Source organism: Callospermophilus lateralis, unplaced genomic scaffold (assembly GCF_048772815.1).
Source record: "Callospermophilus lateralis isolate mCalLat2 unplaced genomic scaffold, mCalLat2.hap1 Scaffold_45, whole genome shotgun sequence".
NCBI classification, from domain to species: Eukaryota; Metazoa; Chordata; class Mammalia; order Rodentia; family Sciuridae; genus Callospermophilus; species Callospermophilus lateralis.
The window spans coordinates 8033637-8105725 of record NW_027514398.1 but is presented as its reverse complement, the minus strand read 5'-3'; the positions used below and the strand labels follow the sequence as shown (position 1 = coordinate 8105725).

Below are 72089 nucleotides of genomic sequence, written 5' to 3'. Positions count from 1 at the left end.
TTTCTTCATTTAAAAATGACTTTGGGATGTTTATTATTTTATTTTTTCCCAACCTTTCCCATCTCTCCCCCTTCTTTCTGCAGCTTTTGGTAACTTCTAGTCTACTCTGAACTTCTGTTATTCTTCCTTCTTATATATTTTTAGAATTTTATTAATCTAAAACCTTTATAGTTTTTGCACAAAGTGCTCATTTTTTAAACAAATCATGTTGGGATTTTAAAAGAACATGTATGAAGCTGTATTAATTAATATGTAAAAATACATTGTAACAAAAATATATATTCCTTATTACTCAGCCATAAAGAAGAATGAAATTATGGCATTTGCTGGAATGGAAGTGTTATGGAGAGGCACTCCAGGAGACACTGTAAGTTTGAATTAGAAATCAAAAGAGAGTTTTATTTACCTTGCCAGGGACTGTCACCCCCCATAAAGACTAAACCTCTGTAGGAGGACAGCAGCTTCCTGGTCCATCCAAGAAGAATATAAGCATAAAACCTACAACTTAGTGACTTGCTGATAATCATGTAAGCTAGACAATCAGAGAAATTAAAACATTAACATGTGGGACCTGTGGGCTTTAGGCAGGACTAGAAATTTCCAGTCAGGAAGCAAGTGATAAACAGAAGCACTAATAAGTAGCTGAATAAGAAATAAACATATAGAAATAAATGTTTTTTATGTATGTATTAATCATAACCAGTTAGGAAAAAACATATAGGTAAAAACATTGCCTTCATAATAGCTACAGCAAATTTATAATACATTAAAAATTTTTATTGGTCTAGAAGAAAATTATAAATCTTTTTACTGAGATGCTTAATAGACCACAAGTCCTCATAGGAGGAAGGACACAGGTCTGGAAAGGAATACTGTAAATATTTGGTTTTTGCTTAGTTGATACAGGGTCTATGTTGCCCAGGCTGGCCTTGAACTCATGGGCTCAACTGATCCTTTTACCTCAGCCTCCCAAGCAGCTGGAACAACAGGCATGCAGCACCATGCCTGGTTAATAAACCTTTCATTGCCATGATTGTGTTGTATATTTTCTTCATAGATAACTTCTTACTTTTTATAAGTTAAAAAATACTAGAAAGGGCAAGCAGCATAGGCCCTCTCTTCATTCCCTGACCCCAACTTAAGCCTCTGGAGATGGGGCTGCCCAGGGGACTCCGCTGCACAGCCAGATTTGGCAGTGACTCAGAAGCCACTTTTTGCAGAACAGAGACCTCTGAATTTCTTAGCATTCCTGACAAGGAACAGATTTCAAATAAACACTTAATATAAGACTTTTTAATGATTCAAACTATTGAAGAAGCTGTACTTACACAATTTCAGCATTGTCTTCACAGAATAGTTTTGTGCAATACTGTCTGAATTATTTTGCTCTGTAGGGAAGCTGCATAAAATATTCTACATCAACCCGGATTCTTAAAAGTGAAACAGAGATAGTTCCATTACAAACAAAAATTTTGAATAATATACTCATTTAAAATATACCTATATAATTATTATGCTTAATGTAAAACAAAACACATACAAAATTTTTTTTCTAATGGCACTACTACAGGCAAGGCAAAAGCTCTTTCTTGAAGAATGACAAAAAAATATTTATTTTTATGTAAAAAGCACAAATATACATATAGTACATAAATTGATGGTGAGCATATGTTGATATGAAAATTTCAACAAAGAAGCCCAAAAATTTATTTTAAAAAAGTGTTTCAATGAGTATTTGGTGGTTGAGACATAATGAACAAATCTGTGAAGAAATTCTATTTATGATCTTTAAATATCAACATTGGTATGAGACCAGAATTACATGAAAGTTTCTGTAAATTGATGGATTTTGCAATAATTAGTATTTGCCAATTTTGCAAGAGATAAAATACTGAGATTGGATAAAAAGTTCAATATTAGGCTGGGGGTGGGTATGCAGCTCAGTGATAGAGTGCATGCATGGGCTGAGGATAGCATGTATGGGTTCAATACTACAAACAAAACCAGTACCAAAAAAGTACAATGTTTTTTTCTTCAGATTAAGGCAAATGACAGCCCAATTTTCCAGATTATTTCAATGTGAACTAGTCCCTTCCCTGGATCCTCATCATGCCTATATGTACATCATCTTTTGTCTCATAAAGTTTAGGAAAAGGTGATTGCCTAATTTCATCATCTTATTCTCCTGTCTCAATACACCTAGATCAAAATACCAAATACAAAAAAAAGTCCCCAAGAGCAAAAAACAAGTTATTTTAATAACAATTGTGGTTATAAACATGCAAAATTACAAGCTGGAGAAGGATCTACTTTTTTCTTAAATACCTATAAATCCCCAATATCTGGAAATTCCTGCTGTCACATTGTTCTTTCTATTCAGGAGACCCTTCCTATTGCAACTGAAGTTTACTTGGTATTGTTCCTCCTTCAATAGAAGAGTACTCATAGTTATTTATTAAACTGACAATCTTTTACTCTGAGAAGGAAATCAGAAACATTATCACAAAAGGCTGAGACTAACTTGTTGCTCATGTTTTCTAGTAAATGTGACATGTGGCCCCAGAGTCAGTGAAGACTACCCAGTCATCACCCAGTTACCAGCTCATTACGATCTCTCTCTCCACCTTAAGCCACTTTGATAAGCAGGAGAATAAGGAACACACACTTGAGCACACAATCTGATCTCTGCAACCTGAGGCCGGACCAGCAACCTACCCTTCTGGGAAGATAAGTATTCCTCTCTACTCCTGTTACTATCTTTCTTGCAGCCACCCTTCCCAAATGGACTTGCCCCATCACAGGAGCAAACTGAGGAAATGCAACAGAGAACAGCTGGCGAAGGCTTCAGGAGATGCAAAGCAAAGTGCCCAAACCCATATGCCCTTTCCAGGAAGGAAGGTGGAGAAGAGAGAGCCTGCCCTTCACCACCACTTTGGCTCCTGGGAATATACCACACAAACTTACAAAAGAAAAGGAAGATTTGGTTTTTATGTTTGATGTCAAGAATCTCTAGTCACATAATTGGACCAAAAGTTCCCTATGGAAACCATCTCAGCCTACATTTTACCTTACTGAAGAGGAGAGATGTCACCATCTGGACCTGCTAAGCTAAACACAGTCTCCAAGTTAAAGAATTTCAGGAGGAATACAGGTCTCCCGGATTCTGTTCCACTGTTTTTCTTACTACAGTAGTCCCCTCATCCACAGTTTCAGTGCTCACTGGTTAAATAATACTTGAACATATTAATAGGAAATTCCAGAAATAAACAATTCACAAGTTTTACGTTATGCTCCATTCTGAGTATTTTGATAAAATCTCACCGTCTCCTTCCATCTCGTTCCATCAAGACCAGAACATAAAGTATTCCTTTGTATAGTATACCCATGCTGCATGTGCCACCTACCCTTTAGTCACTCAGTAACCATATTCATTACAGAATTGATATTGCAGGTGCTTATGTTCAAGTAACCATTAATGGCCCCAAAGTGCAAACTATTAAAGTGTATTATTATTATTATTTTACATATTATTATTATTAATCTTTTACTGTGACTAATCTATAAATTAAAGTATCATAAATATTAATGTACATGGAAAAACCCAACCTATATTCAGAGGTTTTCACTTGGGGTTTTAGAACATATCACCACAGGTTAGGGAGAGTACTATAAAATCATTGTGACTCCTTAACTAAGGAAAATTTTTAGAAAGTAAAAATTTAAAAATACATTGCTTTAACTTCTGAAATCAGAAAGCTTAAAAATGATTGTCAGTCATGTCATGTGTGAGACTGATATAAAACTGCAACCACACGGTTATCCTCTCCATTCACTTGCACGGCTTTTTCCACCCTCTAAATTTGTTTACATCCTGTCACAAATGAATTTTGGCTCTATGAAGATGTGTATTTTTATTTGTTTTGCTTACTGCTATATTTCCAGGACCCACCACAGTGTCTGGCACATAGTAAGTCTTCAAAAACTACTTATTGAGGGGCTGAATGAATAAATACTTGCAGCTTCTTGCCGGGGTCCAGCCCCAGCAGGGTCCAGGGAGTCCTGAAGGATGAGTGGCATCGGCGAAAAGATGAGACAGGAGTCGTTCTGTTTGAGCAATCTCCAGAGAGAGAGCTAAAGCAGCTTTCTCTGGGTTCCCTTTTATTACAATTTTTCTCATTATTATAGATTCACAATACGTCATTAATTATATAATTTAAAACTTTGCCAAGACCTGACATTTCCTTAACCATGATTGAGGGTACATTAATTTACATTTTTCCAGGATGTGACCTTCAGTTATACAATTATTAAAAGTACAGAATCAATTAATAAAATATGTCACTAATTTACATTCTTCAGATTTTCCCAAGATTTACTATTTTTCCCAAGATATGTTATTATTAACTAATGCCAAACTACGTAACAGACTCTAAGTCTCTTAATCAATCATTAACCTAAAGTACACTTGTACTTTATTTCTAATTTAAAATTCCCATCTAAAAAAGTCCCTTTAAATCTTATATTTAAAATATTCTAAAGTTTATATGAATCATCCTTAAAACATATCAGAAACCTATACAACTAAAGACTTAAGAATTTCTAAACTTAAGAATCTAAATAAAATAATATTTCTTACATTATTCTAAAACTGTGTCTTATAAAGCTATTTTAATTAATTTCTAAATTTATTCTCATAAAACTGGTTGAGCTGCTTTCTCAAAGAGTTTCTTTGTTTCTCAGTCAAGGTACACTAGTTCTCAAAGAGTTTGTTTCTCAATTAAGGTACACTAGTTTTCAAAGAGTTTGTTTCTCAGTCAAGGTGCACTAGTTCTCATGACCTATCAGAGGATGATTGTTGTCCATAATTAGGTTTGTCCACAATGTACTAAGATAGAAGAATAGCCTTTTACTTTGTCCTAAATATGCTGAGGGGTGGTAGAACAGCCTCCAAGGCATGAACTACCTGTTATGTTCTAGCCATCTGAAATTTAATTTGTTTGGCATTTGACATACCTATGCCTCCTGTGAGAAACATAAGCATGAAAATGTAAAGTCCCAATTACATAAAAAAGGGTCTCATGGTTTCGGTTACCCACCAACCAGCATGGCTTTGCCAGCATTCATCCTCACTGTGACCCTGTCAAGACAGTGGGAGAGCGGCTTTGCCAACACTTTTTCTCACTGTGATCCTGTCAAGACAGTGAGTGGGGGATCGCCTCCACCAGCTTCTCTTAAGGGGAACCACTTCCAATTAAGTGACATTCCTCAACATCCTGACTGAAACACAGGGTCATCATACTCAACAGATAATCCAAAGCCTAAAAATTATGTGTGTGTTTGTGTGTGTGTGTGTGTGTGTGTGTGTGTGTGTGTGTGTTTATTTTTCTCATCCCTCTTTGTCCCTCACTGGAACCTACTAGTTTGGCTATGCTGGTTGTGGCATCACACAGTGGACAATGGGCACTGATATTGCAAGAAGTCAAAAAGAGGCAGGCCATAACATGGTGTAAGCAAAATACAGAAGCATGCATTGGGCCTAAGTCTAAAGCAACCAAAAGGGAGGTGTCAGCACTAGACGGAGAACTCCAAGCCCTCTGCTGAAGTGCCTATACCGGCTGAGGATTTAATATAATTTTCTCATTCCAATACCATAGACTATGACTCTAATGCCTGGATTTGGATGTTTTGCCATTTCCAATTTCCCAACATTGATCTTACACAACCAGTCTTTGTATGGCTATCTTCTACCTTGTGCTGAAAATCCTAACACCTTAGGTGACAAAGTATTCTACATTGTGAGTAGTGTTCCAGGACATAGTGAATAAAGCACATATAGAACATAACTGCCCCTCTTCCAGTATGCATGGCTTTATTTCTGTATCTAGACACATGCTGTTATAAAAGTCTTTCACTGCAGTATTTCATTATGGATAGTCCAATTCACTTTGTTTAATAATAATCCAGAAGCAACCTGGATTTACAATCTGTAAAATTTTTAAAAGACAGATAAACAATGCATAATTTAAAAGTAGAACCATAAAATTATAAACCTTACAATCATGATAACTACTTTTAATATAAGTGAGCAAACAAATTCTTAACAAGTAATTTTGTCTTAAATTGTTAGACCAAAGGTAAATACTAAATTGTATAAGCAGCAATAGGTAAGTCATTTTCAATGATGTGCAGGCATGCCTTTTATCTCCATATTTTGAAAATATCCATAATTATATTTACAAACAGGGGTCACAGCTATATTTTAACATTTTTTTTAAAAAAGGAAAAGTAAGTAGGAATACATGTATATTGTACTTATATTAAAAAAGAAGTAATGATAAAAAAAAAAAAAATAAATATAAACTATTACCTATAATGGAACAGAGAATAAATTTAAAGAAACAGAATCAAAGTCAAACCTGTTGGAATATATCATGTTCCATGTTATTGTTATTTGAAACCCAGATTTCATTGTTAGAGACAAAATAAAAATATAAAAAAAAATAAATTTGAATTGACATTCTAAGAATTCATGACTTTTCAAATGTATTTCCTTGTTCTGCCTAATGAAAGGGCTTAGAAGCAATGTTGTCCTAAATTTTAAGATCCTAAATGCCAAGAAGCAGGAACACAGGTATTTGTAGTCATATTATTCCTACTTTTCCAATTATTTAAACATTTTATATTAAAAAATGTAAAAAAAGAATATTGGTGGGCTGGGGATGTGGCTCAAGTGGTAGAGCACTCCCCTGGCATGCACACGGTGCTGGGTTTGATCCTCAGCACCACATAAAAATAAAATAAAGATGTTATGTCCACCAAAATCTCAAAATAAATATTAAAAATTCTCTCAATTCTCTCTCTCTCTCTCTCTCTCAAAAAAAAAAGGAACGTGTTCATTATAATTCTAGTAATGATATTATCTGCAGGTAACAATTGTAAACCCTGGGGCAGGGGTAATGATCTGAAGTCACTGAAGTGGTGCTCAAAGCAGACAGGTCCTAATAGACATTTGGTTCCTCAAAGAAGAAAACCTCATGAAAATCCAGGTTTTCGTAGCTTTTCCCAGAGCACCTTCCACTGCTCTGACTCCTTTTCTTAATATTGGAGTGGTGGAAAGGCTCTTTTTTTTTCTCTTTATCCCCATCTCCTGCTGGCTCACAATTGCCTCAGATTCTATGTATAAGCTTTTCCTTTACTAGGATATTAGTTTCTGTCAACCCACCTCCAAAGTGTAATGAACATATAGCCCTATGTGATTCCCAATCTTAAATAGGATCTTCTGAGTGAGACATTTCCTGACTTCCCAAACTTTATCTGATTCTGTTAAGATAAAGAAAGCTTATTACAGAAATAAGAAAAACTATTGTAACACATACTTCCTCCTATTTTCTGGTAATAAAGGATGCACCAATTAATTTTAGGAGGGGAATATCTTCCAAAATGTTCAATAAAAATGTTTAATCAAATTTAGTTACATTAAGATAAGGTGGTTTCATTATCCAATGATTTGAATTTTCCCACCTACTTTTGAGAAAATTGAATATACTTTCTGCTATACAAGAGTATAGAATATATTGATTGCATTTGCCTTGAAATGTGGTTACTGCTTGCTACATTGAAGTGTGATGCTTGACATTATGTGTCAACTTGGCTTGAATAAGTCTCAAAATTTTGATGAAATTCCCTTACAGAGGTTGCTATGAAGATTTCTTTAGATGTGGCTGATATTTAAATAGATTTTCAGTAAGACAAAATACCTGTCATAATTTGATCCAATCATCTAAAGGCTTTATGAGAAAAGACTGAGTTCTTCTAAAGAAGCATGATTCTGCTGCCAGACTTCCTTTAGACTGAAACTACATCATCATCTTTTTTCTAGCCCACAGGAGTGCTCTGCAGATTTTAGAATTATCAATCTCAGCAAATTCCTAAAACTAAAGCTGTATCCCCTCTCCTCCCGCTACCCCTTTCCTCCTCCTCCTCCTCCTCCTCCTCCTCATGCCTTCATGCCTTCTTCATGCCTTCTGTCATTCTTAGATTATCTGCCTGTGAGAGACACTGGCTAGGGAAACTTGTATTAGCCAGAGACAGCACTATGCTCCAAAAATAAGAGAGACTCTTTGGATTAGAGAAGGGTAAAAATAAACCTCAGAGTTATTGTTGGTAAGCTGTGATTGTTGCTGTGGTTTTATTAAGCAATAATTTTTTTCTGACATTGTGCTGGTTTTCAGAGATTATGAGATAGTCACCATTTTAAAAATAAAACACAAAAATATATTTCTTCATTCCATTAGTGAGCTGAGAATGGTTTTTATTTTCTTTCAAGTTTTTTGCCCAATTTTCTTGATGCAGCCCGCATATTTGTAAGTTTCACTGAGACTAGACTAGGACATACCTTTGTCCTTCAAATGGAGCATGTGTTTCTATTTCAAAGTCTGTGGCCCACGTGTACCTTGGGTAAGAACAATGAATGGAAGAGTTGCCAAAATTATAGTATCCTAGGGGAAAAGCAATATAGACTAATTGTACTCTCTAAAGAGTAAAATAAAGAATAGGCTTCTTTGCTCAAAGCCAAAATTATTTCTATATATCTCTAGTATTTAAAAGTTCTCAAGAAAGCATCCCAAATTTATTCTTAGGACTATAGAATATGATGGCCTTAAGGCACCACACTAGAGGTAGAAATGAGTTTGAGTGGATGACATCTTTTTAAATAGAGAGAAAGAGTTTTCTGATGTTAATATAAATGTATACTTTGATTGAATTTTGGAGACCTCTCAAAATATTTTAGATGAAAACATGAGTCAGTTAAAATATTATAATAAAATCAAAACTTTTGTACATATTTATGTCACTATATTTTTATTATGGAACTGGTTTTAAGACTGAACTTAAATTTTATAGCAATGAGTTATCAATTTATTACTTCTGCTGTTTTTTCTCTTTTGTATTGATCACTAGAAAAACACAAGCTTGCAAGAGGAAATGTCAATATTTCAGACTAAGCAGAATGGAGGTTACCCCCTAACTTTTCTGACCTTAAATTCAGAAGAAATATATTGATAGGAGATATAGAAATCAAAAGCAAAAAAAGAAAAAGAAAATTAGCTCAACTATGCTTAAAATCTGAGAGTAGTATTTAGAGCTAAGAAATAAATTTGAGTGAAATGCATCTTAGAATAAAAGCAAAACCAAAATTCCAGTGAAGAAACCAAACCATATATGTAAGATGGAAAGAGTAAGACAATTCATTGGAAAAGCTAAAATTCTAGTAGAAATGAGATTAGAAAGAAAAAGAAGATGCAAAATGGATGAAAATGAAAAGAGAAGATCTGTGAGATCTGAATGCTGTGAGAGTTTCATTTAGCAGGGCAGAGGCTCCTCCATTGCCTTCAGGTTGGATGAGTCCCCAGGCCTTTCTAACGAAAGAGTCGCATATTGTGCTTTCCTCATTTTGCTCTAATGATGACGCTATCAAAAAGTTCCTCCTTAACTCTGATATTTGGAACTTTTAACCACTCACCAAAACTCAAAATAATTATTAATTAGAGAAACTGTTTTTTTTTATCAAAACAAATGCTGCTCTTTGATGATTTTCTCTATTCATGTTAGTTTTAATGTTTTTATAACTTACTGGTGTCTTTCCCCTTACTAAACATGACCTTTTTGTTTTAATTAATTTTAGCATTTACATGAAAGAATACTTTGTATAGATTCATTTATTCAGTGTTTTGACCTTAATAACACTCTCTGGGAATAAAGTTATTTTCCATTATTTTGTTATTGTTGTTGTTTTTCCAAATGAAATTATGCTCTTTTTATGCATGGTATTATATTTGAAGAATGCTAATGCAATAATGAAGCCATACTCAAGCTAATTCATAGCCAAAAATGTTGTTTAAGCACCCACCAATATTGTGACTCTCTTTTAAGCTACAATTTTATGCACTTCCTTTTGTTTGCTGTTATTTCTAGGGTCTTGAATTTCCAACTAGACTATAAAATTTTCCATAATAGCAACAGTATTTTAATGCTTTTATGACCTCCATTGATATTGGTATAGTGCTCAGTAAAATGTGCATTTGAATGAGTGTGTGTTGAATTGATACAGTTCTTAATCATGCATATAATTGAGTCATGTGACATCTCTGAGTTGCCAAGTTTTTGTGTTAAAAGGTACTTAAATTAAAGTAGCAAGCTTCCTTAAAATTGATAAGATTTTTCTAAAATCTCATTATTCCTAATTCAATTTGTTAAAAAAAGATGCATATTTCAAGATCCAACAATTTTAGAATATCACTTATTCAATTGCATTTTTGCTATTTAACTTTAGAAATCTTAAATAAATCTTATTTAGTATACATCTTTTCTTTTTGGCAAAGAATATACTTAAAGAGTTAGAACTACATAGGTTCATTTTTGCCAAGAATTCTTACTATATTGGTAAGGTTCAGTTGTTTCTTTTAAGATATTTGTATTTCTTAAAAGCTTCACAACAAACAATAACAATATGTGAATTATGTGAAACTGAAGTTCATTCTGTATGTTGTGCATAGATTTATCTTCTCATATACTAAAATATTTGCTGTCCTAAACACATTTTTACTGGCTCTGGTGCAATATAAAACTTTGGTAGCTCTCAGTTTTCCAAAACATTTTTTTAAAGTTTTTTTTGTTGTTGTTGTTCTAGCTCAGAATTCTTTTTGTGTGTGTGAAAGTTCTTGACTTAGAATTTTTTTAAAAAAGTGTAAGAATTATAAAAACTTTCAGATCCATGTTGTCTTAGAGATTTATTGGTTAAAAATTAACTTTTTAGTACTTAAAACTACTCTTTTTTTAATATATACTTTTTAGGTGTACATTGACAGAACACAATGCCTTTATTTTTATGTGGTGCTGAGGATTGAACCCAGGTCCCACCCATACTAGGCGAGCTAATCTCAGCCTTCAAAGCTACTTTTTATGTGAAGTTGCCTGTGTGCTTCTCTCTTTCTCTCCTTCCCTCACTGAATCTTGATTTCTATGTTATCTATTTGTCAAAGCCATCAGACTTCCATCTGTTTAATAAAAATAGTGTAAATGAAACATTAGTTTTGTTATAATTAGTTGGTATCTTAATAATTTTAAAGAATTTTTATCAATTTCTTTTGGTATTTATGCTTGTAAGAGAAAAATAACATTGACTTTCATACAAATACTATTAACATTCTGAAAATGGTGAATCCACATAATGAAAAATTTGTGTTCACTTTTATGTGCAAAATACAATAATTAAACAATTTAGGGTAGTTTTTCAGGGCTATTCTGTAAATTTTCATCCAGGAGATGAGGACTGAACATATTTTGAAGCAACTATGTTCAGGGAAGTGAAAATATAATATACTGGAATTATGTGAAGAGGGTAAAGAGATCAAGAAAGTTCAGATCTGTCATTATTTAGAATTAGACTTCATCCTTTAGTTGGTATAGAATTTTTTAAAAAAATAAAAAATAAAAAAATTGAAAATTGAACAAGACAGTATGTTAAATTGAAAATTGAACAGGACTGTATGTGATATGTATTCAAAGGTAATAAGAAAGATAATTCTTTTTGTTCTTTTTAGACAATTTCTAGGGTGGCTCATGGGCCCCAGGAGGAGAGATCAGAGTAAGGTGGAATTATATCACTTATTAAAAAGAAATAAGAACTTAAGAGAGAAGGAAGGAGTTTAAATTTACCTAATAAAATACATTCCTTAGCCTTATTTTGACAACAGATAAGTAATGTGCAGATGTAGTGACAAGATGTAGAGCAAGGCACATCTCCCACACCAGCCACATGAACACCCAATAATCATCACACTTATGAACCAAAAGTATATTTATTCTATTTTTATAAGTTATAATAAAGATTGTTGTCATGATGAAATAAATGATTAAAGTTTAATTCTTTTTATATAGGTCATAAAATCCATGCAATTATATCTTGGTTAGTATAACAAATTGAGTCATATCATAATTTTATCATAATCATATCATAACTTCATGATATTCAAAGAAATTTGATGTCAGGAAAATAACTAAAAGAATGGTCTGAATACTTTTTTTCTGCTATTTTTTTTCATTTTTTTCTGAACCTTTCATTCTGTTATAATTCAGTTATCAATTTCATTTATCAATGGACATGTATGAAGTTCTAACATATATTTCAAACTAAATGTACTTGAGAAGTTCACTTGAAGTATGCACTTTAGTGTAAAACAGGAAGTTATATAAACTTATCCATGTCCTTCTCGATTATGACCATCCTTATTGCTATTCTCCTTTCAGTACTCAGAATCAAACTAAATATCTCTGCTCAGTCTTTGTCAGTGCCAGATTTAGTATTTGTGCCAGTTAGTATTTATGCCCTATCAAGTTTCTTAACCTTTTTGAGGCCATAGATTCCTTCTATGAATTTTGCTTAAAAATATTTACATCATAAAGTAGTTCTGAGACTTGGATAAAATAAAAAATTAATTAGAATATATAGTGCCTCAAAGAGATGCTAACACTATATGTCAATAATATCTTGGTGTATCTTTAATATTACTTGTTTGCATTTCGAATCCTATCAGAAATATGTTTTAAAATTTATTTTTATAAAATAGAAAAAATCTATCACTGACAAAGATTGAGCATAGACAAATTTTAATAAATTTGAAATTTTTAATAAAAATTTCTGTGTTATCATCATAGTTTTTTTCTCTATATGTTTTACCTTATCAAATTAAACAGCTAAAATTGATATTTCTAAATATGAAATTAAAACCAACTGTGGCTCTACAGTGATCTTTAAAGAATATTATAATTAATGATGTTCTTATTAAGATAGTATGTCCAGATATCTATGCTAATTTTTGATTTTGAAAGCCAAGGTAAAGAGCACATGCATTAAATTTGACATTAGGATAGGATAATTTTTCCTCAGTTTGCCCTTATTTTAAATAAACTATTCCCCTCCCACTGTTGCAAAAGATGTGTAGAATTTATTCATACTTTACTCTTTAAAAAGTTCTTACGAGTAAAGGAAATGTCATTTAATATTTTATGACATATCAGTTGAGGAAAAACTATGTGAATTCTCCTTTAACATCTAGATGAATTTTCCCTCTCCTTGCATCCCCTTAATATGCTAATTAAGGTGTGGAGCATTACAGAGTATTGTATGGATTGCTGCAATTAAGTGCACATCTCCAAGCAACATAGAGCCATTATGCAAAACCATTGTGAACAGATGATACATTAAGCAGCACAGCTCTGCTGTGTATCTAGTCCTTGATACTGAAAAATTCTGCAGTTGAGATGAAATATGCAAATAGAAAATCCACACAAGGTCAGAGTGAGAAGGCCAAAATGCCACCCTTTGTTGGTTTCAAAATGAGAAATCCATTTCTGCTGCATAATCAAGTTAAAATAGAAAAATAAATCCGTCAAAGAAAATTCAGATATTTCTAATCCTTTTTTTCTTCTTTGTAAAATAATTCCTTGACATTTGCCACTAGAGATAAATAGAAGAATTATTTTCACTGTGTATTATTCCTCTGGGGTGATTTTATACTTTTATTAATTTCCTAACATTTTTCCTATTGTATTTAATGAGAGAAAATGGTGATGAACCATTACTCAAGAAGTCATCCATGATCATTGCTTTATTTATTCTTTTCCACTCTCTGAGTTGCCTTGAGAAAGAGTCTTTTCATTCTTTTCTTTCTCCATCTTAAGTACAACAATAATAATAAACAAATAAATGTATATACTTTATTTTCCTAATAGGATAAAATGATTAATAAATGGTGAAATGATTTTTATTTAGGTAAATAAATTTGTAGTTGTTTCTCTTTTGTGTTCATCTCAGGTGCACAGGAGTCATCTCATGATTTTCTGCATTTTGTCTCATGCTATTCTCCTAACTCACCTTTTTCTTATCGTTCATCCCTAATGCCCACTTCTCTGTTTATGCAGATTTCTAATGAGTTTTATGTATGTACATGGATAAATATAAATATGTCTCACTAAATAAGTCTTCTGTGCTTAATTACTATAGCTATAATTCAATTTTATACATTTAAAATTGTACAAATCCAGTATAATTATCTTAACACTGTCTCCAACTTCTCCTGATTATCTCTAATTCTGGCATTTCTGTGAACAATGCCAAAATAAAGCAATCATGTCTATGTTTTTTTCCAAACTTTTTCAAGAATTGCTCTAAACTTAAATCTATGAGTAAAATAACTGGAACAAAGGATATATTACATTTAATTTCATTTATAGTCAGAATAATTCAATGATCTAAATTTTTATTTAAGTATTAATTTTGTATACATAAATTTAGAGTATTCATATATTTAAAGATTTTCTGAGCAAGATGTAGATACTATTTATTTTATGTCTTGAGATATATGGATCTCTCTTTTTTAATTTTAAGAGAAAAAATTAGATTCATAGAAAAATTGAGGGAAGTTACAGAGACTTTTTATATACTCCTTGCCCCACATGAGCAGGGCTGCCTCAAGTTAACATTCTGTGCCACTAATAATATGTTAGTATTTGTTATGAGTGTGTGTGTGTTATACTCCTTGAAATTATACTGATATAATCAATATCCAAAATAGATAGTTTTTCTATCTAAATAGATAGTTTTTCAATATCCAAAATAGATTGATTTTCTTTTTAACCTGGCAGATTTTTATTTTTAATATTTAAATGTTTGAATTATTAAATAGTTAGCCATACGCTTTTATTTCCTTTTAGCTCTCTAATGTGATGGATTAGACTGTAAGACTTCTTGATATTGAACCATGTTTGCATTGTTGGGAAAATGCCCAATTGATTATGTATTTTTTTCTTTAAAAAATAACCTTTTCCTATTCTGGTGAAGGAGACATAACACAAAATTTCCTCTTGTGATTACTATGAAGCATACAGTTCTGTGGCACCCAACTAACACCACCATGCCATGTATTGTTTTGTAGTACATCATTAAATTTTCTTGTCAGGATTTTGTATCTAAAAGCTGAAGTGAGGAAAAATGAGACCATAATTTCATTGAATTTTTGCTCACTGATTTGGGAACCCAGGTTTCCCAGCCTTCTAAATAAGCTGCCAGCTTTTACTCTGTTTGCTAGAAATCCTTGCATGGGAGCGAAAGCAACAGTTTCCTCCAGGCGCATGAAGAATCACCTATAAAACCTCCCTGCTGGTGTCTCTGTGACATTTTTGGGTGCATTTGAGTGTAAATATTTTATGGTTACTTTTTGTCTGTGCTAGGCAAGCACTCTACTGCTGAGCACACCATTCTTTTAAATATAACCCAATGGCACTCTTGCCTGGCCCCTCTGCCGGCCCTACCTCTGATTCACCTCTTCTGCAGCTCCTGACTGTGTTCTTCTAACTGATACTATAGCCGCTTTCTCTGCTGCTCCAGGGGCAAGTGGCTAAAATCCTCTGAAGCCACAGTCTGCAAAGTAAAGAGAGGGTTGAGTCTGGGATTTTGAAGCTGAAGCTTCCAGGCGCTGCACACTCCTGAAGATTCAAGTCCACCTTCCTCCCCTTCCAAATATCTTGGGAGCAAGGTCATAGACAGAGTGAAGAAGGAGTGGGACCCAGCTGGCTGCAGAAAGCAAGCCTACGGTCCACCACCTTGCTGATGGGGGGGCCAGTGCCATCCCTCCTCCCACAGTCCTCACTTACCCCCATGGCCTCCTGGAAGGATCTGGAAGGATGATAGCCACAGATTGACTGACTTACTGATCTCACTCAATAAGACCAAGGGATCATAGACATAGCTGGTAAGGGAACCCATTAGGCAAGGCCAAGGACATGACACCCTCTAGGGGGAAGAGGGTTGGGGGGGCGTGACTACCAGCTGGGTCCAAGAGGGGACAGGCAAGGAGGAGGCAAGGGCAGAAAATGAAGATGGACAGAAGGATGAACATAAGTATGGATGAAGAGAAGCAAAAGCAAAAAAGAAATAAAAAATAGTAATAATATCCCAAATCAAGATGCATAATCACACAGAAAATACATGTAAGGGCAACACAAAATCTGATAGGTAACAAGGAGGACATTAGACTCAGAGAAAGAGGTCACACCTCTCTCTACCCCATCTCCTACATCCCTTGACTATTAGGTCTAGGGGCTGGAACAAGGATGCTATTGTCCACTGGGCTTTCTGGACTCAGTTTAGAAGGAGGTACAGGAAGCATTTGCATGAAGAAAGTCTTCAGACACAGGCCAAAGTGGCATGCCACTCATAGAGGGCTGTAGAAGGCAGGAAATTTCAGGGGTTACAGCTTAGGAGGAGAGGACTGAAGACCAGAATGGCTGGTGCCAGTGGGAGGTGTCTAAGGCATACTAGGGAGTCAGGAGCTGTCCAAGATATAAACCGGTGGTGTAAGGGTGTACGTCTGACGCTGAAAACACACAAACAAACAAAAAATACCAAAACTATAGAGCATAAGGATCCATCAGATGGATAGAGATCTGGGGTTAGGGGCACTCCTAAAAGACAGGAACACAAACTGTCAGTCCAGCACGAATTCCACCAGCAGATCTTCTCCCAGCATCCCGAGCATCAGCAGACAGATGCCACAGGACAACATCCTGCCCTCCTCAGTCTCAGGGGACTCCCAGGCCAATGTGCTACTGACTTGCCTTCCTTCCCTCCAGCCCAGGAACGTAGCAAAGAGGAAAAGTATGGTCCAGGACTCAGCGTTCCTGTGGCTGGGCTCAACTCATTAGGGCCTCAGCTGTCCCCACTCACTGTCTTCTCACCCAACATTCTGGGCCCCCACCTTGCTCTTCCTGCCAAAAGGCCAGCACTTGGCACAACTATGGCCAGGGCCCTGGAACTTAGGCTCTCCATCTGAGCAGGTGTCCAGGCCATTTTCTGAGTGTGCACAGATCACAGGCTGGCTGAAGTCCTCAAATTCTACATCACCAGGGCGGGCATAACCTGACTTGTGCACCTCTATGAGAATCTGGGTGTCCTGGGGGAAGGAACAGTGGGTGGGCAGTCAGGGGCAAGGCCCTACCTAGTTTGGGTGATTCCCACAGTGCCCACTCATTGGCCTACTCAGTCACCCACATTCTTGGCATCCACAGCTTAAGCAGCCACCTTCATGTCCTCAAAGCACTTGGTAATGATGAGTAACACCTGCAGTTCCATCTCTGACAGCAGCCAGTACCCTGATTTACTGATCTCACTGAAGGTGGCTCTATACTCTTTCCTGACCTGCAGTTTCTGTGGGGACAGGGAAAAGGCATGAAACACATGAGTGGAGGCAGATCAGGTATAAAGCATTCTGCAAATATGATGGTGCCCTAACTGTCAGCACTAGCTCCTGCCCAGTGTGGTGGGGAAGACACACTCCTGTAGGCAGAGCTGCAACATAGGGCTGGGGGTTGAAAATGAGTTATAAACTGTAAATTGCTTCAGGTCAATTTGGTATCACTTGTGTTTTGACACAAAGTTATGGAGTATATCTTGTTTCCAATGTTTATTTAGTATAAGTGATTTCGGATCTGTATGTACTTTTTTTGGTAAATTATTTTATTGAAATTATTATTTGAAATATTTTTTTCATTGAAATAAAAATTTACAAAGAATAGGTAACTATCCCCAAGGAGTTTATTGATTAAAAATATCAACTAGTTGGCTATTTTATCTGCACATAATTAGTGGAAGTTTTAGTTGTTTCATACTGATTGGACTGAAGTAAATTTGAATATATATTTAAGATAAATATGAACTCTGATAAATTTTAAGTTATTCACTTCATAAATTATATTTTTGGAAAAAACCTCATGGTACTTTTAGTTGAGGAAAGTAAATGTCTTATCTGGAGCTTGGCCCCAAACAAAGAAAGGCACCTTGATTTATTTCACTGAGTGGGCCTTGCTATGTTTTCTTTCCATTGGTAGTGTGTCCCATTACTAGGCACAGCTAAATTCTAGAATCACACATTTCAGGAATAAGGAACCATAAGCAAATGTGGACATGTTTAGGTAGCTTGGAAGAAAAATCATGTCCTGTGATGTAGAAGAAACAAGTGATCATATCTTTTTTTCAGGTATAGTGATCAAAATATGTTCAAACTAACAGGACTTCTCTCCCTGTAATGATATCCTATTAGATGCTGATGAGTAACCAAAAGCATAGAAACATGTGATAGGGAGACTCTCTTGATGTTATTGGCCCGTGGTTATAGCTTAATGTGAATCAACCAATGTTCAGACTTAAGTCATTTTATCAGAGGGAACATTCAACTTTCACTAACCCAGATAGCATCCAAAGACATAGCTTTTTCCTTATATATAAGTAAAGCCATATTTGGGGCATACAGTGGAAGAAATATATCAAAAGTGATAAAAAAAGTACAGTGTTGCTGGCAACTCTAATGGGTTTGGATAAAAGTGTATGTTCACATCTTGTCAATGGTGGTACTTCTTTCCTTGGTTGTCCAAATTGACCTTGACCAAACTCTCTCTCTCTCTCTCTCTCTCTCTCTCTCTCTCTCTCTCTCTATATATATATATATATATATATATATATATATATATATATATATATATATTTGAGATAAATATGAACTCTGATAAATTTGAAGTTATTCACTTCATAAATTACATTTTTGGAAAAAAAAAACTCATGGTACTTTTAGTTGAGGAAAGTAAATAAGTAAATGTCTTATCTGGAGCTTGGCCCCAAACAAAGAAAGGCACCTTGAGTTATTCATTCTCAGCAAGTAACATTTCTTTCCATACCTTTATTCATTCACTATATAGCTATTGTAAATCAGTGAAACTATTTTGCAGTAAATTCAGAAGATATGAATATCCTCTTCTAACCAGTTCTCTATCTCAATTTCTTTAGGAATAACGAGCATCATCTATGTTCCCAATGGAACCTGGAGGAAACTAACAATAATGTTGAGGAAATAGGTCCTCCATATGATTAGATTAGTTTTATATCCATCAATCAATCATTCAATAAATGTTTTGAACATTAACCAGCATTGTGTTCCACAGATACATGGTGATGTATCTGTGGAAAACAAACAGACAAACATTGTTGTTTTTCTTTAAATTCTTGTCTTTCTTTATAAAATTTGCATTGTTGTTAGGATAAATAAACCAAGTTATTGATTGCTTAGCATAGTTATATTCTTCAGCTATTATTTTCACTATACTTAGTATTCCAAAATAATGATAGTTAATCTCATTAAATAATGGCTAATTAACAAGATTTTAAATTGGTACATTTCTGGGAAGCCCCTTGGAATATAAAACAATAAACAAATAGAGGTCCAATATTCCCATTTGACAAGACACAATTATTTGCCTTAATTAAATTAATATTTTCAGAATTATTGTGGGGATCAATTTGTTAAACTGGTGCTTCAAGGAATTTCAGGTTTCTTGTAGTTCTTGTAAAATCAATTCTTTTGTATTATTCGGGGAATGGAAGCAAGTGCAAGTTTAGAATTTCATTTTTGTCAGGGCAACCCATTTTTGAAAAGCTAAGCTTGGTTTCTTTCTTCTGACTTATAAAATAAGAGTCAAGAATTATCTTCCCAAATGAGTATAAAATACTAAATATCAATATTTACCTCCAACTCGTAGATTTGGGCAAATAATAATTTGAAAAATTAAAGAAACTTGTTTAATGTAATGAACTCAGGGGTGTGCTTCTACTGAACTACTCCTCAGACCTTTTTGTTTTGTGAGACAGGGCCTCACTAAGTTGTCCAAGTTGGCCTGGAGCATGCAATCTTCCCACTGAGACTCTGGAGTCACTGAGATTACAGGCCAGCATGATACTATATGGATCTTACATGGAGCTTATGGAAAGGTAAGAATAATGCATATGTGTGTATCTTATACATAAATATATGCTTAGTCTGAAATATATCTGTGTGCATAAACTGTGTGTGTGTGTATGTATATATTATGGTGGTGCTAAGTGCTCTGAAGTCAGTGAAGGGCTATAATGCAGTGGGCAGGGATGGCCTCCCTGATAAGGTAACAAATGAACAAAACATAAAAGTGAGAAAAGGGACCATTTGAATAGATGTACAAAGACAATAAAAGCAGCAGAAACTCCCTCACAAAATCAGACACACTGACTTATCAACTTGGAGTTATAGGACTGAAATCTACATTAAACCCAGGGAGAAAAAAATCCCAAGTTAAGAATACTATATACAAGATTGACCAAATTATGGGCATGTACAGATGTGGCATAATGAATCCTATGATTATGTATATTTACAATATACCAATTTTTAAAAGTTATAATCTAAGTTGAGTGTGGTGGTGAATGCCTGTAATCCCAATGACTCAGAGTGAGGCAAGAAGATCTGGAGATCAAAGCCTGCTTCAGCAGCTTAGTAAGGCCCTAACCAACCTAGTGAGAACCTGACTCCATATAAAAAATAAAAATTCTGGAAATGTAGCTCAGGGTTAGAGTGTCCCTGGGTTCAATCCCCAGTACCAAAAACCAAAAATAAAATAATAATAATTAAAATATATATAAAAAAGAGAACATCTAAAAGAAACCCAAAAGAACATTATGCATCAAAGATCAATAATCAGATTAACAGAAGATTTAACAACTGCTGCAGACACAAGCAGATAAAAGAGATTTCCAAAGGACTGAACAACAACAACAACAACAACCTGTCATTCTAGAGATTTATGACTAGTTAAACTATAACTAGAGTAGGGGCAGGAAAGGACAGCTTTCTCCCTGAAAAAAAACTATTAAGCTGTTATTAAACAATTAAACCACATATTTTGGTGCACACCAGTAATCCAAGCAGCTCTGGAGGCTGATAGCAGAGGATCGCAAGATCAAGGACAATGTCAGCAACTTAGTGAGGCTTTAAGGAATTCAGGGAGATGCTGTCTGTAAGTAAAATATAAAAAAAAAGGGCTTGGGATGTGGCAACCCTGGATTCAGTCCCCAGTACAAAAAAATAATACATCTGAATAAAGCAAAATGACCCCAGAGAAAAGGTATCATTTGAAGGAGGAATAATTCACACAATACAATTGAAAAAGATCTTTATCATTGTGGAATTAGAAAATACATAAACAAAGAAACAAAATGGAGTCAGGTGACAACAGTGTTCTGAGGAGAGCAAGATGAGAGGTGTGTCAGAGCAACCTGGAGGGGAAGGGCCCTGCTTTGAACAGGGCAAGTTTTCTTTCTCAACATCAGCACAACTGAACTTCTGGGCCTGAACAGTCCTTAGGGTGGAAGCTGACCTGGGCATGAAAGGATGTAGACAACACCTGCCATTTTAACAACCAAAAGTGTCTCTAAACAAAATCACAGGCCCTTAGGCCCACTCCTGAGGGCCCAAGAAAGAGGTGTTCAAGAAGGCAGGGGCTGGCCTGGGATGCCAGGAGGTGCAGATAGGGACCCAACTCCAAGCTGGCCCCAGCGTGTCCAGGCACAATCTAGAGGGGACCATCCAATTACTAGTATCCAACAGGATCTCAAAATTACTCTTCTGTTTCTGAGCTGGAAAGGGGACTGATGTATTCTTTGAGCAACTCCAGCGGGTACAACAGGGTCCTCTCTGCTGCCTTGATATCTTTTTCCAGATTTTCCTGAAGCCGCTGGCAAAGCGACCAAATCAGAAGAACCAGTAACACCAGGCACAGAGCCCCCAGGGCAACCACAGCCAGCCACATAAGCCATATGCATTCCATGGGGGCCTGAACCTCCAGGTCACTGAGGGGCCCACTATCACAGCCACAAGATACCCCTCAACAGCCAGCCATGTCCCCTACTCCTCTGAAAAGCAGTTGTAGGCCCCAGCATGGTGATATTGGGCAGTCATCACCACCAGGGCTTGGAGATGGGCATCATAGTGGATGGAGCCTGGCTCGTCTGCAGGTAGGTCCTGGCCCTCAAAGATCCTGCGGGCATAGGCCAACTTGGAGGAGAGGGACAGGGAAGTACCAAGTCTGTGCCCACTACCATTGTGATGTTTTTCAGCATTCACCTGATTGTAGCAACAGAGAGAGAAGGTAGCAGAGTCAGTGCAAGAGACCAAGGGCCAGGGAGGTGTGATGTGGAAAATCCACCTAAGGACCACAGCCCATCTGGAGTGGAGGGGAACACAAAAAAAGCTCACCTTTCTTAGTGCCATGAAGGTCACAAAAGCATATGGTATCTGAGATCCCCATGTTCTGAACAAGTAGAAATCTGGCAGAGGACAGGGGTATCAGAAGCATGGTTCCAACCACCGTATCTACACACCTTCCTGGTCTCAGCCCTTGCAGAACCCAGCTCACCCAGAGTAGCTGGCCACAGACAAACAGTGACTAGTGTTGATGCTCCAGTCAGAGTAGGAGTCCCGCACAAAGACACTCTCTGCACAGATGTGGTACTTCACAGAGTCTGCCAGGGGCAGCTGGTCCAACTGAGAGCGGGAGCCAGCAAAGAGCAGCTTCTGTGGGAAAAGAGGAGTGAGAGGGTTGGTAGGGCCAGATGCATCCCAGGGCTGCTCAGACCCAAAGGAGCACAAGCAGGAGAGGTGCCCACATGAAGAAGAGGCAGAAGACAGCAATGCAAAGGAAGGTGAAAGTCTCAAGAAAACAGGGAAGCTATACACACAGAAGGCATGAAACATTTTCCTCCAGTGCCCTTGGCTCTCACAATAGCACCAGCACAGCATAAGGTGTTCTCTGTTTGAATGGTAACTGCCAATCTGAGTGTTTACACAACCCCATATTCTTTCTGCTATTACTCCATGTGCTGGGAAACAATTGTAAGTGATAATAGCTGCAAAAGGCAAACAAATCATCATTCAGAGGATGCTGCAAATGTGTATGAGGGTTAAGGAAAAAGACAACACTTCAGGGGACATGGTGGGGAATCAGCGGGTCAGGCCCAGAGCACCACTGGGGACTAGGCAGAAACCAACACTGGGAGGGCACCATAAACATGTCAAAGCTGGGGAAGTCTGGCGAGTATGAAGAGGATCAGAGAGGAGGCTGTAAGCAGAGTCCTGGACGCACATCGAGGTGTCTAAAAAAAAAAACATGAGTTTTCTCCAGGACTAATTCTAGGAATGCAGCCCTGCAGGGACCAGGGAATACATAGTGCTCCTGTGGAGTGCCAATCCTGTCAGCACACACCCTGACTTCCCAGGCTTGCCCTGAGCTGACTTAGGTGTGCTGAACTGGCCAACCATGCCAACCTGATTTGGGGATGGTGGAGTGGGTGCAATGGCAGTGCATGGAGTCTAATTAGCTACCTCCTTGGTGACAGCACAAGGCTTTCCACAGTTTCCTTATCAAACACTTGCAGTTCCTCAATCAGGTGGACCCCAGGCCTCAGGATTACAGCCTTGAGCAGCCAGCCATCTCCTGGAAAAGTCTGGAGAAGGGAGTGTTAATGACAGGGAATGAGGCTCTTGGGTGTCTCCCAGCCCCAGACACACCCAAGAGCTTACCTACCTGTGCCAAAGAACAGCAGTGTATAGGTGGCATTGTCAAATCCTGTAAATTGGTCAGCCACCAGGTGGATGAAGTTGGTGTTTTCATGAGCAGGGGCTGGCCCCATGAAGGCTCTACCTGCTCGTCCATCAGTGGGTGCTTCTTGATGAAGATGAGGGTTCTGTCAGCCAGCTCCAGAGAACTGGAGTGACCATGGTGATGGTGCCATTTGTTGATGCACTTGTGGGGGTAGGAGTATGGACAGGGGAGCTATCAGCTGGTGGGAGGCCACTGGAACTGACAGGGAACACTTCCTGCCCAAAGGACTCACTGAACCAGGCTGGGGGCTGGGTACTGGGTCAGTGTATTGACCCCACTTCTGCACTTCCTCAAACAACCCAGGGTTGGTTTCTGCCTAGTCCCCAGTGGTGCTCTGGGCCTGACCTGCTGATTCCCTACCATGTCCCCCTCCTTGTAGGGACCTTGGAACACCCACTGGATCTCTTCCAACTGGTACTCACAGACTGAGGAAAGGTCCACATTACCCCTGTTTCAATGAGAGAGGGATCTCAAGGGTCAGGTCTGATGCCCACCTTTACATCTCACCCCAGCTCCAGAGACTGCAGGAATGTAGGGATCAGCAGAAAATGCTCATGGGCAGAAGAATATACCAGCAGGCAGATCTAAGGTGCCACCAGGCAGGGCCTTGCCTTCTTTCCCCAGGGGCCTTTAAAAGGGGCAAGTACTCGTGTTCCAGACACTGACCACTTGGATGTCCCTATATGACAGCATGGTTCAGGCCCTCCCACCCACATATTGCCCTTGACCTGAAGACCTGCTCATCCCCACCGCAGCATTCCTGGTCAACTCACCATCACATATGAATACACCAAAGAAGGTGGTTTTGTGCCAGGAGGCACCCTGCAGGGTGTGCACAGCCTGCAGCTGGTTGAAATAGAGCTGCTGGTTGGGCACTGAGCACCCCAGCCATGACTTCAGGAATGTGGTCCACTTCTTCTGCAGTGTGCGTGCACCGGCTATGTCACTCTGGCAGATATCAAGGGGATGCAGTGGGTCAGCCACTGCTCAGCCCACAGGGTTCCCAGGGCTCATGCTGGGGGCTCAATACCTTTTAGACATGGGCAACTTGGGCCAGCAGCTGCTTGGTACAGCAGCCGTATTCCACCACCTTCTCACTGAAGAAGTACACCTTGTCGTCATCCCCTGTGATGCTCCCCACACTCTCAGGGACATAGGCAGAGGCAATGAAGTGCGGCCCTGCAGCAAGGCAAGGAGGTTCAGTCATGAGGTGACAAGGAACTCACAGGTTTCCCACCCTGGGCTTCCCCAGTCCTTCTCCCTGCTCACTGTTGACCCATAAGGCCTCGTACTCTGCCTTCATGGGGTGATAGGGCCCCATGTTCTGGAGGATGACAGGCTGGGTGCCCAGAAAGTTATTGAGGGTGGCTGAGTACAACTCACCATCTGTGGGAAATGGAAGGATAGTCAGGCCATAAACAAGGTGTAGACACCCCAGAGTGTGTCAAGTTCCAAGGGACTCACCCAGACCAGGCACAGCCACTCACCTACAAGAAGGCCAGTGTGGCCCTTAGCTGGGTCATAGGGACAATTCCCCTTCCCGTCATCAAAATCTTCATGCTCCAAAGTGAAGGTGAGCATGTTCTAGAGGCAGAGGGAGCCAGTCAGGAGGATGAGCATGAGGGCAGGACCCCATACTGGAGGCCAGGGTGGCAGGCAGCCAGGGTGGGGCAGCACTCACAATGTAGGTGCACTTGGGCTGAAAGGCGTAGGTACCACAGACATACAGATGGGAGGTGTTGTAAGGCTGCAGGAAGCAGAAGCAGTTGAAACACTCCATCTTGGGGATAAAGGGATCAGTCAGTGAGACCCCTTGGTGAGGGCCACTAGTGCTGAGGCTAAAGAGAGGTCTGCCCTCAAATGACAGTACTCCAGGGAACAGTGCCCTGTGAGGCTCAGGAGGCCAGCAGTGCCTGAGCATCCTCATGGTTGCTCTTCCCTTTCTCAGTACATTCGATCTTCTTCTCAGCTGGTGCCTCCCAGAAGATCTAGTGGACAAGGAATATGGTAATGTCATAAGTAGATGCAGAGAAGTATGATACCCTGTGGGAAATCTTGATCCTCATCCTCCGGAAGCTTCTTTCAGTAGAGGACAGAAGCCCCTAGCCACCAGCAAGGAGCCATGGCACTTGTCTTCCAAATCACTCAGGAGACTGAGGCAGAAGTATTACAAATCGAAGGCCAGCCCTTGCAACGTAGTAAGAACTTGTATGTAAATAAAGTTTGAAAAGGGACTGGGAATGCAGCTCATAGAGTGTCCCTGTGTTTAAGCTCAAGTACATGGGTATGTTTGGGGGGAGTCCCATAGTACTTCATCATGGCATAATCCAGTAAGTGCCATAGAAGGGAAGAGAGAGCTTGCTGATCCTGATGGGGGTTGGGAAGGCCTGGGGGCACACTATTTGATGAGATACCATGTGGTTTAATTGGGTCAAATTGTGGTTGCATTCCAAGCTTTCTGAGGAATCTCCATATTGCTTTCCAGAGTGGCTGTACCCATCCAAATTGATTTATTCTAAGCAAGTGTCTTCCCATGTCTTTTAAGTTTAGAGGCAAGGAGTTCTTTTTCCAAGGATGTCATACCACTTTTTAAATTATTGTTGAAACTCCAAATATGTGTAGCTTTTCATCCACCCTTCCCACACATAAGTAAATGAATATCACAGTATCTCACTGGATCTCCAGTGCCCATATGTGTTTGCAGCTGATAGCAGGGTTGAGGTTTTGTGGCAGAGATCAGACAACACAGGCTCAGAATGTTCCTCTCCTCCTTATTTTCCATCCTTTTATCATTGGAGATGGAGCCCAGCAGCCTGCTTGAATTCTTAGGTAGTGTGACCCTAGAATATTGGTGGCATTATTTGTACTCTCCATTAGGCACGAATAGCAAAAAAGCAAATTGGGAGCACACTTATATCATCTGCAGTAAGTATGAAGTTTGTGTGCATCTGTTGGGCTGCAGTGATGAGATGAATCCTCTTTGTTAATATGTGACTTGCAACTTGAAGCCTCCCCAGTCTCTGAATTATAAAGCAGGTTGCTCTGTGGGCAGCCTTTCAGCCAGAGAACATATGGAACAGAGCAAGGGGTAATCCTGGGAATGCAAAGAGCACACTGGATTTTTTTTCCTTTCCCTTTTGGTGGTGACTTTAGGTAACGGCTTCGTCAAAACCTGGCTGATTCCATAAAGCCTTGAAAGTAAGGGCTGCTAGAAATGAGAGCACACTGAAGTATGTCAGCAAAAGAAGAACAAGGGGCTGCTCTTGTAACATGCACTCTAGTACCTTGACCCCTCTCCTAAAAACTATAGTTCTGAGTCAGGCGTGGTTGTGCATACCTGTAATCCTAGTGGCTCTAAAGGCTGAGGCAGGAGGATTGCAAGTTCAAAGCCAGCCTCAGCAAAAGCAAGACCCTAAGCAACTCAGTGAGACCCTGTTGCTAAATAAAATATGAAAAAGGGCTGGGGATGTGGGTCAATGGTTAAGTTTCCCTGGGTTCAATCCCCTGTAAAGGGGGGATTTTTTGTGTATGCTAATTATATAGAATAGTGGGTTTTGTTGTGGTATATTTGAAACTGCATATACCATAACTGTAGCATAGACAAAGGTGTCAGAGGGAGAGTTGAAGGGGTACAAGGGGAGGGTACCCTGAATGAAATATATCAATCAGAATATCATGAATCCTATAAAGAAAGAAACTTTCAAGCCTGCCACAGAACTAAGACTCTGTCTAACACCAACAGATGGAGCTGGGGGTGGGGGGCTTGTGTCATGTCCCTTTGGCTTGGAAACAAATATTTGTAAACACTTTTTCAGAACCTAACATAAATTGAGACTGAAATAGAAGACAGGAACTTATTATACTTGATCATGACCTGTTGGCATATTACTTAAGATTTATTGATTCGCTTCTTCTATGATTCCATAGTCATAAAGAGAATTGGAATCATTTTGTTAAAAGCTAGAACACTAGGTAGTGCTTGTCCTGGAGAAAATGTACCAGAAGTTTGTGCCTCAAAGAAGTGGAGTGGAGTTACAGCTACAAACCTGTTTTCTCTGATATCCATTTCTAGGAAATTGTTTTCACAATATCTTAGCATCTCTTATTTAATTGGTAAAATGAATTTCTGAGCAGAATTGTACTCTGGTCTGATAAGCCAGAAAATCCCCTCTTATTCACCCCTCACAAACACTCTGCTTAGCATTTTTACAAGGATTCTCCCCTCTTCAAAGATGAAGAATGATTGTTGTTTTTATTTTATCAATCCACATATTTAAACAAGTTTTTTTCTATTTTGTTTTATACCTGAAATTGAACCCAAGGGTAGTTAACCACTGAGCTATATCCCCATCCCTTTTTCTATTTTATTTAGAGACAGGATCTCACTAAGTTGCTGAGGCTGGCTTTGAACTTGCAATCCACTTACCTCAGCCTTCAGAGCTGCTGAGATTACAGGGGTGCACCACTGCACCCAGCTAAATATAACTTTTTAATTCCACTTCTACACATGGGTGTATAAAGTCAATGTGACCTCAACTTATGTAACCTGCAGATTAGCCACTGGTAAACACAAGCAAGATTGGTGACTTTTTTAGCAAATGGTTAGACATGTCATCACTTTTCACAGTTTGTCCATGGTTAGCATATACAGTTTCAGCAAGAATCTTGCAGTTTCTGATGTAAGTTCTTGCCATAAATTTTTATTGGGGGGGGGGCAGGGATAGGAGCTGGGATTTTCACACTAAAGCCTGCTGTCCGTTGTGTGGATAATCCTCAGTTTTTTTCTTTGCATTTGACTGTGCAGATGACGTAAAAACATTTTGTGAATTGGAAAGTATGATCACATTCCCCCTCAGGTTTCATTGAGGCACAGATCCCTACTGAATCTAGTTTATGCCTGCACATTTTTGGGGAGGTGAAGTACTTTTGCTCTGAAGGATGCTGCAGCCACTTTTCAAGTGGGAGAAAAGTTATCTCTAATACATGTGAAATTTTTCACTACCTAAGAGGAAGGGAGTTGGAAAACAGCTTTTTTCTTTTTCTTTTTGTTCCTTTTTCTTTCTTTCTTTCTTTCTTTTTTTTTTTTTTGTACCTGGGATTGAACTCAGTGGCACTCAACTACTGAGCCACATCCCAGCCCCATCCCTTTTTTATTTTATTTAGAGACAGGTTTTCCCTGACATGCTTAGGGCCTTGCTAAGTTATTGAGGCTGGCTTTGAACTTGCCAACTTCCTGCCTCAGCCTCCTGAGCTGCTGGGATTACAGGCATGCCCCTCTGGGAAGCAGTTTTAAGTCACAGAGACATTTGATGTGCATATTTGTGTGAGTTAGAGTCTTACTAGAGACATTTTTAAAAATAGTTTTTAAGTTAGAGATGAACTCAATATCATTATCTGGTTTATGCATTTTTATGTGGTGCTGAGGATTAAACCCCAGTGCCTCACTTGTGCTAGGCAAGCACTCTACCACTGAGCCACAATGCCAGCCCACAAATTAATGTATTAAAGCTCAGATTTTCCTCCTGTCAAGTGGAGTATTACCAACATACTTCACAGGGTTGCAAAGAGGAGTTAGAAAAAGTGCTTAGAAGAATATATTCTCTATAATCCTTAGATATTGTGATTAATGTATCATGCACAATTTCAAGTAGCTTACATCATAAGACACAGCTAAAAAGGGTTAAATGAATATCCCCCAGTGGTAGAAAGTGGTAGAAAAAGCAATTTGACACATTCTGGAGTCCTGATACATTTTTACTCTGGAGTCCTGATACATTCTTTCTCAGATCGTGAATGGGGCTCTGTGTGCCCCTCCTATGGTCCATGATGGTTTTGCTAGGTTTGTATATAGTAGGAGTACAGGTAGAGCAGCAGATGATACAGCCTCAGGGCCAGGCTGTATTTATCCACATTATCTGGGAAAAGACCTGAGGTTTCTGGGGGAGGAAACAAACAGTAGCTGATAAAGTTTGGTGGTACTAAGCATGATTCCAGAGAAAGCAATGCTCCCCAGCTAGCTGGTGACAGATTCCTGCTTGCTCTTCCTTTAAACTAAGAGATGAGCAGAGGTTGATGAGAAGGGAGTGGGCATGAGTTTGATTCTTCCTCATGGCTTATCTTTGTGAAATAGGTTAGGGAGATTGTTATTTGGACCTTCAGGATATTTCTGTACCCCATAATGAGCGAGTCTGTGCTAGACAGATTGATAGCACTCCATAAATAGAGATGGCCCCCACCTTATGATGGGTTGACTTAAAATATTTCAACTTTACAGTGATGTGAGAGCAGATCTTGGCAACCACTCTGTTTTTTTTTTTTTTTTTCACTTTGAGTTCAATATTGAATTCCATGAGCCTTACAACACTATGTTATAAATTGAGCTCTGTGCTGGGCACAGGGGTGCAGGCCTGCACCTGCAATCCCAGCAGTTTGGGAGGCTGAAGCAGGAATATCACAAGTTCGAGTTCAGCTTTACCAATTTGGCGAGGCCCTAAGCAACTCAGCGCAACTCTGTCTCTAAATAAAATACAAAATAGGGATGAGATGTGCCTCAGTGGTTGAGCGCCCCTGAGTTCAATCTCCAGTACCCCCTCGCAACAAAAAGAGGTATGGCATCAGTGATTTTGCTCTGCAGCAGACTCACACCACTGGAGTTTGTTTAAGGCAAGCTAGGCTGAGATTTGATATTTGGTGGGTTAAGTGTATTAAATGCATTTTAATACAATGTTTTTAACTTCCTGTGGGCATCCTTTTATTGTAGATTGAAGAGCATGAGTATTGGTTCGTGGGTTGAGGATTAGGGAACAACCTCTAAATGTTTATGTCATCTATAGAAAAGCAAAGAATTGACATAAGCTAGTCTGTGTTAGTTACATATTAAAATTCTTGATGTGCCATATGCTGATAAATGTATAACAAATTATTGCTGTAATGACTGATAGCACTCAGTTTGGAATTGGGTAGACATGTTAGCATATTACTCTTTGGAGCCAGTACAAACTTATAAACTCACACAACTAATTAATAACCATTGTGTGATGGGTACTGTGCTAAGTGGTTTAGGTATATTTGTTCATTTAAACATCACTGTAACTTTTTTTTTTGGTACCAGGGATTGAACCCTGGGGAACTTAACTACAGAGCCACATCCCCAGCTCTTTTTTTATAACCAGAGCCACATCCCCAGCTCTTTTTTATATTTTATTTAAAGACAGGGTCTTGATAAGTAAGTTGCTTAGGGCCTTGCTAAGTTGCTGAGCTGGTTTGAACTTGCAGTCTTCCTGCCTAAGCCTCCAGAGTTGCTGGGATTACTGCTGTGTCACCATGCTTGGCATAGAAACTCTTTTGAAAGGAGAAAACTGAAGTTCATAGAGTTCAAGAAGCTAGCCCAAGGTTACATGAGTTGTTCGTGACAGAATTTCCATGGGGACCCACACAGCCTGGCTTCAGGGTTCATGCTGTGGACTCAAAACTATACTGTCACCTCTCAGCAAAATTTCAACATTGCTAATCTGAAGTTTCCTTAAGTTATAAAAAGTCACACAAGAGCACAGTCTAAATCAGAGCTAAAATTGACTAAATCCTCTTGCTCTGTCCCATTTGCAAGCAGGTGCAGCTGTAGGTCGGGGAAATAGGTTCCTTACTCCCTTTGAGTGTCCAGAATTACCCCTTGAAAGCCACACACTCCTCCTGGCTGTGTCTTCTCTCCCACAGGCATCCCTCTTTCCCCAGACTGTGCCAAGCATACATCACTCTCTTCATACAGGAGTCTATAAGGGCCTCCAAAAGCATATTTAAGTGTTACCTTATGGCTAATTTTCTCCCTGGAATCAGCCACTGTGGAATTCTGAGGAACCAAACACTTGCCTTTATCACATTGTTTACACTATATAAGCCATTTTATTTTATTTTATTCTTGTACCAGGGATTGAATCCAATGGTGTTTAACAACTGAGCCACATCCCCAGCCCTTTTCTTGTATTTTATTTTGAGATAGGGACTCACTGAGTTGCCTAAAGCCTCACTATATTGCTGATACTAGCCTCAAAGTTGACATCCTCCTCCCTCAGCCCCCTGAGCTGCTGGAATTACAGGTATGCACCACCACCCCTAGCACATTCCCAGCCCCCTCCATCACTCAGACACTCAGACTCCACCACAACTGTACACTTTTGAGTTATTTTTCAAGCTACCCCTAGGTCCCTCTTCTTCATAGGAGTGCTCCTTTTGTCACCAAATAATGTAGATCAGTGCCTTTAAAATGAAAATGTCTTAATTTGAAGATTATTTTTCCCTTTGGTCATTCTAGGCAAAGAAATGTCATTTCTTCTCACTGTGAACCATCAGGACGCTGCAATGTAGGACACATTCTTTGTTGCTATTTTGTTCTCTCAGTGGGATTATTGTAGATATTTCTGCCACATCAATCTGGGTTGTGTTATAAATCTGGCATACACTACGAAGGATGGACATGGTCAGGAAGAAAAGGCAGTGGTGTCCAGGGCTTATCTCTACCTAATGGTGGACCGTTATAGTGGCCTGAAGCAAAGGGTAGAGCTATTGCACCTCTGAAGGGTGCACAGCTGCTTACAGATTCACCTGTGATAGTTTCTTACCCTGAAGTGTACAGGGTAGATCAGGCACAGTGGTGCATGCCTGTCATCCCAGCATCTCAGGAGGCTGAAGCAGGAGGATCACAAGTTCAAAGCCAACCTCAGAAACTTAGTGAGGTGCCAAGCATCCCAGTGAGACCCTGACTCTAAAAAAAATACAAAATAGTGCTGAGGATGTGGCTCAGTGGTCAAGTGCCCCTGAGTTCAATCCCGGGTTACCCTGGGCCCTCCAAAAAAAAAAAAAAAAAAAAGAGCTGCTGGAAAGGGTTTGACATCTTTCTCACTCTGGGTAACGTGACTGTCATGTCAGTATTTTAGCCTCACATCAGTGATGCCCAGGCAGCTTTATCTATTGATGGTCATCTCGCATGCCCCCAATTGTAGCCTGTCTTATGTCTTTTGCATAACTCAGTCCTTCACCATGAATGCTGCTTGATGTTGATAGTGACCATGAAATAATAAGAAGGTGGGGCATGATCTAGGTGGGTACATGCACACTTGGTGGCTAAAAGTTTTCATGGTTCTGTGTGTATTCATAAAGGACCATGAAAGTGTCAAGAGCATTGATTTTTGAGGTTACAAATTAAATCTGGTGGGTAGGAAAATTTGCACAGATAGAAACTATTAATAATGAGGATTGAATGTCTCTCTCCCTGTGTGTGCAGCTGGAAAGAGGAACCACTTTTGTGATGCAGTGAAAAATCCCTCACCTACCAATTTATAACACATTAGCTTTGGCTAAATCTCCAATTTCTCTTATCCTTCTGTAAAATGGAATTATACCATAGGGATTTATGTGCATTAAATAATTTGATGACCTTAGAACAGTAGGTAGTTGATACATATGTGTGTCCCCTGCATAGATAGTATTATTTTGGTGGATGTGGGTGGTGGTGATGGTGACGTGAGCCTTGGAGACATTAAGCATCAACCTCAGCATCTTAATATTGAAAGGAATAATGTTTCTGGGTATTCTGGTTTATTTTCCACTCAGTACATACTATAATAACTATTTGGAAGACTATTGTGAGCATTCAATAAAATATCCTGATGGATAGATTTTGGTCATCTTTGAATCACAATACAATTGGGAGCAGTTTCACAGTCATGGGACATTATAGATATCGCTTATCATTTTCCTTCTGATTATAAGTATCACCTAGTATATGTAATTTTTTTTTAGTATTGAGGGTGTAACCCAGGGCCTTGCATATGCTAGGCAAGTGCTCTACCACTGAGATGCATCCCCAGCCTATTCTGATTCTCCTTCTTCTTATTATTATTATTATTTGGAGACAGGGTCTTCCCAAGTTGTTGAGGCTGGCCTGAAATGTGTCACCCTATTGCCTCAGGATCTCAAGATGCTAAGATTATAGGTATGTGCCACTGTGACCAGCAAAAAACACAAGTTATTTTTTTTGTACCAGGAAATGAACCCAGGGGGCATTTTATCCACTGATCCACATCTCCAGTCCTTTTATATATTTTATTTAGAGACAGGGTATTGCTAAATTTCTTAGGGTCTCATTAAGTTAATGAAGCTGGCTTCTAACTTTCAATCCTCCTCCCTCAGACTCCCAAACTGCTGGGAATACAGGTGTAAACCACTGTGCCTGTCAGGATATAGAAATTTCCATGGATGTTATCTTTCCATGAGAATTTTAAAGTTCCTCACTACTTGGCATATTATAGTTCTTGTTAATAGTGATTATCAATATTTTGTCTTATGCCAGTCATTCAGGATAGAGTTGATTTGTCTGTGGGGAGACACATGGCAATGTTTTGCTTGTCATAATTATGCAGAGGTGCTACTACCATCAAGTGAGTAGATAACAGGGACACTGCTAAACCTCCTGCAATGCACACGCCACAGCTGGGACAGCCCAGAATATCAATAGTGCCAGGGCTGAAGCACTCTGCACTAACTGAAAACTCCTTGGAAGCAGCACAGTGTCCTCCTCCCTGTCCTGAGCCCTGGCATGGATCCCTATCAGATCTACCTTGGGTCCTCAGGTACCTCCTAAGTTACATAGTCTACAAACATTTAGCCTCTGGGTTTAGCATTTCTGCAGATTAACTTTGTGACTTCTAGGTTTCAGGATTCATCCACAGCCATTTTTAATATTTTATTCAGGACAGGGTCTCACTGAATTGGTTAGGGCCTCAATAAGTTCCTGAGGCTGGCCTTGAACTCATGATCCTCCTGCCTCAGCCTCTTAGATGCTGGTATGACAGGTGTGTGCCACCATGCCCATCTCTCTTCTGTTTTTATTTTACATTTTTGATGACAGAGATTTAACCCAGGGCCTTGGACATACACATATAACATACACTATAAATATAATTTTATCCTCTTAAAATATTAATCTCATAATATCACAGACATTAGGAAAGAAAACAGTATAAACACAGCTCAAAGCACTGTCCATGGACTGCCCTCACTCTGTTGAACTGTTGATCCCCAGGCAAGTGAGTACAGAAAGTGAGAGAGTTCAGAAACTTGGGAAGCCATGGGCCAGTGCTTGGTGGTTTCTGTTCTCTGTAGGTATCTTTCTTCACCATATTCAAGAATATGAATTTCTTTTACAATGTATGACCTTTTAGTATTTAAACTTTGCATAATAGTTAAAATTGTTGGATAATTCAAAGACATATTTTTCCAACATTTATTATGTAAATGTTAAAATGTACAGAGAAGCTGAGGGAGTTCTAGAGTGAACAATTATAGAACTACTAAAAATGTGGATTGGGTTGCCACGCTGCTGCTTTCAGGTCCAGCCAGTGTGGAAATGAAGCCTCTGTTTGGAAATGAACTTCTTCTGGAACAAGCCCTGCCCCTTATTTCATGTATTGTTTCTGCCTGCTGTTGCACCACTTAATCAGGACTAAGTAATTTCTAGAGAGAACTTTAGGCACTGCTCCTTCACCCAGTAGCAATACATGGTTGTTTCAGAAGCACAGAGAGCCCATATTTGGATCCCCAGTTTTAGCAGGTATTGACATTTAGGTGTCTTAAGTGCACATTTATGTCTCTTTCCCAATCTTACCCTGTCATGTCCTACCCCCAGTCTTCAGCTTATTTTATGGTTTTCTCCTTTCATTCACCTTTTGGTTTATTCTGATCCAACTTCTTTCCTAAATTTATTAGAATTTTGGTAATTTTTTTTGTCTTTGTGTGTGTATGTGGGAGTGTATTATGGGTTTTGTTTTTATTTATTTGTTTTATTTTGGTGGCAATAAAAAAAGATATCCAGAGACAATTACAATAATAGTAAAACAGAAACACTTACAAGTGCCAGATGCAAGGCATAGTGAACTATGCCTTACATCAGAGTGAATCTGTCATCCCCTGTTTTTTGTTTATACACTTCAGTGAAGGAAATAGAGATATGTTTGATGTCTTCGATTACATTTTTACCTTCCATAAAGTAAGATCATTATGGTATTAAAAGAATTTCTTATAAAATGCAGGACACACAAAAAAAGATTTCTCCAATTCATATTTAAAGCTTGAAAAACATTAAGTGTGCTGTATAACAGAAAGAAAGTTTCAACAGGGTGTTTTTAACCATTTAAATTTTTTTCTTTCTATAATGTATATTGTAGGAAAGGGACACTTCAACAATTGCTTTCTGGTCACACATAAAACAATTCTACCTGTCTTCTATGAGGGGAACTCTGTTGTATCAAAGGATTTCTTGCACATTTATAAGGACCTTTCTTTCCCGAAGAACTCCTGCCAAGTATTTCCTGTGGGACAATAAAAATAGTTATCACTTGTTAGGTTTATTTGTTAAGAAACTAATTATGATGAAATGATGAAGATAGTTGTGTCTTAAGTGTAGTTTTAAATTGATTATTATTTTTTTTTTTTTGGTAACAGGCATTGAACCCAGGGGCACTTAGGCACTGAACCACATATTCAGCCCATTTTTTACTTTTTATTTGGATACACGGTCTTTCTAAGTTGCTCAGAGCCTCAATATGTTGCTGAACATGGCTTTGAAATTGCAATAGTCTTGCCTCACCCCAGAGTTATTGCAATTGAAGACATGAACCATTGTGACTGACTGAAATTAATTTTGATGAATCCTGGGGTCTTTTGGAGATCAGAAAGCTAATATATCTTGCCTAGTAAGTCTCTCCATGAACCCTGAGAAAATTCTCATACTTCTATCAGCATAATACTCTTTGTTTTAAGATAGCTTTAGAAAATAGAACATCAATGTTTATTCTTTTTTTTAGAGAAAGAGAGAGAGAGAGAGAGAGAGAGAGAGAGAGAGAATTTTTTAATATTTATTTTTTTTTATTTTTCAGCGGACATAACATCTTTATTTGTATGTGGTGCTGAGGATCGAACCCGGGCTGCATGCTTAAGCACGCTACCACTTGAGCCACATCTCCAGCCCTCAGTGTTTATTCTTAAATTGCAGTTTTCACAAATGTACTGGGTGAAACAACACAAGTAAAATACCTAGTAATTTTCATAAAGATCCTGAGTTATATTAAAATGCTATATCCACTTTCTTAATAATTAGAAAAAAAATGGAGTAAGATGGAATATATTGGTTTTGTATTTTTTTTAGAGAGAGGGTCTCACTGAGTTTCTTAGCACCTCGCTTTTGCTGAGGCTGGCTTTGAATTTGTGATCCTCCTGTCTCAGCCTCCCAAGCTGTTGGGATTACAGGTATGCACCACCATGCCCAGACAGAATATACTGTTTTAAATGAGTTTTAAAACTTCATTTTTTTCTTATTAGTCTAAGCATGTGAATCAAAGAGAACAATAGTGACATGGGAATAACAAGTCTGTAGTTGCATTAAACAAATTTTACATTTTAGCAAATTTTTCACTGTAGGCAAATTTCTTTAACTATTCCAAAAATGATAGACTACAATGAATTTTGCTGACAGGTGATGAGCCAAGTTTCAGGGTCTTGGTGATATTATGTGTGTTTGCCTCCAATTCCTTTCTGGAAAACATCTGATAAGAATTTAACTTTTAACCAAATAGAAGTATCTATACAAATGGCTCATTTATTTTTCTTGGTCCTATCCAATTTTTTTTCTTGAGGAATTGTAAAATTTTGAATATAAATGTTTATCAGACTATTTTAATAATGTTCTAAAATTTGATATGTTTTTTTCCTCACTCTTCTAATTTATCAGAAATTGTTTCGTACTGCTTATGGCTATTTTCCCCAGCTTGGTAAAATTTCATATATTTGTGGAGAATATTTACAACAGTGTAGTAAGTGGAATAACTTGATATTTTCATTTCTTTCAAGAATGTATTCTCACCAAACCCTAGAATATTCAGTGGAGAAGGGAATGAATTATTTATCACTACCCCCAAAAAAGGGAGGGTATAAAAACTATAAGAATGAAAATTTACTTTTTAAGAAGGAATGGAATTTTTTTTGGAGAGAGAAAAGGTAAAAAATTTTCTTAATGAATATAACAAATGAATGATTATTATTTAAAATAAAATCAGGTTATGTTTTTGAATAACATTTCAGAAGACTCCTCAACTTATGCCATTTTCAGAAGACTCTTCAACTTATCCCATTTTGGGGGGTAATACTTTTAATTATGTAATTATACAATTTTACTATTCAGTATTTTGTATAAAACCAGTAATAATATACTATTTTTTCAAATCAAGAATATGTATCAATCTACATATATATGCACAATTTACAGGCCATAGTAAAGCTATCTTCAAAATACTTTCAAGATAATCAACATTCAATCAGTTCTGTTAGCTTTAAAAGTATGATAAGAAACATTTAAACAACAGCAACAAAAAAATCAAAACAATGATCAAAGACTGATTAACCATTTATTTTTAAAAGTAATAATCTGTTCATGATTGCAGATTAGATAAAAGTCTGCAAATTATTAATATAATACTGCATTACTCTTCTATGACAGTTCTTCCATGTGAAAAGGAGGTAATTTTCTTCAGAGTATGGGCAAATTGTCCCATGTTTTAAACACACCCCATAGTAATTGCACGTAGAGATATTGTTCATTCAAATTAAGAAGAAATGGAAGAGCAGCAGTGAGCTTCACTAGAACATTTTAGTTGACAAGAACTATTCATTAATTGTTTTTTTTTTGGGGGGGGAAGTTTGGTAATCATTGCTTTTTAAATGCTATAAAAATAAGAAAAAGAAAAGAAGCAGGTCGTTCCTTATAGAAAACACCAAAAGAGTGCACTGCTCATCTGTCATGGATGGCAATTCAATAAAAGCAAAGACTCAAGGTACTCTTGGCACAAGGCTTCCACAAAATATATAGTCTGTGTTGCCTGAATGTCTGCTTCAAGCCCCCAAAGTAGACAATAGGACTTCATGGGAACACTGGGAATGCTACTGAGACTAGTCTGCACAAAAGCTAAGTGGAAAACAACCCTTAGTAAGCAGTAGTAAGGTGAGTTTGGGGCAAATGGGGGAGTTGAAAGGCTCAAGATTATAACTGGAAAATTCTACAGAAAATTAAAGCCACCACTCAGCACAGGCAAGGGTGCCTGTGAATGAAGCCTGGCTTACCATCAACCCTCTCTATTGTTGAGAACAGTGTTCTAGTGTCTTTTATACACCATGAGTTTCTCTATGCTAGAGGAGCATAATTTTTAGACACTCAGCTCTGGGACTCTTTCTGATTGTTGATGATTTGAGTGAAGTGCACCTATGAATATTCATTTCTAATTTTAATCCTAGTGGAAGTGGTTTTGGTGTATATTTTAAGGTATTTCAGGCCCATAAGTTAGCAGAATCACTCTACCTGAAATGTACTCCTTCATTTTCTATAGAAGGAAGGTCTCCAACTGGACTCCAAGTTACAATCCTTGAAGATTTGTGTATTTTGTGGTTTCCTGTTGGATGGAGTTTGCACTTATTTGTTGCAGAAGGAACTTTCCATGTGTCAGACCCAGAAATTTTCTGGTTCATACACATGTCCCCAGTAAGCTTAATCTTGTTGCTATAAAATTCTTTTGATGTAATAGCACTAGTCATCTGGGAATCTGAAGGAATGTGCCTTCAACAAATCCAAAGTGTCCACTGACTAATTTAGTGAACTACTTACATACAGTGATTATGACAGTGATTTTAGCTGGAAAGTTGAGAAGCCAACCCAAAAAAAGCAACTTAGAGAAAAGCACTGTGGTTACCAAAAGTTTTGACCAAGTCCCCAGATGGCTGTGCACTACGAGGTACCAGAATGTGGCATGAGCCATGGTGTAAAGAACATCTACTCATTCTGCTGCAGGACATAACCATCTGCTGCAGATGGGCATATGGATTGGCATCCACTGAGATTAGTTATGGAGGATTTGGCCTTTACAAGTTTCACCCTGAGTCACAGCAGTTAAGTCCTGGGCACAGCTCAAGTGTTTAGCATTTTCTCAGCATGAAACAGCACATGGAATGGTTCTCCTTCCACCCAGATCTTAGACATTTTTTGCCTCAGGGACAAGAATCCACTGCTTTCCTTGATCTAGTCCCCAGGTTTAAGAAACTGGCAAGATCCTGCCCGCTCAGAGTCTACTGCAGAAAGAATTGCCCATAAAGATATGGCCATGTGACTTGTGCCTTAGTTCCCATTAATGTCATGTTTCAATCCAAGTACAATTTATCCTGTCTTGCTACAACTTTGAAAAAAGGCAGCTGTGTGCATTCAGTCTTCCTCACATATTCACCTTGTCTTTGAAGAAAAGCATTGCCTGGTGTTGCCTTCCAAAAGGACCTCTGTCCAGGATTCAGACTATTAGAGGACAGCATTTTTACGATGGATGGATGGTGTTCACTTCTTAGGGAAGTAACCAATGTGGTTGCAAAATTTTCTTTAATTACAAAAACCAGTTTTTTTTAGCAGCATATGAACACTTTCTCTGACCACTGTGCATTACACACCTGGCTGTGTCCAAGGAAGGTTAAGGAAGAAGGCACTCAAAAATTAAGTGCTGTCACTGCCAACAACTGTAGCTCAAAATTAACGACTTTCACTGGAATGTCCTCAGTGTGATTACACAGAAATAATAATCCAAATTGGTACAGAAGACCATGATAACTATTGATATTATTTCCTTTTAAAGCCACCATAATATGGAATTGCTCTTTGCAGAGGCAAAGCCCAACAGTGAGTGTGTATGTGTGAGTGTGTGTGTGTGTGTGTGTGTGTGTGTGTGTGTGTTCATACATGGAAGAAAACAAAATTTTACTTTTACTGACTGGGATACCCAGTAATGCATAGCCTTCTGATACTTTGGTCCCTAAGTAATATCAAAAAGGAAGTTTCTTGGCACAAGGCTTCCAGAAAATTAATAGTCTGTGTGTCCTGCATGTCTGCATCAAGCCCCCAAAGCAGACAATAGGGCTCCATGAGAACACTGGGAATGCCACTGAGACTAGTATGCACAAAAACTAAGTGGAAAACAACCCTGAGTAAGCAGTAGCAATCATCTTCCAACTTAGAAACCAGTTCTGCCTCCTAAGTTTTCTAAACTATTCATAATAGTTCCCTGGCAAGTTTACAGTGCCAAATGTACTACTTGGTGTTACAATATGAAACAGTGTTTAAATGTCATTGTCAAAGGTTATCTCTTGTAAATCATGCTTTTTTGAAAGGTAATCAGTTGAGTATTTCATATAGTGAAATGCACAACAATATTTCAAAGAGAAAAGGCAGAATGGTTGAATTGAATAGTGTCCCATTTGGAAAGATCCATGGCAGGAGCATCTGCTGGGGTCACAGTGTAAATAAAAAATAAGAACATCAAAATCCCTCATTAGATACACTTCTGAGGTCTATCAGTGAATATGATTATCAGCAGAAGGACAAAATGAACCACACAGACTGGGCAACACTCTGGAAGGTGAAATGTGTGCTACTTTCACCTGAAAGTAAGTTGATAACAGTGTTTTTGTGGTTTAACTCAGACAAAAGTGAATCAGGCCCTTCGTGTCACTGCTCAAACCTCAGACTATGGGTTACTGAAACTCTAGTGGATCTTTTCTTGTTCAGATAAATTTTTAAGGGGGAAAGCAACTAAAGCATCTGAAATTTTGTTTTGTTCTGTGTTGAGAGCCGGGTCACTCAGAATGACGACTAGCATTTGCCTGAGGGAATGTTTGAAAGGTGGCGCCAGTGAACAATTTAGATGATGGTTTGAGTTAAGCCATATATAATTGCTGTGATTCTGAATTGATTGTATTGTATATTTGACCTTTACTGTCGGGCAATGGGGCAGCTCTTGATGCCTCAGGGCACCCGCTACTTTGGAGTTCTCCTGGGGATTCCCGGGGGAGTTCCCATTGGTTGGGGAAGTACCGGAGGTGGGATTTCTGATGTGGGGGGTTTCTGGAAGGGCTGCGTGGGTGACGTTGGCAGAAAAGCGTGAGTGCAGTGCCAGTGAGAGTTGAAATAAAGTAGTTGCTGTTTGAACCTACAAGGCTTTGTGGCGGCTCGGTTATTCTTGTCCAGCCAGACTGCGGCAGTTCTGAAAGAAATTTTTCTAAATCTTTTCAGAGTTTTCTATTCCCAGATTCTTTCTTCAGTTCTGATCACAACTTCTTATTTCATGTAAAAATATTAGTCCTTGTTAAAGAGGGACTGCTAAAACTGCTTTTCCTCAAAGCAGATTACTTGGTTGTTTTAATAAAGTTACATTCAAATGTTTAAAACTATTAAGTGTGTAATGAAGAATTACTATGGGTGATATAATGTTAGATTTTGATGGTATTCATCTTTTCAAGGCCCCAATTCTATCACCTTGTGGAACTCCATTTATTATGTCACCATCACTACCCTTTTCAGGTTTCTGATTGTCTTGATTTTTCACACTGCTTGTTGAAATACCACCTAAGAGAAGTCTGGTGAACATTGATGCTGCTTAGTGTGCTCCATTCTTCTGCCTCCCTATCTTTTGCTGAATATGGTCCCTATCTAGCCAGACACTGGTTTGTTTCATGACCAAATCCTTCTGCTGAGGCCTGATCTCTGAGCTGGATCTACAGATTTGGACCCAGGAAATAGTCTCAGCTGCTCTCCTCCCATAATGCTTTATGATGTGGCCTATTTGAGTGGACATTAGATCAAGGCAGACTTTACAGTGCATGGAAATGGCACCTTCCACATTTCCATACATACCCAGAAGTTATTTTACAATGGCATCCATTGGGGTGCTATCATCCACAAGGAAAAAAACAAGGTCATCAAAGAGTTTAGCAACATATATCCTTTTACTCAGAAAATGCCTATAGTAACATTTTGAGTCTTACTATCAGAATAATGTTGTGTATCTTGCATAAATTGTGCAGAAGGTGGTCTGATATTTTTCATTTTAAATCTCCATTTTTCGCTATTTCATAGTGTTTGTATTTATCAATGTCAAATGTGTTGAAATTTAAGAAGCCATAATGTGTTGCCTTCTTCATTATATGAGAACAGTCAAGAAAGTAATATAAAAGTTGAAACTTCCATAGGCAGCAACTTAGAAAGAATTAGAGAATGTATTTCCATAGATTAATATTTTATGTGCATTTCCTGGACTTCTCCCAAACATAGAACCATATCCCATATGCAAAGAAAGCAGGAGTAGCTTTTCTCTGATCAGAGCTAATAAAATGAATAATTTTCCTCCTTATTCTTGTAATGAAGTTGAATTTCTTATTTTTGTTGCAAAATTATCTGTAAACCATTTCTGATTTAAATAGTTTGAAATCTGCATAGAAGTCCTCATGTTCAAGTTTATTGCTTATGAGGAAAAATATCTATTTGATGTACTTTTTTGGTCTGCTGTAGAAAATGGCAAAGTGATGGCAATTAGTAATGTCCAGGTATAGATCATTGTGAAGGTGATGCATGTTCTGCAATATGGAGCTATAACTCTTCTTCACACTCAGGAATTTCAATAAATAGTGTCATGAACAGGGACATGAAGTGGCCCAACTCATTTGCCCATCAATCTTCCACTTCATGGACTTATCCATGACCCAAAATAGAGTAACAGCCATGGGCCATGCATATGCGTGCCCAGGAGGCCTATACCAACTCCAAGCGAGTGCTAGTAGGCAAGTGTGAGATGCTTCCGTGGGGACATGGGGTGCCAGCTGAGCCCAGGGAAGCAGCTTAATGTATGCAAGTCCCTTTTGAGGACATATGTTTGTTGTTAAATATATCTCCAAAATATTTTTTGAATTATGCATTTCCTCTAAATAAATGAGAGTATTTGCTATTGAGCCTAGTCCATGCTTCAGATAATTACAGGAATAATTGGAAATGTATCATGAAGTAAATATTCACTTAAATATTTCTCTAGACAAGTGAAGACAAAAATGAAAAGAACAGTACCCACCCCTACAAAAGATGCCTAGCTGGTCAGGAAGCACATGACATTAAATTCAGTTACTCAGGAGACTGAGGCAGGAGGACTATAAGTTTGGGTTCAGCCTTTGTGACTTAAGAAGTCCCTGTCTCACATTAAAAAATAAAAGGTTTGTTCAGTTGTAGAGTGCCCCTGGGTTTAATCCCAGTCTGCATACATGTGTGCTTGTGTGCGTGCACACACACACACACACACACACAGCCTGAACTTTCTTTATGTTGTAATTGGCAACTATGCCAAAATTGTTGTGTGATGAAATGGAATTTAGATTTTAATACAAGATACAAAATCAGGAGGCTGAGGCAGGAGAATTGCAAGTGCCAGGCCAGCCTCAGAAACTTGGCAAGACCTTATTTCACAGAAAAAAATTAAAAAAACTGGGGATATAACTTAGTTATTGAGGGTCCCTAGGTTCAATCCCCAGTATTGTACAAAAAAGGGAGGGGAAGGTAGCAAAGCAAGTGTTCCAGAAGGCTACAAATGTGGAGTTCTGCATACCTGGAAATAGTAACACATCTATGAAATGGCTTCAGGTTTTTTTTTCTGGTAAAATATCACAAATAAAACATGCAAGACTCTTCCTTAAAGAATGTGGTAGAGAGAACAATATATCACAGTGTCCACAGTAAGGCAATTCTGGGGTCAGCACTGGTATGAGGACCTTTGCAAAGTTTTCTTTAGGGATGGAATTTAAAAAATTATTACAGTTCCTTTGCCATTATTAACATAAACACATGAGCAGATAATGTAAAAAGAAAACAGTTTTTACTCATCATCAGTACTTTTAGTTCCTGAAACTGTGATTTTAGGGAAGCAAGGCAAGACAATTCAATGAAACTTATTTCCAGATACACACATAAATAGTTCACAGAGTAACACTTCAGTTTACATTAATTGTATAATTTGATCAGTAGGACTAATTTATTTTTTGTACTGAGCCACATCCCCAGCACTTTTTATATTTTGTTTTGAGATAGAGCCTCACTAAATTGCTGAGAATTGCCTCAAATTTGTGATTCTCCTGCCTCAGTCTTCAAAATTGCTGGGATTACAGGTGTGAGCCACCAGGCTTGGGGTAGGACTAATTATTCTTTCAAGTATAAGCTAGAAAACTGGAAGAGAATAAATAATCAAAATTTTGACTTATAACAAAATTTGGCTTAGTACAACCATCAGATAATTTAGTTAAATTGTTAGGAAATTAAAACATTAATAATGTCTACAAATTTAGCTGCAAAACCAAATAATACCCTACAGAGCCATACAATTGAAACTTTTTGGTTTGCATTTTAGTTATGCCTAGAAATTACTTGCAACTTATTAGTTGTACACAGGCTATCATCTAACATCAGCCTGGACCTAAGTCAGAAAGAAATAAGTTAGATAAAGTTTTCATCTCATAAACTGTAGGATAGTACTGTCAAATAGAAATATGAGATAAATGTATATAACTTTAATTTTCTGCTAACTACATTTTTAAAACTTCAAAAAAATAAGTGAAGTCAGTTTTTTAAGAATCTTTTTTATAATTGTAGATGAACCTTTTTATTTTATTTATTTTTTTAATATGTGGTGCTGAAAACTGAATTATTCTAATTTATTAGTATAATTCAATTTTATATATATATATATATATATATATATATATATATATATATATAATTCAGTTATATAATATATATAAGTATAGTTCAATTATATATAATATATAATATATTAGTATAATTCAAATATATATATATAATATATTAGTATAATTCAAATATATATATATATATTGAGGGTTCAACACCCACATGTGGTTACCAAACTGGAGACATCTAGGTCCTGGAGCCAAAGATTTTCAGGAAATCTTGTAAATGTTTCAATACAGACTACAGAAAAGGCACATGGCAAAATTATTGCCTCAATTACAAGCTTTGTATAGATTTCATTTTAAAAAGTGGATTTGTAAACAGTGATATATCACTTACTGAAAACTCTGGGGATGAGGATCTGGAGATAGATTTAGTTTGCTTTGGGAAAACAAAACAAAAATGATGTGCCTTTCTTAAGCTCTGCAGCAATATTTACTATTTAAACAGCAGTCTAGAATCTTAAGTGTGATTGTGGCTATTTTTTTCAAACACTTTATTGTTCTAAGTAGCAGCATAATTGTGCTTTTAAGTTCAACTGCACTTCACTTCCTGCCTTTTTTATTCAGTCCTAATTCATAAAGCTGTGGGATAATCTGGACACAAAAGGACACCTGTGCTTGTCAACTGGATGGCTCATGTACCCAGCCCCTTCCAGTCAGTGGACTACAAAGTTACATGTTAGTGAACAAAAGGAATGCTACAATTTCCTTTGGTCTATTTAGTAAAGTGAATTAGTAATTGTGACATTTTGGCTTTGTTTTATAAATTCAACTAGGGAGAAAGAGATCAAAAACCTTTGTGTTTTAGATGAAAAATCATGGAGTCCATTTGCCACATGTTACAGAAATTCTAATCAGTGATTGACAGCTGGGCTGGGTAATTTGCATATGTTGTCTTTAATGACAATCAACTCTGTAAAGGGATTATCAGTTCTCTACTGGAAGGAAACAATGTCATTAAGTTATGTCATTCAAGCATTCAAACTCTAGTTTAATTGACTACAAATATTTTGCTATTCCTACTATTTTTGTGCCACCTCCTAGCTATACTGAAGGGATTGGTCATAGATTTAAGAGCACTGGCAAACAGATTATCCAAATAATAAACATTTCTGGGGTTAAATTTAAATTCAACAAATGTGGTTCACACAGTAGATGATGGCAGTCCCCAATATACATAAAACCTCTTGTTATATGCTGGGAAGTCTTCTAAATGCTTTGGAGGTAACTAGTCAACTTGATTTTCGCAATAATCCTGCAAAGCATATGCTACAAGAATTTCCATTTTATCAGATCTATAATATAGTTAAGAAAACTGAAGCACAGAAAAATTAAGCTACTTGCCCAGAAATGATGAAACCAGGACATTCTGGCATCAGAGCCTGCATTTTTAACACCCCCACTAAGAATCACTCATGGGAAATGTGGAAGGGAGAAGTCTTAACTGTGTAGTAGCTGAATCCAGTCCCTTAAGTCCTTTCCAGCAATATGATCCTCAGAAACTTGGATAGCAGTACAAGCAGAACTGTCACAACACTTCTCCATTAGCTTTACCCTTCACAGTGTAAAGTGTAACAATTTTATTCCAAACATAAACACTTGTCACTTGCTCAAAGGAAGGTCACCACAATTCCTGGTAGATGTTCAGCAAGGCTTCATTGACCACCTAGGTGGGGAAGTACTCCTTGAGAGACTCTTGGTCTCTGGAGTATTTGAGTTCTTCTGTCTGAGTCATGTAGTAGTGTAGATCCCAGGCATTGATTTTTTTTCCATCATATACAAAACATCTTTCTTTACATTCTGTTTTTTTTTCAAATTCAAAATAAAATCTCTTTCTGCCTCACCCAAGGGTTTAAATTTATGGCTTAAGTCATCTGTGAAGTAATTGGAAAAGTTAGTGGTCTACTGCTCTCTGGAGCAAGCCTGTTCTTCCATATTGCCAATATGTTAACAAGGTACTAAACATATGAAAGCTCTATTATAGCAGTAGATTTTTACTCCTTAGGGTGATTAACAACTGTCTTTTTCCTTGAGCACCATCAAAACCCAACCATGACTCCCTTAGAGCACCAACAAAATTGATGTTAACCTCAAAGAACTCTAACTTGAGGTTGTAATCCAGGGATCAGAGTAATAGTGAAACTAAACTCATGTGCACAATTATTCTTCAGTGAGATTAAGCTGTTAAGAAAGCCAAGGGAAAGAAACCAGATGTGACCTGTGGTCAGTATTATCTATAAATTGCTCAACATATCTGACAACCATGAGTTTAGTTTCACATTGCCCATTCCTACAAAGGAGAACAATTTGGATATAGCAATTCTACATTTTAGATGGAGAAACTTCTGGGCATCAGGCTTTATTTACTACCTTCAACTGTTAAATACTTGTTTTTTCTTTGGGTAAATGAGTTAGTGCTTCTGTATTCATTTTTCACAATTTGTTACAAATTTTAAGATAAAAGTATGCTTGGGTTTGCAAGGGATATGGGAATTTAGAGGTTGCCTCACACTGTGAGATGGAGGCAGTAGTCTGAAAAATGCCATGAGTAAAAAGGAGGACACTCATACGGGATACAAAGTGATATAGTTTTGATTAGCCCTGTTAAGAGTTAGATATGAAATTTGTGCAAAGGCCATGTGCTAAAGGCTTGTTTGCCAACCTATAGTCCTATAAGAAGGTGGAACAACCTTTAGGAAGTGCGGCCTAATAGGAGGAAGTAATTCACTGGGGAAGGCTTTTGAATGATACATTTTGTATCAAGACCCTCCTTCTTATGTGTTCTCTTATGTGCTCATTCTCTCTTTCTCCCCCCACCCTCCCTTCCTTTCTTTCTGGCTGCCATGAGGTAAGCAGCTTTGCTCCACCTTTCACCATGATGCTCTTATTTAACACAGATCCAGAAACAATGTATAAACCTTTCATTCCTTAAATTGTTTTTCTCAGGTATTTTGTAACCGTGACAGAAAGCTAACTAACACAGTTTGTGAGAGAGTATATAATAGCAGGCAGCAACAGGACAATTCACTTGAAAATAAGCCAATTTGAAATTAGAGGGAAAACAATGTTAAAGGAATTAAGCTAGTCAGATGTGTGAAGGAGAAATTTCAGCATATGTAGTCACCACTAAAAAAAAAAACCTCAACAAACATGTTAAGTTCCTGAACCAACCTCTTGTATATCATGGACTATATGGCAATATCCTGCTCACATCCCTGTTGTGTCCACTAGGTAGAAAGACTATTGAAGCAAGGACTTGTTGTATTTCTTTCTACAATCCTACCACAGTATGGTATTATCTACTAGGTAATTATTTCATATATGTCTCATCAATTAATAAATTATATAATAATGAATATCATTCGTGGAACACATAATTAATATTTCATGGATTTTAACCTATATATGGCTGATTTCAACAAATCATCCTCCAACCTAATTAAGTTAACAAAAGGATTTCAAAACAAAAATGAAATACTTTGGAATGTGGATGAAGGTGAATGAAATTTGAAGGGGTTAGTGGGGAGAGAATAAAAGAAATCATACTTTGGTTCGTTAATTAGAGATATAACAACAACAACAATAATAATATATTGTGTCTGAATTATTCAACCATTTTCATCATGATGAAAGAGAAAATAAAGAGAAAAAAATAATCATTTCTTTCTTGGAATGGGGACACTAAGACTGAGGGGATAGGTAAGTAAGAGAGTCCCAGAGACTAAATGTTATGGATGTAAGAACCATAATTTGTACAAGATTTATGAAAAAAATTACTTCAAATGGATGTGAATATAGCATTTATATAATAGTTTTGATGTATATTATTTTATATTCCTTTTATATATTGACAAATGTTTCCTGGAGCATAAAATGTTTACATTTTAAAATATATGTTGTTTCTATTTATGTCATATATGTCAGCTTAGTTCATGCAAATTCATAGTAGCCAAGTTATAAATACCTCTATATACTACTAAATATGTAGTGGTAGTAATAAATGCAATGGGTTAACACTGTTTAGATGTCATGTGAGGAATCACTATAAACATTCCAAACAAACTGCAAGAAAGAATGAAGGAGAATAATAGTAATGTAATATTAATGCAAACTATGAGAAGCCCCTAGAATAATTACACTATCTAATATAAGAACTGATCAATGAATGTCTTTAACTAATAAAAAACTGGATATACTCAAAGAGATATTTGATTCTGAGACTTTAAGTTGACATGATATGGCAAAATATCAGGAGAAAATTGGAAACCACATAACCATTTTTTAAAAATAATAAGAACTGATCTAGAAAGGTTCTCACATAGCTTGTATTCTTGGCAGTATATATTTCAAGGACAAAGTCAGCATGTGTATTGTATCCAAGTATCTTGGATGCTTGGGCCTTCAGTGGCAGTAGTTGCTGCAGAATTGGGCTATAGCCTTAATCTAATCAGTGAATTACTCCTTGATGGGATTATCTGAATGGTGGCTGGATGTAGGTGGGATTTGGGTTGAGGAAGTGGTTTGTTGAGGACGTGGCTGTGGGGTCTATATTTTGTATCTGGAGAGTGGAGTTTCTTCTATCTCTGCTGATTTCTCATCATGTGAGCTGGTTCACTCTTCCACACTGTTCTGCTGTGATGTTGTGCATTAACTGGAATCCCAAGGAATGGAGCCTGCTATCTGTGGACTGACACCTCTGAAACTGTTAGCCACTAAATAGTCTTTTATTCCCTAAAATTGTTCTAGACAGATTGTTTAGTTACAGTAATGAGAAACTGACTAAAACATGCCTCTAATCCTAGGGGCTCAGCAGACTGAGGCAAGAGTATTACAAGTCCAAAGCCAGCCTCAGCAAATTAGTGAGGTCCAAAGCAAGCTAGTATAGAAACCCTTTCAAATAAAAAATAAAAAGTGCTAGCTATGTGGTTCAGCACCTGAGTTCAATTCCTGGTACATATCCCCCATCCAAAAAAATGTCAGATTTGATCATCTCTCTACTAGGAATCTTGCAATGTTGCAATGACTCCTCATGTTACTTAGTCATTGTTTAAAGTAGCTACATAATTTGGAATTCTGTGATGTATTCTTCACTTATTGTTTCTTATTTGTTTTCTGCCAAATTAGCTTCCTTATCATGAATGCACAAAATTCTTTTGCTTTTCTAACATCATCTCTCACCATGTTTTAACACTTAATGTATTCCAACGAATGCTCTTGTCATACACAAAAAATAAATGAAGCACCTTCCACCATTCAATAGGCTATACATTTTACTTTATTGTGTTTATCTACCTACTTCTATTAAGTATAAACTATTGATCATGTGGACAGTGATTTGTTTTCTGTTAAGTTTCCTTCTGTTAAGTTTCCCCATCTACTCCACGTTAGAGTAGCATCTTATACAGAGTAGGCACTTGGTAAATTAGCATATATGAATGGATATTTAAAACTGACCTATCTTCATGTACATGTACTAGGGTTAATATTTAATTCATTCAATGTGTCAGGGACTATTTGCTTTACAGTTTTAAATCAGATTGCTACTTCTATTTCTTGTACATTAAAAACTGATAATATTTGTGTTAAAGGCATTAACAGAAAAATGGTTAATTAGATATCTAGTTGTTGATGACTTGCTCTTTTTCCTGGTAACTTTCAACATGTTTTAATGTACTACATATATTCAGATTTATATTCTAGATAACATTTATCTTTTAGGGAGGCATAATAAATCAAGTTTTCTTCCCCTCAAAAGTTGGTCTATAAACAGAAATCTGTATGCAGCTGAACCAATTAGTTTTCCTTATATTGTGTGATCATAAATACTGATTACTGCAGAGTGAATTGCTATCATCATTTCTTTCTTTAAGTTGCTAATTTTTTTCACTAGTAAAATTTGTTGCCAGCTGCAATTCAGTGCTTGGAGACAGTTTTTAAGACCATCTCAGAAGATACATATCTAGCAGTTTCTCAATCTTTGACAGAAATATTCACAAATTCCTTCTTTAAGATTTGTTCCCATTGATTTCTCCTTAGTAACTGATGTAAGTGTGATTATTATTTTTGTGGGATTGTTTATCATTGAGGCACCAAGTCTATAAGTAATGAACTTATAGTTTATATGGATAGAATGTGGGATTTAAAACATAACAGATTTAATATGGTTTAGATTTTTTTATATTAGTAGCTATTCTCAGGAATTGATAAAAATCTTGGTAAATACATAACTACCCACCAGCAGATACCTTGGTTTCCATCCAAAACTCACTACTTTTAGTTGATACTGATTGTTTCTGTCTTCCTATACGTGAGTTCTTCCTAGCCAGGGAGTTCAAAGTACATACCATTTGTGTGAGAGATAAGAAGAGCTTTGCCATCCATCTTGTGTTTTTTCTGTGGACTATCAATCATAAGACTGTCTTATGAAAATAGTACTAAGAATGCAAGGGTATACCTGCTCCACTATTAAAAGAAATGTTTCTATGCAGCAGAGGATGAGAGTAGCAGACCAATGGTTCTTCACTGATACCCTCTTTCTATTGCCCATTCTCTCGTCTATAAAGCCAAGCATAGGATAGATCCACTCCACAGGCTGCTCCTGGAACACATTTTTCCAACTTTTCCATCATAACAGAAAGTATTTCTTTCAAGGTCTAGTTCAGTGCCATCAGGATTCTGATTGGTCCTGTCTGTTATGTGCCCAGCACTAAGGCTACAGAAAAGGGAGAAGAGAGTCACATGGGTCCTCCTCCATTTCCACAAACTCTTGGAGCTCCTCTGTGTGATCTCTCCAGGAGTGCAGTTGGACATATTTGTTAGCACAAGGCTTCTAGAGAGTAAGTTCTCTTAAAGTCACACCTAGAGTTAGCACAGTGCTTCTTCTTATATAGTCCAGAGACCAAATCACTCAAAGGCCAATGCATTCAGTTAAAAGGGATACATCCTCTAGTTCTTTTTTTTTAATATTTAGTTTTTAGTTGTCATTGGACACATTACCATTATTTATTTTTATATGGTGCTGAGGACCAAACCCAGGGCCTCGCACATGTTGGTGAGCATTCTTCCACTGAGCTACAACCCCAGCGCCATACTCCAGTTTGTGATGAGAGATATATTTGAAAAATTGTTGCCATTTTGAATTTATTATACCTACTCATACTAGAACTAGGAATTTATTTTCCAGGGTTCACTGAAGACTTATCTGGGTCCAGACAAAATCCGCTTAGGTGTATTGTTTCCAGACTGGCACAGACAGTAATGTGGCCTGGGAGGGCATTCAACAGAACTGCTTCCTTTACTCAGGTATTGTAGTCATGCAGAGGAAGCTTTTGGATTTCTCTTTCAAGGAGGCTTGTTGCCTAGAATACTAATGAGTGAAGGTGGCAGCCTCTAGTTGTAGAGAGCTTTTCCCCCAGCATCATGCTTTTTCTGGGCAGCCCACATCCAGCGGTGAGAGAGGCAGGAAGATGATGGCCTGGCCACTTTGGTCCAGCCATTTCCATCTGAATAAGATAATACTTACTAGTGATACTTGTTCCAGAACTCTCTAGTGGCTTATACAGGCTCTGTAAGATTATGTTGAAATTTCACTTCTTCTACTGCCAAATACAAATTCTTTTCTCTTCTTTTCATGAGTGCAGATCCCCAATTAACAAGTTATACACAGACAGTTACAGACTGTGCTTCCAGAGTATGTGGCCTGTGACACACTTCAGCAAATATTTACCTATACCTAGGTAAGCACACATGTATGTGTATATAAACACACACACATGTGCATACACACTTAAGGCATGCAATTAAACACATATACATACACACATATATAAAATGCATAGCATATATAAAACACTCACAGACATTAGTACACAGGAATGCTGAGAGCATGGAGATCTTGGTAAAAGATGCAACCATCCTCTACTCATTCATTCCTTCACTCAACAAATACTTATTGAGCATCTAATATGTGCCAGGAAAAATTCAAAGCGACTTAGTTTCTGAGAATGCACCAGAATGAAAAGATAAAATGAAATTAACTATGTTCACTTAAGAAAGTTTGGAACCAATGCACAACTAACTATTCTCCATCATTTTTGCAAAACATATTTGTTTCCATTGCTGTTAAGGCTAAAGTGTTTACCATTTCCTCCTAATTTCTTAAACATTGTAGAAAGAGTGATTGTAAATTCCCTGTCTGATTCCAAATTAGACTGCACTCTGAAATACATCAGAAAGATTTTAAATATTTTATAAAAGTTATGGACTCCACATAGGCCAAACAGTATAGGAAATCTCTCCTATAACCACTACTATAATATAGGGTGAGTTAACATAACTTTTCTTTGCTCCTATGTCATTATCTCTGGCAGATTGTTATCTTGACCATACTGTTGTGTGTGATTGCTGGCTTCAATCATTAGAAAAATTCTTACTGAATACTCTAGAATGTGCAAGATATTGGGCTGGGTGTCCCAGAAACAGTGTAATTAGTAGATACTGCTCATCATTGAGAAAACTTTAGTTCATATGAGAGACAGAACTATAATAAGTTAACTATAATACATGTGCCAGCATTATTAATATGTACTGTTCATCTTGTATTCATGCTCTCATATATATATATATATATATATATATATATATATATATATATATACACACATATATGCTTGTATGTGTTCATGCATACATACATACACACACACTCACACACATATTCTCTCTTACTCTTCACAAGAACACTACAAGGTAGATGTCATACACAGGCTTTAAGATTCAAAGAAAGTAACCTCCTCAGAGGTAGGTGTGTCACAATTGATTAGACTAAGATAGGTTTATAAAGTCCCTGCCAAATTCGCAATACCATGAAGCCTTAGGGAGTACTACATATGTTTACATGTGTATGTGTTTACAAGCCTGTGTCTTAAGATGGGGTTATACTACTTAGGAGTATGTATCTTGTCATACTCACCAGGATTTCCTCCTCCTATGGTAAGTATATATTAGTTAGTAAAAAACAAAATATATAAGTTATAACCAAAATGAAGTACACATTTAACAAACTGGTGTTCTCAGAAGGTTGTAATAAACATTAAGTGAGAGAAACCATACAAATGTAAAACAATGTGGGAAAGTTTAAATGTTAGGCAAATCCTTATTTAGCCTCAGAGAACCCACACTGGAGAGAAATCATACAAATTTAAAAACTGTGGCAAATCTTTTAATCAAAGGTCACACCTTATGTAACACCAAAAAATTCATAGTGGAAAGACCCAGAAAAATGTAAAGAATGTGGCAAAGCTTTTAATGTTATGGCAACCCCTATTGGGTACCAGAGAATTCACACTGGAGAGAAATCATACTAATGCGAAGAATGTGGCAAAGCATTCACTGTTTAGAACAGCCCTGTTGTGCAACAGAGAACTAACACTGGATAAAATCCATACAAATGTAAAGAATCTGGCAAACATTTTAATCAAATTCACACTACATAATTCACCAGAGAATTAATACTGGAGAAAAGCCATGCAAATATAAATATTTTGGAAAAATATTTACTCAGACAATATCTTTGTTGACATCCGCGAATTCACACTGAAGAGTAGTGATACAAATGTAAATAATTTGGCAAAGCTTTTAATCACAGATTATGCCTTAGTAAACATCAGAGAATTCATACTGGAGAGAACCCATACAAATGTAAAAAATATGGCAAAGGTTTTAATCAAATATAACATTTTATTCAACACCAGAGAATACATACTTGAAAGAAATCATACAAATATAAAGAATGTGGCATAGCTTTTAATGTTAGGCACACAGTTATTGTGCACCAGAAAACTCACATTGGAGAGAAACCATACAAATATAAAGAATGTAGTAAAGTTTTTAGTGCTAGGCAAAGCCTTTTTTCTGCATAAGAATTCACAATGGAGATAAACCATACAAATGTAAAGAATGTGACAAGCTTTTAAAGAAATATCATACCTTAGCATACAACAGAGAATTCATACTGGAGGAAAAAACACAAATGTAAATACTGTGGCAAACATTTTAATCAAAGATCACAACTTAGTAGATACCAGAGAATTCACACTGGAAAGAACCCATAGAAATGTAAAGAAAATTTCAAGGCTTTTATTTGAAGAGTAGGCCTTACCCAACATCAGGGAATTCATACTGGAAAGGTTATACAACTGTAAACAATGTGGCAAAGTTTTTAGGTACAATTCAAGGGTTATCAAGCATGAGAGAATTCATACTTGAGAGAATCTTTACAAATCTAAAGAATGTAAAATATCATTTATTGTGATATCATGACTTAATAATTACTAGAAAATTCATACTTGGAAGAATAGTTTAAAAGTGGCAAAGTTTTAATCAAAGCCTAACATTTAAAAATGCCAAGAATAGTGATTAAACCCTACAAATGTAAAGAATGTGACATAGTTTTTAATAAAAGAACACACCTTAAAAATATCCCCCGATTTAGAATTCAAGAGAAGTTTTTTGCTTGCCAAAAAATATCAGAACAATGTTCAAATTTTAAAATTCATACTCTATCTATTCCTAATGCATATACTATCTGTTATGGAAAATTGGATAAAATACTTCTTCTATCTTAGCAATGACTTGCATGTTATATATCAAAAGCATCATCTCCCTTTTTATTTTTAGAAAAGCAGTATTTACATTTATTAATTATTTTGTGCCTTGGTAAAATACTTATAATAGCCTTGCTTTTCCTATAACATGCACTTTTATAACAATGTATCTCAGAATCCTATTTTGTCTTTCATTTTTCAGAAATACATTTTACTGTAAACAGCAAAAAATAAATATCACATGTATACTTATTTTTATTACTATAATGTCAAGTCTGAGATAATCTAATCACATAATTTATACTCTGTGCCTTTTAAAGTTATTTTAATACCACATTAAAATTGTAAATAATAGTTGGATCCATTGTTTGACATATTTATGCCACAGTCGGGTCGAGCACAATAACAGTGAAGGTGACAAGCAAGCTGAAGGTTGAAGCGGGAACTGCTTTATTGCAGGGAAACTCAGTGGGAACTGAGTGGGCACTCAAGGTAGCAAGAGCCGCTTCTATTCGAGACAGCAGAGGTACATATACCCATCTAATTACACACAGTTTAACTTAATTAACATCATCAAGATACAGCAGTCAGTCATTAAGGAATCCTCATCATCTTAATGGCTCCCTGGGGTTACTTCACAGACCACTCCACCTGGCAAACTGCCAGGTGCCATCTTGACTTCTTTGTGACCCTCAACATATTTATACATGCAATAGTATAATTTGGTCAATTTTATGTGCAAGTGCCTCCCTTTTCCCTTCCTTTCTTTCTATCACTTATTGCTTTTCCTCTACCCTATAGTTCACATTAAATTTTAATGGGATCCCCATTTTTCCATTCTTCTCTCTAGTTTCCACATATAAGAGAAAACATAGAATCCTTGGCGTCCTAAGACTGGCTTGTTTTGCTTAAAATGATGTTTTCCATCTCCATCTATTTTCCTGGGAATTATATGGTTTCGTTTTTTTAGGGCTGAATAAAATTACATTGTATACCACATTTTCTGTTTGGTCTGTTGCCAATATCTAGGTTGTTTCCATAACGTGGCATTTGTGAATTAGATATGCATGTGTTGCTAAAGTATGCTGACTTTAATTCTTTCATATAAGGAGTGGTATAGCTTAATCATACACTGGCTCCATTCCTAGTGTTTTAAAGATCTTACATATTGACTTTCATAAACATTGCACTTATTATAAAATGTTACCAATATTATATTAGTTTCAGTCCCCTAGGATTCTCAACAGCATTTATTTTTATTTAAATTGTTGATAGCCATTCTGACATATATGTTGGAATTTTACTTCTGTATTTTCTTTTATGGAATGCATAATTTCTGGTCTCATTAGCAGGTATTTGATAGACTTTGAGTTGATTGACTTTTATTTGATTGACTTTGACTTTTGTACAGGGTTATAAAGATGGATCTAAGATAATTTTTCCATATGTCCAATTTTCCTAGTAGCATTTGTTAAAAAGACTGTCATTTCTTCAATGTATGTTTTGACACTTGTCAAAGATCAGATGACTGTATCTATAGGTTCGTCTCAGATTCTTCTTTTCCATTGTTCTACGAGTCTGTTTTATAACCCTTCATTTTAAATTGAAATCAGTTATCATGTTGGCTACCATGCTGTTTTATAACCCTTCATTTTAAATTGAAATCAGTTATCATGTTGGCTACAGCATTGTTTTTTTTTCTCCCAGTATTATCTTGGCTACTCTGGTTATTTTATTTTTCCATACAAATTTTAGAACTATTTTTTTAGGTTCTGGGGGAAATACCAATATTATTTTAATAGGGATTGCATTGGATTTGTAAATCACTTTTGATATATAAATGATTTAGCAATTTCCATGGGACATATCCATGAACGTGGGAGGTCTTTCCATCTTTTATTATCCTTTTTTTCAAATTCTTGCTTTAATAGTATATAATTTTTATTGAAGACATATTTTATTTTACCTCCTTGGTTAGATTTATTTCCACGTACTTTTAAAATTCTATTGTAAATGGAATGGTATCTTGATTTTTTTCCCAGTGGATAGATTATTGGTGTGTTTAGACTTTGTATCTTGCTACTTTGCTGAATTATTTTTTATGGATCATTAAGTTCTTCTGCTGGAAATTTTTAAATTTCTAGGTAAAGAATGTTATCATCTGCAAAAAGTGATAATTTGACTTGTTTCTTTACTAATTGTATATGTCATATTTCTTTTTCTTGGCTAATTGTTCTGGCTAAAATTTCAAGTACTACATTGAATAGCAATGATGAGAGTAGACATCCTAGTTTCATTTCTGATATTCAAAAATACTATCAGTTCTTTCCTATCCAGTAGGATATGTTTTTTTTAAATTTTTTTAAATACAAATATAATGTTGAAGTAAGTTTCTTATATACCTAGATTCTTAAGTGTTTTATCATGAATGGGTGCTAGATTTTGTCAAAAGCTCTTTCTGTTCATATTGAGATAATCATTTGATTTTTAAATCTTAATTATGTTTATGAGGTGAATTACAATTTTTGATTTGAATATGTTAAACCATACATTCATTCATGGTATGAAACCAACGTAATCATGATGTACAATCTTCTTAATTTATTTTGTAAATGATTTGCTAAAATTTTAATAAGAATTTGTGGGAGTTAGGGTTGTGGCTCAATGGTAGATTGCTTGCTTATCACATGTGAGGCACTGGGTTTGATCCTCAGAACCACGTTAAAAAAAAGTAAATAAAATAAGGATATTGTGTCCATTTAAAACTAAAAAAATATTTAATTTTTTTTTATCTATGCTCATAAAATATATTGGTCTATACTACCCTGATCTTCCTGATATGTCCGTAGGTATTTGGCTAATAGTAGCTTCCTAGGATGATTTTGGAAATTTCTATGCTCAACACACTTTTTCAATTTCATTGAGTGATTTGAGAACTATCAGTAATAACTCCTTAAAATTCTGGTATAATTCAGCTGACACTCTGGGTTATTGTTGTTGTTGTTTTGTTGGGAGGCCTTTTATTACCAATTCAATCTCATTTCTTTTTATCTGGTTTATATTTTCTATGTGCTCTTGATTCGATTTTGGTAGGTTGTATGTTTATAGAAATGTATCCTTTTATAAAGATTTTCCAAATTATTGAAACATATTTTCAAAATAGTCCCTAATGATCCTCTGCATTTCAGTGATGTGTGCTGTTACCTGATTTTTCATCTAAAATTTTAAAAACATTGTGTTTATCTTCTCTCTGTTTTGGTTAATTTGACTAAGTGTTTATTAGTCTTATTTATGTTTTCAAACAATCAACTCTTTTCACATTAATTATTTGTATTGCTTTTTAATTCTCGTCATTAATTTCAGACCTGATATTATTTCCTTTCTTCCGCTGTTTTTTTTTTTATTTGATTAGTTCTTGCTTTTCTAGAGCCTTAGATTGTTTTTTTGATATGTCTCTGTTTTGTTTGTTTCATGTTGTTTTTATGTAGGTACTCACAGAATTAAACTCTTCCCTTAGAAATACTGTTGTGATTTAGGTAGGCATTGACGTCCAAAAGCTCATGTGTGATACAGTGTAGTAAAGTTTATATGTGAAGTTACTGAGTTATGAGAAATTTAATTAAATCATTGCATTAAACTCCGGATAGGGATTAACTGAGTGGTAACTATAGAGAGGTAGAATGAGACTGGAAGAAGTGGTTCTTTAAAGGCATGCCTTCAAAATATACATATTTCCCCATTATTAGGGGATCACAAGTTTGCCTGCCTCTCAATTCTTTTTCCTTTCTGTTTCCTTCTCCTGAGCTGCTTTCATCCATCACACTCTTCTGACATGTCTTTCTATTTCACCTGAGTAATTAAGTGGGTAATTTTTGAACTAAGACCTCTGAAACTATGAGGCCGAAAATAGTTGTTTTCCTTTAAAATTGTTCATATCAGTTACTTTGGTCAAAATGGTGCAAAAGATGACTGAAAACAAAATTGGTACCAGAAGTGGGGTCATTGTTGTGACCAATGTGACCATGTAATTCAGAAGATTTAGGAGATTTGGGGGATTTGTTCAAGGAATTTTAAAAAAGTTTAGAGATGCAAACTGAAAAAAAAAGTGTTAATGTTTTATGTGGACCTTAATGGGCAATTCTAGTCAGAGCTCAAAAGACCAGAATGCTGATAGTATGGTAAAAAAAATGCCTTTATGATGTTTCAGAAGAGAAAGGAGACTCATGGAAATTGAACTAAATGTCGCTCATTTTATATTCTGGCCAAAAAGTTTTAATATTTTGCCCATTTCCTGACATTTTATGTGAGGCTGAATTTAAAGAGATGAATTTGTTAATTTGGTGGAAGAAATTTCAAAGCAGCATTTCATTCAGGTGTTGACATGGGTATTTCTATCAGCTTTTAGCTAATATTATTGTGATAATTATGAACAGAAAGGAGAACAGGAAGATTTTAAAAACTTGGAGTTTGGCCAGAAAACAGAGTAAAACTGGGGCTAAAAATATGGGTAGTCGTGGGGCTGTGGATTTGGCTGATATATGTCTTATATGTCAGAAAGAGAAAGATGAAGATGGATTTTTTAATTGTTTCAGCAAAATCTTGTATCGATGATCTCTAGTCTCAGATCTGAGATATATGTACTAGTGCAAATAAGAGTGGTTTTGAACAATGAAATACATACAAAGCAGGAGTGACAACTAAGGCCCTGTGAAATTGATCACACAAATCAACAGGTAAACCAAGTTTAGATTCCAGATGAAATAAATGGGCAATAAATAAAATCACATGTGCTAAACAAAAGCACAACGACTGGTTGATTGTGTTAAATTTCATTACATAGATACAGATACATTATTGGAAAGTCTTTGAGTGGGGATTCCCCATTGTAGTCTTGACAGGATGATGTGTCCTCATGTCATTTTCATACTTTCTCTTGGCTCAGGGGTTTCTGAGCTATCCACAGCTCTATGTCTATATACTTTGGAGTGGCTAGCTAATTTGAGTCTCACTGTCCTCTATTGCCAAGAAAAAGTGGTCTGAAATATGGTATAAGGGTTAACAGGGGAGTAGTTAGATGCCCTGCAGTTACAAGTAATCTCCTAGTACATACTTTACTTGAAAAAACTTTATTTCTTCTTCTTTTTTTTACTACTGACAATTCTGCTACATAAAAATTGTCATGCAGTTGTTTCTTTATCTTCCTCATTCTAATACCTTGAAATTACACCCAGAATCAATTTAACCATGTTATATGTTAGTTGTGTTTTAAATTGTTCAGAGTTTGCACTATTTTCAAAAATGACTTTTTTAAATTTACATTCTCACCAACAGTGTACAAGGGCTTTCTTTTTCCCATATTCATAGTTTCTTGAGTCTTGGTTATTATTAAATTATTGACAATATCTGTTCTCTCTCTTTTGTGGGGGAAGGCTATTGGGAAATAAACTCAGGGACACTCAAACACTGAGCCATATCCCAAGGTCTATTTTGTATTTTCTTTAGAGACATGGTCTCACTTAGTTGCTCAGTTCCTCACTGTTGCTGAGGCTGGCTTGGAACTCTCTATTCTCCTGCCTCAGCCTTCTGAACTGCTGGAATTATAGGCATGCACCAGCATGCCTGGTGTTAAAAGCTATTCTAACAGTGGTGCTTTGTATACAATTGTCCACTATTTGACTTGTGCATCAATTCCCTGATGAAAGATTGTATAGTTCAGTCTGTCATGTAGCCAAAGAGAGTGTGTGTTACAAAAATTTTGGGGGATTAATAGTAAAGTATTATTTTTAACACCTTAAGTATTATTTTAACACCTTCTCTGCACTATTGCTTGGGATTTTAGCAGCCCATTGAGAAACTTGTACAGCAATGAGAAATGACTGGATTGTGATCTAGGGGAGATTTGCACGTGTTCAATAAGCTTACTCCCAGCACTTGAGGATTTAAAATGGCTTTATATTTGGGGTCCTTCAGCCTAAGCCTCTCACCATTCTTTTGCCAAGTGTTTTGTTTTATGTGAGACAATTAGTTTCTTTCATTGAACGGAAGCTATTAAGATATAATACATTAATTGATGAAAATTATGTGTAGATCCTTTCACAGCACAATGCAAATTAAAATAGAAAGCACAGAAAACTGTTTAGTTAGGGTGTCCAATATATGGTCCCAATCTTGCTCTTCTCAGGGTGACACTGGCTGTTGATGTTTCTGTTTCAATTATGTAGCATACTGTCTAAGGCCTAAGTCTACCCTAGCTTTTTAAAATCATTAAGTGGCAGTTGTGCACAGATATAAATCTCTCAACAAATAAACACACACACACCAAAAAAAAACACACAATGAAAGTGGATTAAGAACAAAGAATTGCTTTGCCAAATCTATCCCCCAATATACAGATTAGCCAAGAAGCAAAGAAAGCACTGGGATCGGTGGTGGTGGCAGCTGCTAAGGCATATTTGTTTGGAGCGGTGGGTTTACTACAGGAGTACTCATGGTTGGTTGGGAAGGCTCAATCTTATGCTTTTTCCTCTTTCTGCTTTCCTCTCTCTACCTCCTCCCACCCACCTCCCATAAGTACTGATGGACAAAAGGTGACTAAGGAGAGGGGGAAAAATATCTTTGGCTGGTGATATCAGAAAGCTGTTTGAATTCCCAGCAAGGAGAGAGGTGAGAGGGGGAGAGAGACGGTAAAGCTCAGTCTCGGCTGTGCGCGCTGGGGAACTGCACTCCATCTCCCTGGGGCACACGCTAGAGAAGTGCCCATCCCCAAGCTCGCGCCTGCAAGACGGGCCCCTGTGTGCTCCTGGTGAATGGGAAGGCGACTCTGATGGGTGGGAAGTAAACGCTGGACTTGACCATCTTTCTCTTTCTGTCTTTCAGCACGTACCTTGTGCAGCGGGAGAGCTGTCATTTCAGCATCAGGATTCAGAATTGATTCAGGCCACGCAGAGGAAGGCATATCTCAGCTTCCATTGTTGTGGGTCTTGGCCTGGAAATAGTAGTTTTTCTCAGCAAGGATGCAATTAACATCTAATTTGTTCAGGTTCGGTACAGGTACAGGTTTTGTAGGGACTTCGGTGAAGCCACCTAGGTTGGGAATCTTGCATTGATTTCTGCATGGCAATGGGATCATGGTTGTGACATCAAAACTTTTGTTTTTGTTTTGTGGTCTTAATGTATCTTTTTCTTTTTCAAGTTTCCCTTGGGGAAAGAGTGGGAAGAAACCCAGGAAAACCAAGAGAAGGACCTGATTCTCCATGTAAGAGGGAAGGAAAAGATAAATTTCTGCCGCCCTGCCCCATATTTTATTATTTATTTATTTAGCCTCTTAAACTGTAGGCTCTGAAGTATTTGCTGAACCAGCTTCAAATATGGGCTGCAAAAATATCATTGGACTCCTTACTATGTCTCTACTTGTAGACTCAGTAGGTAGTTTGCAAAACAAGTGCTAAAATAGTGCAGTGATGTGTGGGAGGAGACCATAAAGGTAATTCATTTCAAGTGTGGAGTCTTCCTAAGGGTGAGATGCTTGAGCCACAGGTAAAGTTGAATAAAGCAACTTACCATCATTTTGTCTCCTCACCCTTCTGCATTTTTATTCCTCTTTTATTCCTCCACTCTGGGGCGATTGTGTAGCCAGGAACAAGATATTTTATTAAAATGTTAGAGTGAAAACAGCTGAGTGAAAACAACAGTGTGGTTTGAAATACTAAAATTTGCCCTTTGGTTCTTAATACATGTTAATAGAATGCCCCTCTTCAAGGCTTTCTTTTCTAGGATAAGTGTTTAAAGAAAAACCCTGTAAAGGAAACATTAATCATTCCCCAGCTGGCTTTAAGAGTATTTGCAGGAACAAATCACCAGTGAGAGAAACTTGTGTGGCATTTTTGTTTTGTGTCATTTTTGGTTCATTAAAACAATTTGAATTCATTGAAACAAATGTGAAAAGAAAATATGGTTTATATGTTTAGGGCAAAATCCAAACTCTGTAAAACAAACACATTTTTCTTAAAAAAACAAAGAACATTCAGCAATACAAAGAAGATACACATTTTATTTATTTCAACTTCCAGAGATTGGAATCATGTTATCTCCAAAACATTTTGGTCAGTTCTGTTATTTTATCCAGAGAAAAAAACAGGTTAATGATAGATATGCAATAAAAATTGAGAAAAAATGCTTTGCACAGTTTGTACTTTTAAAAAATGAAACAAAAGTAAGGTTTAAATATGATTCTAGTTTACATTTAGTGGTTTTTCACATTTAGTGGTTATTCTTTTACATTTAGTGGTTGTTCTTTAACATAGTGATTTTGATATTTCTTAGAAATTCTTAAATGTCAAAACTCAGTGATGTAAGAATAACATCCAAAAGGAATTTTAAAAGGCTTAATTCTAAATGGAAAAGAGCACTCATTCTCTGGATCACTTCTATTCAAGTAGAGTACAGGGCAGGGTCAGAAAAGAAAGCTACCCTTAATAAAGTGTTTCAGCCTTCACACTGTTTCTTGTAACCTTCATAAATCACAGGTTCCTGAGCTCGCCTGATGATGAGCCTGCTGAGGTATATTTATAGCAGATGATTTGTAGATGACAAATATGCCAAGAAAGACATCATCTCCAGTAACCCCAGGCTCCACTGAGTTCCTCAGGGGTTCATAATTAAGACTCATAAAAGAACCCTGGATGTGGAGAATCTGTTCTCTGAACCCTGACAATAGTACAGTCCAAAGGCAAACCAAGGAGTAATCACTTTGTTTCATGTTTGCACAATGTTCCACATGAAAGCTTTGCCTACATATTGACTCAACAACCAAAGAGAATAGCAGTTTTCATACCCTATATTAAGTGTCTTTTTCTTCCAATTGACATAGGTCCCTTTTTCTGCTTTAAAGTATTTTAAAATTACCATTTAAAATTATAAGCTGCTTAACCTCTTAAGTCCCAGTGCATGTCCATGACATCTGTATGTGTACAAACGTATTTCACACACATATATAATGCACATGTATCCTTCTATTGGAATACTTACATATATAAATATACATGCATGTTTTCCAGTTAGAACACATTTTTGAGGATGTTTCATGACATTGTTTTGTGTATCTCTGCTAAACAAATAAATTTTACCCCAAATAGCAAAATTAATGGTGTAAACTAATTTTGTTGCAGTAATTCACTTGCAGGTCAGCATGGGAAAAGAAAGAAGAAGCAGAGCAAGCGAAGCAGCAGCAGAAAAAAAGCCCTTTATTGTGTACAAGCAATCTTTTTATAGTATTGTGAACAAAGAAGGCAGCCTTCCAACATCAATAAATCAGGTCTTTCAACTAATTAAACATAGCATACAGAAGTTTTAATTACTAATCAGAAATGACCCTCTTCTCATGGCTAATTTATTCTCAGCTCGGAGTATGTTGAGCTTGCTCTTTGTTAAGAACAGATAATAAAAATTTTTCTCAGCGCCCTCCTAGCCCACTTGGCAGAACATCCCGTTTGCAGGCAAGTCCTCCCAAGGACAGCAGACACCTTGTTTTCAAGCATGTCCACTGTTATTTATCTATACCTTGACAGAATATCCCGTTTGCAGGAAGACTCCATCAAGGACAGTAATAGTAACACAGTCACATCTGATTCTCTACAAATTTTGTTTCCTTTTGACTTTCAACAGAACCATTGAGAAATAAGTTTAACACATCAAAATATGGACTGACATTGCATTTTAAATTAGCCCAGGTATTTAAGGTTAAAGTCCATTAAATTAATCTCTCCTATTATATATTCAATTAACTAAGATTTCTTTAGAAAAATAATATTTCTAAGTGTATTTGTATATATTTTCCTTTAATTTTTTGTTAATTCTTTTTTATTTGAGAATAACCTTATTCTCCAAGATTCCTGCTTAAAATATAGTGTCACCTGCAAAATTCTTCTACTCAAAAATATGTTTCTCAAACTGGTTTACTCAGTTTTAGAAAGTTTTTTCTTCCTTTGTTCCTCCTGTATCTTGGACATATTGAAATTTTCTAAAATGTTAGTTTCAATAAGGCTTTAGTAAGGAGAAATAGGTTTGTAGATTATTCCTTGTTCAAAATCTTCTGATATATCTGTCTTTATTGTCTCCAATTTGCACAGAAATGGCTTCTAGAAATAATTTCTATAATTAAAAAGAGAATTACCATTCAACACATTGTTTCTTACCTTGTCCCCCAAGAGTCTTAAGTGCACAGTTTAATAAAGGTATTGTAAAGAGTTAGGAGAAAAGAAAGTTTTTAAGTTTGTTGAAAGAGATTTTCTCAAGATTTTGGCCATGGAACAATCCCTACCCCATTTTTGCATGACATCTGTTAAATTTCTGCAAAATTTGTGTTCTTTGGAAAATACATTGGGGTCTATTGACCTAACTCCAATTCTGAATTTTACTGATAGAGAAACAGACCCCTGAGAGGGGCTGAAGTTCTTAGAGAATGTTAGAGGGGAAGTTGAAACTAGAACCCCATCTCCTGACTATTTGGCCTAAATGGTCATCTGTACCCTAAGATGGGTCCTAGGATGCCAGGCATCATGAGTAGTGTTGTAAACCTCTTACTCCCTTATGAGTTCTTCTTGGGTTGATTTGCTCAAACAGAGTTTTTTTGGGTGTTATTTTAAAAATGGTATCTATATCCTATTCTTATATAATAAATCTTAGGGTATCTGCCCAACACAGCATGGCTATGACACTGGTACTTAGTAAATATGCTAAATGAGGATGGAAGTGAAAGCTCATAGAAGGGCTTTAAGAGGAGGTTGATCACAGGAAGGAAGAAGGAAAGGGTCAAGAAATGAAATCAAGTGAGAAGGAAAAACATGAAAAATTAGAGGGTTAGGGAAAAAAAGAGACTCTCGATGGAAATGAGACTTAGAGAATAAAGGATGGCTTCAGAGGATGAAAAAAAAATCATAAAACTGAGTGGGAAGCTGTGATCTTAACTTGTAAACATGACGCATGACGTTAATTCAGACGTCCTTGTCTAAATGATGGGGAAGACTACCAACTGCTGAGAACCTTTATGAACTCCTATCAAGATGTATTCGTTGCATGGGTGCATTAAGCTGATGAGGCAATTTCTTACCACCACAATAATAATGAGTGAGACAAATCTTGTCCTTATCAAGGTTACATTCTTGTTAGGGAGAAGAGTTCAGACAGGGACTCATATAAAATAACACTAGGTAAAATTTGATCAGGGCCTCTGGTACTGGGAAAAATCAGGGAACAGGAAAACAGATTATGAAAAGTATGAGGCAAAATAAAGACTTAATGGGTGCCACATGAGGAATGGATAGGATTGCACCAGGTAGAGATGGAGTAGGGTAGACCCATTTCAAGGTGATATGATGAAGAAAATGGGGAAGCATATGTAGCTGTGTTTTATGCAAGTGGGTTGGAGTCAAGGTGGGTATGTACTGGAAAGAGCATAGAGACATGGCCAGAAAGCCTTCAACCACACTGCGGTTCTTGGAAGTTTAGCTGAGGTTCTGACACTAAAGGAAATTGATGAGAAACTAGTGAACAATGTTTTATTTTGTGCAGAGAAATAGTAGCACTAGAGGTGATATGTAGGCATCGTGAGATGTGAAGACAGGAGAAAGATCTAGCTGGTAGAGGAGGAGGCAGTTAGTTTTGGAGAGACCACCACACCACTCAATATTGCCCACCAGACAGCTTATGAGGAAAAGTCACAGAGACCAGCCACAGGAGACTGTTTCAATACAAAATCCGCCTGCATGGTTGAGAACCACAGCCTTGAAATTCCGTATGTATGCATTTGATTTCCAGCAACCTGCCTAATTTGCAAGGGAACTTCAAAGCTTATTTTAGTCTCTCTGTCTGTGAAATGGGAACTATTTCTATATCAAACGGTTGTGAATATTCACAAAGAGAAACTTCTTAGCAAGGAAACTTCACACAGTCAAGGAGTGAGCATGGGCCACTGAGAAAAGGAACTGGAGAGTTGGGGTTATGCCCCTGAGGCGGTCAGGAAGGCCAGCCCTCAGGAAGCCCAAAACCCTGGCTTCAGCCGAGCCTGGTGAACACCTTCTGGAGAGAATGGGTAAGCTGGGGCAAGGCAGCCTTGTCCTAGTTCCCATCCCAGGTTCTGCCCAGGTTTCATCCATACAAGTGTTCCAACAATTCTGAGCTGCCTGACTCCCAGTGCCAACACTGTGAGGAGCCAAATGCGCAGGTGCCCCGCTGTGCCCCTCCCCCCAATTCCCTGAGCACTCTAGCTTCGCAGCTATGATTGGCCAGAGGACCTCTATGTCTTGGCCAATGAACGCTGCTGTGTGCACGACTTTTACTGCATAGAAGAAAACAAAAACTGTGAGTGGTTTGCGGGATACCCGAGGTGGCAGCCGAGGCTGAGGAGCGGGGTCTAGGCCGGAGGACCAGGTACCTGGGTGAGTGGCTGCAAGATTGAGGGGTCAGTACAGTGGGTATGGCTTGTAGGCTCAGGAAGACCTTGCCCTATCCCCGAGCTCCGGACCCTCCTCAGAGGCCACAGCACCTGGGGAGGGGATGGGGCCTGGAGGCGTGGCTGGGTCCTGGCCGGGCAGGTGGACAGGGATTCTCAGCCCCTCCAAACCCCCCCCCCTCCGTGTGGGCGAGTGGCGGTGGGACTTAGGGGTCAGTAATGTTGGGCATAGCTTGCAGGCTCCGGAAGACCGTGTCCTGTGATCCCGTCCTGGCGCCTTCTAGGAGGGAGGACACCATGTGTGGGGAGGGGAAAGGGGCGTGGAGGATGTGTCGAAGTCCTGGCGCGGGTCCTGGCAGGAGTGTTCCGCCACCTGATCCAAACCCGCCAGCGGGCAGGCTTGTCCCATGGCCCTGTGCTGCAGGGGGCTGGCGCTTCCCCTTCCCTCAAGACCTCTCCCCACCTACCAGGCGCTTGTGGGCCTGGGCGCTTTGTCGGGGATGCAGATTATATATGAATCAAGAGTTTATATTTGCAGCAGAGTTTTAATTTTGGAGAAGGATGGAAGTGTGATTCCGTGAGGCCGAATTTCTGGGAGGATGATCTACATCGTCCCCACCTTTCTGCTTCCCCCAGAGAAGCCCAGGCACCTCCTGGGAGCCGCGGGGCTGGGGGCCTTGGGAGTCCAGGACAGGCGGCTGCATTGCAGCACGTGCAGGGGGAGTCAGACACGTGCCCACCAATAAGCCCTGCTCTGATTGTGCTGTGTCCCTCCACTGGAAAAGGGTCTCCGTAAATTAAGTATAATCTCAAAGAAACAGGACGGAAGGGGTCCTTGTTGTGCTGTATATGTCAGTTTGCTGTAGGATGCACGGTTTTTTTTTAAGAGCTTAGAGTGCTCTGCAGTCGTCAGTGTCTCCCATCTCCCTCATGCCCTTGTGCCAACCGGCTGCATAAGCAGCATCCATAGGATCCACAGGTGATTACCAATGCAGCTTGGTGTGCATCAGGATGGTCAGGATAAAACGTTGCCACATGTTTTTAACTTTAAATTGTTAATGTTGTTTTCCAGAAATTGTAGTGTTTTTATTACTATTTGGGAAGCCACCTTATACATTTAAAAAAAGAGACCACAGCAGATATGTTATAAATTTAACTATTTTTATGTATGTCTTTAATGTCGCTTCATTGTAGGTTAATTTAATTCCCATGTATCTCAGTAGGTGTCTTTTAATATACTTTGTTTTCCTGTAGTAGTAAATGTCAAGGGAAAATAGGAATTCAAAAATAAGTGCTACTTGGATAATTTCTATAATGCAGTCTTTTGCATTAAACTCCTAGAGTGTTTCCGGGTGATTTTATGTTGCTGATAAGGATGATTAGAGCCAGGGAATGCAAAAAAGGAATTTTCTATTTTAAAAAATACGTAATTTTCTATTTTAAAAAAAAATGACTTCCTAAAATGGCAGAGTAATTTATCGGAAAAATTTCAGAAAGAACATTGGAGACAAAAAAAATATTCAATTTCAGCCTTAATATTTTCCAAATTAATGTTTTCCACCTCTTGTTTCTCATTGAAAATTAACTTTTATAGATTAGTATGAAAGAACTAGGTTTTAGGATTTTTTTCCATATACATTTTCTTAATTTGAAGTTGAGAATATTTTAAGATTGTTAAATAGAAAAAAATCTACTTTGGAGAGTGGAAATGTGGGATTTTTTATCCTTTCTTTTTTATTTAGTTTTTATTTAAAAATGTTTTAATCTTTATCCTTTCAACTACTTTGCTGCTACCAAATGTGTGGCTGAATTGTTGATTTCTTCATAAGGTTATTATTGACTAAAGAACTACTTAATAAGAAGAAATTTAGTGAGTTATAGATAATAAGCAAAACCTGATAATTTTATTTATCTAACTCAATGCCTTCTGTATAATATTTTAAAATAATTTTGTTGTTCAATAAGTAGTACTTAAAATTTTGATTTAACAATAGAAGTCTATGCTTTAATAAGCTTCTCTCCATTAACTCTAAAAAGAATTTTCATGAAGAATATTATAAAATCTTTTACTTCATTTATTAAGTCTGAATTCTAACCTTGGTTATTCCATTGAGCAGCTGTCTCTCCTTTGCCTGATCACCTACCTTCTCTCAATCTGTTTAATTGTGTGCAAAGCAGAAAAAACTACCTCAAAATTGTCCTGTGAGGTGCATGAAATGAAGAATTTAAAATGATTTTGAAGTATAAAGGCTTTATGAGCTTTGTTTATAATCATTTTCTTTCTAAGGTTCTGTAGGAAAAACTCTCATAGATTATATTTGCATCAAGAGTAAAACACTTTAAAATATAACTTTAGTTTTAAAAACTCAACATATATGACAAATGTAACACATTATCCCTTTCATATAATATACTGAAGTTAAACAGTGTGTGGCATTCTTAGACATGGAAAGGGCTAAATGTTTGGTTTACAGATTATTTTTGTTCATATGTGTTTGAATCAGTGTACATGCATTTAAAAAATATTTTTAGTTGTTGCCAGACACAATACCTTTATTTATTTTTCTGTGTTGCTGATTATGGAACCTAGTGCCTCACCTGTGCTAAGTAAGCACTCTGAGCTATGACCATAGCCCTCTTATTTATATTTTAAGATTCATTTTTCCCTAAATCCAGAGTTGGTTGGGATTATAACAAAAAGTGATTATATAGAATCACATATGCCAGTTTATTCTGAATAGACTTAGATAATGATATTTCTGTTTTCTTAATTTCTGAATCTATATGATAGCATCTTACACTAAGGATTACCATACATTTATAAATTTAGCATACTCTGTATTTGTGTTGGTTTCACAATTTCATAGCCTCTTATTTTGAAAAAAGAGCTATGGACTTAAGAAGTATTGAGGAATTCAAAAGTCAGCTCATCTTTGTGTTCCTAGAGGCATCATATATCATTTTATCCTAGAATGACATCTAACAGTAAGTCATTGTATATGAAAAAAATTCTGAAGTTAGTTTTTCACTAATTTTTGCATTTTATTTTGAAAGATAAGCACACTGCAACTGTAATCAGTGTAAATTACTGGAAGAACTTATATTCAGAATTTATGACTTAAACAGTATACAACACTTATGTACTTAAAACTACTTTTTAAAAAATATCCAGAGATTTTGAAATCTTACTTCAGTTTTGACATCTTGCAATATATTTCAAAATATATTCCCAAGAAACAAAATTGTAAAGTCTTTATTTAAAATAATGAGTAGTTCTTATAAGTAATTGGTAGAGATCTTGCCCATATTTATTTATGTGTGTTTATGTAAACGTCAGATTTTGGGGCTTGATATTCTTAAAAGTTTTGGGATATGTGTATGTCTTTAACTTGAAATATATACATACAGAAAATGTATGTTTTAATTCCAAGTTTAAAGGGTGCACTGCCACATACTGAAATCTTGTGGTTTTTCATACAGTTAAACTTGTCAAGAAAATTTGAATCAAATGTTAATTAATTTATTTCTGCTTTCTTGGAATATAAATTGAACTCTTAAAAATAGAACTGAGCTTGTCACAGTGGTGTTTGCCTGTAATCCCAGTGGCTCAGGAAGCTGAGGTAGGACGATCACAAGCTCAAAACCAACCTCAGGCAAAGAAAGCCACTAAGCAACTCAGTGAGGCCCTGTGTCTAAAAAAAACAATACAAAATATGGCTGAGGATGTGTTTCAGTGGTTGAGTACCCCTAAATTCAATCATCAGTGACCCCCCAAAATAGAATTATGTAATTTTTACCATGTTCTTAAATATGTTGGATTT

General features: G+C 37.1%; 2 pseudogenes; both read right to left on the bottom strand.

The window, feature by feature from the left end:
* Positions 1 to 11750: 11750 nt before the first annotated feature.
* Positions 11751 to 11859, bottom strand: LOC143388975 (small nucleolar RNA U13; annotated as a pseudogene).
* Positions 11860 to 21403: 9544 nt separating this feature from the next.
* LOC143388945 (semaphorin-4C-like) lies at positions 21404 to 62775 on the bottom strand (annotated as a pseudogene).
* Between the last annotated feature and the right edge of the window lie 9314 nt (positions 62776 to 72089).